Source organism: Dicentrarchus labrax, unplaced genomic scaffold (genome assembly GCF_905237075.1).
Source record: "Dicentrarchus labrax unplaced genomic scaffold, dlabrax2021, whole genome shotgun sequence".
Classification (NCBI taxonomy): Eukaryota; Metazoa; Chordata; class Actinopteri; family Moronidae; genus Dicentrarchus; species Dicentrarchus labrax.
The window spans coordinates 15,151,796-15,223,884 of record NW_026136716.1 but is presented as its reverse complement, the minus strand read 5'-3'; the positions used below and the strand labels follow the sequence as shown (position 1 = coordinate 15,223,884).

Here is a 72,089-nt window from a genome sequence, read left to right as displayed (position 1 = left end):
CTATAATAGGCTATAACTGGGAGAAGGTAAAACTTCTCCCTCCCGCGTAAGTCCCGTTTTAGACCGGTGTTTGTAATATACAAAGTTGTGCCTTGTTAAAGGACATTGACTGGCCCTGAGTTTCCCTCGACAGGCTGTCTAAGAGCGGAGCCAGGTGAAGAGCAGGTGGTTACCACCAGAGACCCGCGACTGCCGTTGTTGACCTCCCACTCCATCCATGCCGCATTATTTTAGCTGGGTTTTGGTTGTTTGTGTTCTTTGTTTTAGTTTCTTTGAAGGTAGAGCTTTTAGTTGTTTTTACTTATCTTAAAATAAATTGTGTTCAACTCCTACTGGCTGTACTCATTATTTTAAAAATAACACTGTTTACTGCTCTCCCCCGACATAAAAGAACCTGTTTACCCTAACTTTAATTTGGTGATTCTAAGAGGTCCTAGGCCTCAGCTAAACCTAGGTGGCGTTGTTGGCCCCTGTGTTTTAATTTATCCACCCCTAGCAAGGCTCACACTTAAACTTACTCACTTTTGACACTGTAACCAACCAGCACTGATAAGACACTCACTGCCAATTCACTTGAAAACCCCATCACTGAAAAGCTAATTTTAGGCAAAATGAGAATTTAGGTATTAGAGAGAGAGGCAGACTGGATAATGCAGAACAAACTGTTTGTTTATTGGTATTTTAATGTGAAAAAGTAGTAAACACGCCAAGTCTTTCTGCATACTGAACGTCTCTAAATGGATCTCTGCATCTCAACTTGAAGCTGCTGGTTATGTTTGTTTAGCATGTGAACAGAATCACAATATAATTTAGTTCAACTATTTAGTCTAATTATGTACAGTCCACTGGAAATGAGGGCAGGTGAGGCAATGCGATTGACCACACATCCTGTATTGAAAAATGCACTGTCTTTTACTAAATCAATACAAGACAATTTATTTCATATTAAAATCGTACTTGAAAAAATAAAACCAAAAAGAGTTTCACAAGACATATCGGAGAAGTAGTAAATCAGAATTTGTAGAAGAGAATGATTTAGAATTACAATGGCAAGTTGTCACTCAGTGTCAACGTTGCCCTGGTTAAAGGATGGAGATATATATATATATATATATATATATATATATATATATATATATGAAATTTGAAACAATATAACAGCAAATAACTATTTGCTATGTAAAGATATAATGGGGTCACCGTGTTCTGAGCAGAGAATGACGTCATACTCCCTCTGCCTGTGTTGCTATCTCTCTGTAAATGGTAAATGGACCTGCACTTGTATAGCGCCTTTCTAATCTTCCAACCACTCAAAGTGCTTTTACATGACGTGCCACATTCACCCTTTCACACACATTCACTCAGCGATGGTCCATCGAACAGAAACATACACATGCACAGCATCGGGAGCAATTCGGGGTTCAGTATCTTGCTCAAGGATACTTCGACATGTGGTGGGAGGAGCCGGGGATCGAACCAACCTCTGAGTCACAGCCGCTCTGGTTTGTTTACATAGCCGGTCTGCTCCGTGTGCAGCTGAGTAGAGAGACTGAAACGAGTTGGTCATTGTTGGAAGAGTGGAAAGACTAACAAAGGCAGTTTTTTTTGTTTCAATCCACTTTGAAAGAAATTATGAAGTTACGATGATATGCAAGGTAAAATTTTGTTGCTTTTTGTTGTAAAAAAAGTTTTGTCTATAGATTCTGGCTAGTAATAGTCATATTACGGCCATTTCTGATTAAACAAAAGGTCAGTGGCAAAATCAAGCACTTCTAGTTGCGGTGAATTAAGGGATTATTTCAACCAAACCAGCATGGGGGTTGTTGTAAAGACTGCAGAAAGACTGTTGAAAGTTAGTTTTATTGTTAATATAACTGATGCAATTAAAAAAAAAATTGAAATTAATGCACAAATTGGTGCATAAATATTAACCAGAGTGCCGGAAATGAAATGCGTGACGCTCAAAATCTTATAGGGGAAGACCCTCAGTCCCCCCACTTGATTTGCGACCCCCGGCAAGGTGTCCCTTATTTTTCCACATTCAAGGTGGCAGTCCTCAGTGCTGCTGATGCTGATGCTCATACAAAGCTGAGAACAACACATAATGAAGATTAGGACTAAAAATGATCTAAATACTTAAAATCTACTGCAGTAATAGATATGTCTGTGCAGTGTCTTAGAGTTTCACAACATATTTCACAACATACTTAGCATTCTCAAGGCAGAAATGAATCGGTGTTTCAATTAGAGCCTCAATAATGAAAGAATTAAATGAAAGAAAGCCACTGCAACAGTTCATTGTACAAAGGAAACCACATTGTATCTCTTGGAAGAAAATGTGAGCATTGTAATAAATACTTGTTTACCACTTTTACACAACTGACATATTTCTTCCCTTCATCCACTTTTCTCATGTATTCTATCTAGCTCTTAGTGGTTTATTCCTTTGGCTGCAAACTCCCAGTGGAATCATTTAATTTTAGTGACCCCATGGCTTTTCTTCTAGCACCACCCTCAGTACAAATTTAAGGATTTACCATAGCCACTGCACCCCCATCGACAATTGGTGTTTACATACTGCTGAAATCAACTACGGAAAGCCAGCTGTAAAACCCAACCTGCAGATTATTTTATACAATGATAATGTTCTGCAGGTAACCAAATCTGAAGGGCCATAAACAGGCAGGCAATATCTAATGGGGCAGACAAGGCTTACCTTAAATGCTAAGGCTGAAATGACACAATAGAAGATCTTGCAGCTACAGTTACTACAGACATGATGAAGGTTCAGTTTCAGAGACTCAAAGAAAAAGAAACTTGCTTACAACTACGTGGTACAATTCTTAGGGAATACTGGTGCAACAAGTGCATTCCAAAAATAACCTATAGGCAAGTACTGTTTCATATAGAGGATCCTAGAAAGTGTTTCACTTGATCTGATGCTATTAATAATTGAACAAGTGTTGTCAGAAACAAGAGAGGTTGTATCCATGATATAAGAAAATGGAAGAGAAATTGGGCCCTTCACAGCCATAGATGAATCCATCAAACAGTCCGTGGCTAAGTACAAAGACCTGCTAAGAGCTAAAAAATACAAAAGGGATACAGAATGGAGTGTACCGCTGGGAAGTACAGAAAAAAGAGATGTATCAATCCCAGAGGAGTGCCGCACCGTATCCAGAGGACTCTACAGAAAGAGAGTATCAAAGTGACAGTGATCAGCTACCAACACAATCAAGCGCATTTTTATGGCATTGAAGCAGGGGCATCCCTGGAAACTGAAGAAGCCTGCAGACGGGGACAGAGACAGTGGCCACAGTCCCGGTGGGGGCTGTGGCTCGGGGCGGGTTTCGGAAGGTTGTGGGTCCCGTCGGTGCCACATGTCACACTGAGCACACACACTGAACCGAATGCCGATGGTGTGTGATGTGTATGAATGTAGTTTCTGTTCTGACTTTCACACACATTCACTCAGTGGCACAGTGCATGTGGCACGTAGTGTAAAAGGTTTGGGGGGTGGGAAGAAGAAACACACTACACAAGCACATCCATTCACACATTTACACATGATGGCACACACAGACGCACAAGTGGTTTTCACTTAAAAAAAAACTATACACACACACTGTCCTATTTAAGATGTTTTATTTGTCCCTACTTCTGTAGATAGACAACTTGATGTGGGATTTATTAGTTTTTCCAAGAAGTTAAAGTACAAACACACACACACACACACATGCAGGCGGACACACCAGTATCTGTTGCCAGCCGTGGCTTTAATTTTTTGCACATGTCCACATACACACATCACACACACACACACACACACACACACACACACACACATAGCATTTGCTGTAACTTTTGTGCTCAGCCACAATCTTGCCTATACGCCGTAGGGTCCGAGAGGCATACAGGTCCTGGAGGGATGCAGCCGATCACCTTCTCAGCAGATCGAATGATACGCTGCAGTCAGCCCTTGACCTTGGCGGCAGCGTACCAGATGGAGATGGAAGAGGTGAGGATGGCGGTGTAGAAGTGCACCATCATCGTCTTTGGCAGGTTGAACTTCCCCAGCTGCCGCAGGAAGTACATCATCTGCTGGGCTCTCTTGGTGAGGGAGCTGATGTTCAGCTCCCACTTGAGGTCCTGGGTAATGATGGTACCCAGGAAGCGGAAAGACTCCACAAAGTCAACTGGGGAATCACACAAGATGATGGGGGCAGGTGGGGCTGAGTTCTTTCTGAAGTCCACAACCATCTCCACTGTTTTCAGGCTGCACCAGGTCACCAGATGGTCAATCTCCCATCTGTAGGCATACTCATCTCCATCAGAGATGAGCCCAATGAGGGAGGTGTCATCCGCAAACTTCAGTAGCCTGACAGACTGGTGACTGAAGGTGCAGCTGTTGGTGTACAGGGAGAAGAGCAGAGGAGAAAGAACGCAGCCTTGGGGGGATCCTGTGCTGATGGTCTGGGAGTCGGAGACATTTTTCCCCAGCTTCATGTGTTGTTTCCTGTCAGACAGGAAGTCTTTGATCCACCTGCAGGTGGAGTCAGGCACAGTGAGCTGGGAGAGCTTGTCCTGTAACAGAGCTGGGATGATGGTGTTAAAAGCAGAGCTGAAGTCCACAAACAGGATCCTGGCGTAGGTTCCTGGGGAGTCCAGATGCTGGAGGATGAAGTGCAGGGCCATGTTTACTGCATCGGCTACAGACCTGTTGGCCTGTAGGCAGGGGATCCAGGAGTGGGTCCGTAATGGCTTTGAGGTGGGAAAGCACAAGGCGCTCAAAAGACTTCATGACCACAGAGGTGAGGGCAACAGCTCTGTAGTCATTGAGTCCTGTGGTCCTTGCTTTTTTGGGGACAGTGATGATGGTGGATTCTTTGAAGCAGGCTGGCACATGACATGTCTCCAATGAGGTGTTGAAGATGTCCGTGAACACCGGAGACAGCTGGTCAGCACAGTGCTTCAGGATGGATGGAGAGACAGAGTCTTGTCTGGCTGCTTTGCGGGGGTTCTGCCTCTTAAAGAGTCTGTTGATGTCTCTCTCTTGGAGGCAGAGGGTCGTCACTGTGGTGGAGGAGAGATTCACAAAGGTGTGGTGTTGTGAAGTGGCCCCGGCTCCCGGTACACCGCAGTCCTCACAGAAGCTGATGTATGATGTCACAGTACTCATCCAGACTGTTGGTAGCAGTCCTGAACACATCCCAGTCAGTAGAGTCCAAACATGCCTATAGGTCCTCTGCAGCTTCACTGGTCCACTGTTTCGATGTCCTCACAACAGGTTTACAAAGCTTTAATTTCTGCCTGTATGAAGCAATCAGGTGGACCATAACGTGGTCAGAGAGGCCCCGTGCGGCGCAGGGGACGGAGTGATAAGCTCTGCTCACTGTAATGTAACAGTGATCCAGGGGCGGCCTCAGCAGGAGCGGGCCGGAGAATCAGCAGGGAGACCGCAGACATGGGAACACTGGAGAGCTGAACTGCACGGGAGAACTGGTGGGGGTACGAAGACCCGGAGGCACTGGAGAGCTGACCCTCCCTGGAATCCCTGGAACTCTGGAGATATGGGGATCTGACAGGAGAGCAGGTCCGAACAGGACGGGAAACTGGTGACCTGGTGGGGAACGAAGAACCGGAGGTACTGGAGAGCTGACCCTGGAACCTGAACTGCACAGGAAGGATCCCTGGAACTCTGCAGAGGTAGGATCCCTGAAGCTCTGCAGAGTTAGGATCCCTGAGACTCTGGAGAGAAGGGGGTCCAAACGGAGAGCAGGAACAGGAAAAAACACAAAGGAGCAAGCTACTCACTGAGTGGAGCCAAGAGTGAACCTCCAAGTCCACTGAACAAACAATCTGGCCCCGAGCAAAGGGACCCCAGGGTACTTGAGGGCTGATACTAATGAGGTGATAGAGAGCATGTGAGACAAAGCACAGGTGAGGTGAATGGAGACCGCACCCTCAGACACACACAGGGGAGGAGGAGGAGCAAAACGAGCAGGAGAGGAGCAGGGCCATGACACATCATTCAATGATGTTTCAGTAATAAGGCCCCCCCACCAAAAAAACAAGCATGTATATGGGATTGGCAAAATAAACTAAAACTAGAAATTAAAGTGTCTTTTTTTTCTAATATGGATTTTAAATCTGATCCAATTTCAAGTCCTGTACACTCACTTATAAAGATCAAAATACTATACTCCTTCACATAAACTCACTCTTCCTGTAATCAACCTTCTAATTGAAAATGGAGATGCCTCCAAATGAGCACCACAATTACCATTATCATCAGTGAGGGGAAGCCACTCCATAAACACTTCAGTCTCAAGTGCTTACAGACTCCCTCTGAGTAATTTGGTCCAACATGGTGAAAGGAGGGCAGGGGAAATTTTACTCAGCACTGTATTTATAATGATGACCCATCACCTCCTCATGTTGCCATTTATGCATTTGGTTGGGTTTATCAGTTTATACAGGCTTACTTCTGCTATTTCAAATATTCCAGATTCCTAATTACAGCCTGATTAGAACAAAAACAACATCTCACTTCACACTTCCATCAAACGTCTCCAGCTTCAGAATTATTTTCAAAAGCGGTTTTGAAAATGGTTCTGAATGAAGCCTCCTGTCTTTGAAGCAAATTCCTTTAGGGGAATAAGAAAGGAGGAGTAGGAGGTGAAAAGTGTGTGCAACACACAGATGATGTTGATACGATAGCATGCTCCAACACTGATGAAATTCCTGCGTAAATACAGAGGCAAAACTAACATTCATAGTCAACCATAGCAGTAATCTGCATTGTGTCTTTTCCTTAAGAGGGCACATAGGTGAATAGGGTAACACGTTTAACAAATAGATATCACCATTATTATTATTATTATTATTATTATTATTATTATTATTATTATTATTATACTGAATAAATTGCATTTTTTGAGGTATAATTCATATTATATTAACTGCATAACAATAACAGTACAAAACAATTGATAAACTACAATTGAAGCTCCAGTGTGTAGGATTTCATGGCATCTAGTGGTGTTGTTGCAGAATCCCTCGCTTCACCCTCCCCTTCAGCATGAAGGAGAAACTACAGTGGCTGCGGAGCGCGCAAAAAACACGAATGCCCCTATCTAGCTTTTTTTTAATCTATCTAGCGTTTTGCCGTAGAATGTCACGTCTTTCACTTAGAGCTCAAGGACAGCCGTCTGTACCAGGTACTCCGCTTTACTTTATCCCCCTCGGTGAACAGTATTGATCTTAGCTGCTGAATTAGCATTTCATATCACCTTTCCTCATTTAAAATGGTGATTGCTGATATCTCACCGAGGACAAATGGTTGGCTGGGGAATTGCAGCTGAGGGCGATACCGATCAGCCACAGAGAGTTAACGAGCTTATCATCACAATGTAAATAGCGTTGTGTGTGTGTGTGTGTGTGTGTGTGTGTGTGTGTGTGTGTGTGTGTGTGTGTGTGTTGATTGCTTTAGGGCCCGTCCCTCCTGTGGAAGTGTCATGGTTAGTAATCAAAGGATAAACTGGAGGAGAATTACAAATGACTGTATCAACTGTGGATGTGACAGTGTTGGCTTTAAAGGATGATCATAGCTGGCTGTCTGTCATACTTTAAGAAGGCCGGATTTATCAGCTTGGGCCTCTGCTAGTGTAGTAATAACACAGAATGCAGTTATTGATCCCTCTCTACCAAATCAAAGTGAATTAATTTAAGCAGAACTGCTGGTCAACGAGTCCATCTACATTCTAACTGGTAATAAAAGGAGCTTCATAAATGGCTGTAATTAGTAACATTTTACCAATAAAGGTTTTGGGAAGGCTGATACTGATACTTTTATAAAGAAGCTGTTGATAGCTAATACTTTGTGTTGACATTTATTATCTATACAATTCCATTCCACAAATACTGCCTGTAGGGCTGAACAGAATCATAATAGTGGTAAATCCAACAGTCCAACGGCATTTCTAAGGTCTAGTGTGCAACATTTAGAAGGATCTCCTGGCAGAAATGGAATATTAATATGTATGATTAAATGATAGGAAAATTAGGAATCATTGTGTTTTTGTTACCTTAGAATGAGCTGTTTTATCTACAGAAGGAGTGGGTCCACTTCTACGGAGTCACCATGTTGAACTACCATCATTCTATAGTAGCCCAGAACGGACAAACCAAACACTGGCTCTTGCTAGGGCTTTTTGTATTTTTTTCGTGTTTTGCAGCCACCGTAGTTTCTCTTTCTTGGAAATCAAGCAGTTTCAGTCGGTGGCAATCAGCAACTTCACTACTAGACACCACTAAATCCTACATTGGTCCTTTGGCAGTCAGGCACCTAGTGGACTACAGTAGTTCTATTTTCTTTGTAAGGGAGGAACAGGAGTTTTCCCATCCAGTCTACATGCAGTTTTTTGGACTTAGAGAAGGTTTATGACCATGTCCCTTCGGGTGTCTTGTGGAGGGTGCTATGGGAATACAAGGTGCAAAGACCATTTCTATGAGCCTGCCCTTGTGAGAAAAAGTTGTGTCCATATTCTTGGCCAGAAGTCAGACATGTTTTCAGTCGGTCTTATGTTTTGCTGTTTGTAATTTTCATGAACAGAGAGAGAACACCAGGGGGGCAGAGATTGTCCATTATGGTGGCCTCAGGATTGCGTCTCAGTTTTTTGCATAGAATGTAGTTTTGCAGGCTTTTTTCGGTCTGTGACCTCTAGCCCATACTGGGATGTATGAGGGTCAGCACATGGTTGTCTTTTCAACATAGACAAGCCTTGCACGTAGCATATCTAAGTACAGGAAAGGAGAAAATTGACTAAGGTTCTGATAGAGCAGTGTTTCTCAAACTTTTTCAGATCAAGCACCACTTAGTCAATAAAAAACAAAATCACGGACAACCAAACTCCCAAGTATTCTTCAAAACAATATAGGCCTACTTCAACAGTATATTACAGCAGATGAATCAATTTTGGATTTTTTTGGACATATAAATAGTATAGCCTACTATGCTATTAACTAGTCCAAAACAAATCCTAAATTGATGTAGTTGCTGTGGTATTTTCGTTTTACTTTAGTGCTGGATTTTCCACGTTCTTGCTGAGTTTCACTTTGAGGGACTCGATGCTAGCTGAGGCACTTGTTGCTGTTGAACCACTCCTATCAAGGTGATGCATCTTGCCGTAACCTGGTGTGTCAGATATTTCATTTGATTTTCTTTTATTGGACCCTGTCTTAAGCCACCATTCCATGATCTTTACAGTTAGATAATCAATGAACGCGCTGATCATTTATGACGTGAATCATAAAAGGCGCCGTAGCAGTGTCGTAAAACGTTGCATTGCTGAAGTGTGATTTGTATATTTTATGCACCAATGCACCAAGACAAATTCCTTATATGTGTAAAAACTTACCTGGCAATAAACCTAATGCTGATTCTGATTCCGAAGTCTGACAACACCGCCAAACAGACAATTGTATTAATAATGTTTGAATGTAATTGCTAACTGGCTTAATTTTGAAAACAATACATACATGGTACTCCCAAATAAGATTTGTAGTCGCTCACAGACAGTTTGAGAAACACTTTTAAATTAAAACATGATATTTTCCAATCAAGTCGCGGACCACTAGGGGCTGCTGGTGGACCACAAGTGGCGGAGCACTCTTTGAGAATGACTGTGATAGAGGCTTGCTCAACTGTCACTAGAGCACAGAGACTAAAGCCATTAAGGCTAACTGTAGAGGGATATACATGTGGGTCAACCATTGATTTGTTAATAGCTGATTGGCTTTTAATAGCTTCACATTTAAGTGGGCTTTCTTTAAGGTGGGCTTTGTTTTATTATATGATATTTAGAAATAAATACACAAATCACACAGAGTAGGAGGAGCAAAAGGTTAAAAAGTGCCCAGACAATCATTGTTGCCCTGGGCCTCCATGTACAGAACACATAGTATATGTAATATTGATATTTAGGGTTTAAGAGGCTAACTTACAATAATTCAGTCAGTGTCTTGATCAATTCTTCATTTAATCAATTAAACTGTGTCATATCCATCACACCAAAGCTGGACCACACTGACTGTTGATATCTTAATTGCAATGAAAAGCCAGAAACAATGTTTATTTATGGATTTCAGTGTAATAATTATGCTGCAAACATAAAGCTTTGAATAGAAGCGTCTCCCAGTCTAACCGCAGCAGTGTCTCTGCAGCAGTCCCACTCCAAAGGGAGATATGAAAACTAACTAACTGTGTATCTGGCTGTGATTTTTACCACTCCACTATTTATATCTACAGACACACTGTTTCAGTCAGACAGCAAAGTGTTGCTCCGGGCTAGCTTCATAGCAATCTCCTGCTACTTCTTCTAGACTGTCATCTTTTTGTTGTTGCGTTGATTTGTGGGATTGAAAGCATCATCAGGCTTATACTCTTTTCTACTGCTGTTTCCTCTGCACTCATGATACTGCCGGAACAAAATAATTCTCAACTTTTTTAGTCTTGTCAGAGTTGTTATATTTACACAAAACATGAAAAATATAAATGTTTCATCAGGAAATTGCACATTTTCTTAGTGATCCTCCAGAAAGGCACAAGGTTCTTGCTCCTACTTAGTGTTCCGAGTTCTCGTTGAGTCTCAGCAATTCCCTAAACTACGCAATTTGGCACAAAGCACACTCGACGGGACTCAAAGCCTCCATTTCACTCTCACCGTCCCCCAATTAGACCTGAAATCCATAGGCTCATTAGATCGTCCAGGTTACAGGGTTCTCTCATTCCCCTGACATCTCTTTCACACTAACAAGACAAACTCTGTTAACATGGAGCTTCCAATTATTCAGAAAAATGTGGCAGTGCTGGCAGCAATGCAGTGAACAGCCTTTTGTCAGTAATTTGCTGAGGCCCATCTCTGTGACATGCTCAGGAGAATGGAGATGTAAGACACTGAATTTTAACTTAATGAATACATTTTTTATTTAGCACGTTGAAGAGCAGCATCTGCAGGCCTGTTCTGACAACTGCTGTGTCTTATGTAAGTGAGGGCATTCACATTGATTTTACACATAAAGGTGCAGTTCAGCCTGTGAAAATTCTTGCATGTCTTCCATGGCTCTGGAGGAGCTTTGTCAAGTCGGATAAAATAATGATGCCATAGTGATGTCATCATGTTTATCTCAGCTTGGGTATGTAGACTATGGATTCATAACAGAAAGGTAGGCCTATGGAGTTTTAAAAGACTTGGGCTTTTACCAGGAGGGGAGTCATAGAATTGCTATTGAGTTACATTATACATTATAGACTGTATAATTAAAAATGGACATCGTCTCTGTGGCATCACCTATAGGTTGCTGAAGAGCTGTTGTGAAACTCAGTGTGGTCAGCTCTGGCCGTTGCCATCTTGACGTGGAGCCTGGAGTGCAGGCTTGGGAAGTAACAGATTATATGTAACTGAGTTACATAATCAGGATACAAAAAAAGGTAACTGCAATCAATAGTAATACAGTTACAGAAAAAAGATGTAATCAGATTACAGTTGCATTAGGAAAAAGAGAGCAGAGGACACATTTTTGTTGATAAAAAAAATACATTTTCTTTTCTAAGGTTAAATTGTTTTGTTGTCTTACAGAATAAACTGACATCAATATTTCTTATAGCTACTTCTTTTCTCTTGTCTTTAATTGCATGTTTGTTGTCAAGGTAATCCAAAAGTAGATGCGTTACTTGAATATTGTAATACTTGGATTAAGGGTTTGACTACATTTACACTACAGGTAATGAGTAATTGTATTGGATTATATTTTTAAAGTAACCCTCCCAAACCTGTGGCCAGCTGAATGAAGCTTGGTTACTGAAAACAGCCGGCTGTGACGGCACCTACCTGTCACTCAAAGTGGCTTTGCACTTAATTATGAATAGCTTTGAGCTTTAATATAATATTAACATGTGAGTTATAGACAAATTCACCACATATAGTTGTTATTTCCCACACGATAGTGAAATAAGACATAAAGCTACGTATAGGCCACGTATCCTTTATACATATGAGTTTAAAACGTATATATACAGTAGGCTATATGAGTAGATTAAAGAAGTACAAGTCCTTATAACAGTAACAGTAATATCTGCAGGGCTTTTACCAAAGCTAAGTACCAGTTTGAAGCTACTAACATGTACGCTGAACTGAGTTTTCAGTATTCAAAGAATAAAAAGGATACAAGCTAATTTAAATATAATTTTACAACGCAGGTTGTAGAATTAAAATTACATTTGTAGTTCCCTTTATGCTACTCGTAAAAAACAAGACACGTAACAGACACATTGTGGGATCTGTACACGAAGGTGACAACTGAGGGGAGTTTGCTTTGTGATTCTGGTGGTCCTTGAGAAGTTTAAAAACACAAATGCCACGGGAATTCCATGTGGACTTCATTTCCCAGGAGCCATTGCGCTGGGACGACTAAAAAGCATTCCTTAACAGGCTGAAGCTCAGTTTAAGACTAAAATTATTTCTTTAATGGTTAATTTAACTCGAATAGTTTATGTAATTAACGTGTAAAAATCTTATTTGTGCAGTTACACGTTATAAGCAGCCTGTTTGATGCTATCGCACATATACCAGCTTTAGGTTTTTTTGCCCCCCTATCGTCACGCGCGACGCGGAACTAAGCATGAGTGAAAACATGTCTGTGTCAAGCAGCTCCTACAAACCTGTGAGCCATGTCCTTTTCGATATGGATGGATTATTATTAGGTCTTTAAATTTATTTTGTGTGTAATCTTGAAGCTATGTTAATTTCATTAGAGGCTGCACCCACACTAAAGCTATGTTGATACAGTAACTCATTCAAAGACCGTAATCGTTCACGGTGAGGAGTTCGCATGCCGAACTCCGTGGAAAAAAAATAGAATTTTGTGATTTCTTTGAACATGGCTAAAACACCGTGTCACGTCGAACAATACTTAATTATATTTTTATAACGTTACAATGTACGAGTGAATTCGGCATACATCTAAAACAGAAATATGTGCTACAAATGGTAGAAATTCAACGTTTACTCTTGCTTACCCTGGTTGACCTGCATGTTACATTACCCCCAAATGTTTACCACGTCGAAAGTGACTTCTAAAAGTTGAGGTTTCACTGACAGTTAGAACCTATTTATTAAATAGACATGTGCCGAATTAAAGATTTGCATCTAATGACCAGTGTAAAAATGTATTACGCCATACTTGCCAATTATAGATCTACCACTAAGCCCGGTCACTGTAAATTACCTTATTTTTTTAAATGATGTTTAGCTTTATCCTAAAACACAATTTGGGACTGTATTGTCTGTGAGCTATCATTTCAGGTATATTTAATCTTGATAATGTAATTTTCAAATGTTAAATTTGGTTTGGTGTGAGGTATATTTTCTATAAGAAAATAATGTTAAATGTTGTATTTTCTACAACATAAGGCCATACATTTGCTTTGTACTTACAGTTTGAGGTCACAGCCAAATGTTCTGTCTCATCTGTTCATTTTCAGGCTAAAATATGTGGCAGTATACCAACGATTCCATTTATATTCAAGCTTAAATTACATTTAATTGAAAGCTATTAATTTTCTTTTTTGCATTCTCTCATTTCAGACACAGAGCGACTGTACACTGTGTCCTTCCAGGAAATATGTGACCGCTTTGGAAAGCAGTACACATGGGACGTGAAGTCGTCAGTGATGGGTAAAAAGGCGCTGGATGCTTGCCAAATTATTCGGGACACTTTGGAGCTTCCACTGACAGCTGAGGAACTCCTGGCTGAAAGCAGGCAAATACAAGAAAGGATCTTTCCCTTTGCCAAACTCATGCCAGGTACGACTGATTTACCGCACACATTTGACATTCAGTGCCATATTTTAGGCCATTCACAACAGAAAGCAGAAATATAAAACAGTCAAATGCAACTGATTTGTTCTCAGCTCAAGAGCGGCCTATCATTAGCTCTTGTGTGGGCTGCTGTCCTCTTTATTCTACATGGGAGTGCTGCTCCTTCTGTTGTACATGTGTGCACACAACGTGCGATATGTAGTTTTGATATTCAGTACTACAGCTGGAGTCAACAATTATTTTCGGATTAATCATTTTTTCTGCAAAAGGTGAAAAATAAGCAATGACCAATTCAAGTAGGTGTCTACTGTGATCGCTTGCTTTTGACAGTTAAGTTTTGTATATGTGTTGAGTCATGAGATCATTTCTGACTGAGGGTTCTTTTAATCCACTGTGCTACTTTACCTAATGGTGACTTCCTCTGAATGTAAACAATAGAATTGAAAGAAAAGAACATCTAGTGAAATGTGTCCTTTGTGTTGCATAAGTATGGTGATTCAGCAGGTGCAGCAGTCGCTCATAATTTAATTAATCAATTGAGGCCTCCCTTAAAATGTCATGTCATCATTGAATTATAATAGAAAGCATTTTATCTGTGCTACTAATGCTATTGAACAAAGAGTGTTCAATGTTCACCAGAGAACTTCACATCCAATGCATGCTGGTTCTTCTCTGATTAAATGATTTTGATTTCTGAGATTTAAAACATTAATATAGCAGTACACTAATATTTGCTATGAAAAGATATAATGGAATTATGGTGTCCTGAGCAGAGCACACTCCGTCTGCCTGTATTGCTATCGCAGCCTCTCTGTGGTTGCTGTACATAGCGGGTCTGCTCTGTGTGCAGCTGAGAAGAGCAACTGAAACTGCTGTTTTTCCTCATCTAACTTGGTGAATTAAAGTTAAATAGATTAATTAATTAATTAATCAAAATAAGCTGGCAGCTAGGGTTGGACTTGATGGGGACTGCATGATATGGTAAAAAAGTCATATTGCGATTATTTTGACAGATATTGAGATTGCGATATGATTCATGATTAGTATGGAAATCTGATTTTCATTAAAAAAACTAATCATCACCAATTTTGCTCAATCATTATTGTAACTAATACTCTAATAGTTTCTTTTCAGAACTTTCTTCCACTCTTGTGGTTTGTTCAGTCTATTGCTTACCTTATTTCACATCCTGACATTTTGCTTCCACTATTCCATGGGGCAGCCTTGTCAACCATTTGTGACATATACTATAGTATAGATTTGTGGACTTTATAAGATTCCGAACTGGGATTCAGCTGTAACCTATGATGGAGTGGTAACATAGAGCAGCACAAAGATGTATTCAATGTCCATATTTGCAGGACAGGCAAGTTAAAGGAGTATGTTCCTTGAGGAAGTTTTTATTACAGGTTTTACTGACTGTCATTTTAACACTGTAGATCACAATCTTCCCACAACTCTGCTCTGCTCACTGGTTACCATTTAAATAAAAAATAAGAATAAACACATTTAAAGTCTGGGAAGGAGCATATGAAGAGTTTTTTTTTTATTGAAAACATTAGCCTTGTACAGTGACAAACTGATATATTGTTTCGTTTTGCAAAATGTGTACCACTAGGTGTGGAGAAACTGGTGCACCACCTGCAGAAGCACAACATCCCCATTGCAGTAGCAACCAGCTCAGCCGGTGCAACGTTCAAGTTGAAGACGAGCCAACACAAAGACTTCTTCAGTCGGTTTGACCACATTGTTCTGGGTGACGATCCCGAGGTAAAGAACAGCAAACCTCAACCTGACTCCTTCCTTGTCTGTGCCAGAAGATTCAGCCCTCCAGCTTCTCAAGAGAAGGTACAGATTACACACTCATTTCTGCCGCTAAGGGGGGTTCTCACATAAAAACAATAACAAAAGACAAGTCAGCCTCTCCCGGTTGGGAACGAGATGTTCACAGAAGGTTTTTACCAGGAGCCCAATCATCCACAGAGTTTTCCTCCTCTCTAAAACAAACGGCGGACTGCCGCTAACGTTAGCTTAGCTTGTTTCTCTGATAACTTAAGATCCAGACGTCGGATGAATCGGAATCTTCACCCGGTTAAAATACACATAAATATTGGCTCTGCTAGGTCAACCTACTTTGCTAGTGCTTCTTTTAAACTAATTTTATTTCTAACACATAACAAAAAAAGAACCAACATAGCACAGTTTAAAAAAATATTTTTACGCTTCCACACTAGTGATACGCATTATATTTTTGAGAGCCTGCCAGCTGCGTTGCTGCTGCTGAGCTGCTGCTGCGAGAGCCCTCTTTCCTTATACACTTTTCTTTGTATAATGTCCATGAAAAAGTGAAATTCACATAATTTAATTTACAGTGCAGAAAGCAGTCAAATGTAGTTTGTTTACCCGAGAGAGAAAGCGAGAGAGAGAGAGCAAATTGTGATGGCTAGATTACTGAATCAGGGCATCTCCAAAACTGCAGCTCTTGTGGGGTGTTCCCGATCTGCAGTGGTTAGTACCTATAAACAGTGCTCCAAGGAACGAAAAGCGGTGACCCGCGGTAGGGTCACTTGAGGAGCAATGGCTGGCCCGTGTGGTCCGATCCAACAGATCAGCTACTGTAGTTAAAAGTGCTGAAAACGTTAATGCTAGTTCTGATAGAAAGGTGTTAGAACACAGTGCATCGCAGTTTGTTGCATATGGGGCTGCATAACGTTATGACTACCAGGGTGCCCAGGTGGTCACAATGTTATGGCTGATCTGTGTAAATCAATACAGTTCTAACTTCCATTTAGCCAAAAAATAACTTTTTATTCAGTCCCTTCAAAATCTTCACCATATATATCACATGAGTCTGGACTGACATGGATGTAAACTGCCACTTGACTGGTTGGCAGATGCAGACAACTGCAGGGCAGTAATTCTAGTTACTGCCAATTTGACAGAAGGATTCTGTAAAAATTCATTTTTGTTGGTATATTTTTTTGATAATGAATAGAAGTAGTTGTAGTGTCTTAATTCAGTTCTTGGATGAAATTGGGTAAGTAACGTGAGACATAATCAAACTTTTATTTGAATTCATAGTTGCTTAAAAAGTGCAATACTTTCTATTTTGCTATTTCTTAATTATTGCATGATTGCGGCTTTATCTTTTCACATGAAAATTAATGAGGCAGAGGCAGTTGCTGTGTGTCAACCATATGGGTTGACCCATATGGTTGGCCCATATGACCAACCATGAATGTGACCAAACATGTATGAGCCCATCAGAAATTAGCAACATATGCCATTGTGGTGACACGACCGATGACTGTTGGGTGAGGGGTGGAATAATTCATCACCACATACTGCAGCTGTCATGTCTGCTCATTATAAGCACCTGTAGTGCTTACTTTTTTTCATAAAGTAGATTGAAAATATTCGTAGATGTGTTCTTCTTTTAATTATATTTATTTTTCAAATGTCATTGCTTTTTATACTGGCGTAACACTCTCTAATGCACTAAAAAACACTCTCAGAAGGTCTCAGAAGAACTACAAACTGTCAGTCATCCCCACCTGCTGCCTATAGCTCCACTGCCTAAATTATAACTCACATACAGCAGAAGTCTCATTACTACTCACTGCTGTCACCCTTTCTCTTCTCTCTCTCTTTTGGCTGTATAATGTAGCCTGTTTATTTTATGTTAATATCGCTGACTACTAAACCCTGTATAACTCTATACAAGTAACATTATAACCATTAACTGATAAGTAGTGTTTTTCAAATTAAACTATAATATAAAACATCCAGTAATCCAGCGGTTGCTTTTGCTTATATGATGCAAATGATCAAATAAAAGCTAGTCCTTTATATACTACACTACAAATGATTTGTGTAGGAAAGCACAAAGGGTTGTTTTTTTCCCCTTGATGCAGAAACCCCTTTGAATATATGGAGATCTGAAACTGCCGAAATCAAAACTAAATAAATGAACAAATAAATTAATATACCACAATGTAGACATTGATTAATTTATAAATAATTTGAATGACAACCCCCTCATTTGCTTATGAAGCAGAAATGTGTGTACAAAGAAAATAAAGAATTAAATGAGTTTGGGTAAATAAAGAAGAAGAATGCCAAAGGAATATAATACAGAAATAAATACTTGTAAAAATGCAACAACTGAATAAATTGAACAATTTGATGGCAACATGCTTACATTTATTTATTTCATTTTGGTAAAAAATAATTAAATATTAATACATTTATATTAATACTAATTAATTTAGTTATTAATTTTGGCAGTTTTGGTCCTCCATATATTTATAACCCACTGGAAACATCCACAATCTGAACATATACCTGCAAAACACAACAACATTAGACAAAACACGATAACAACATTAAACAGCAAATCCCAAAATAGAAAAGGTAGGGTCTTGTTTGTGATTGGACAGAACCCAAGTTGTGTTTTTGGTTTTGCTTTTGTCTTGTCCAAAGCAGTATGGTACAACAACTCCTACCTTTAAGGAACTTATGATTGCCATTTTTTTTTTAATAAAAAAATTTTCCAGTTACAATTTATATGTGTGTTTATTATTGAGGTCATAATTAGATGTGGTTTTGTACTGTTTCTCATATTCTCCGCAATGAGAAGTGAATTATCTTTGTAAAGGCAAAATATTTGGCTGGGCTAGATGCCGTTCAGTTTTACAGGTGTACCTTAGAAAATGGCCTCTCCAGCCAGGAATTGATTTGGATTAATTGTTAGCCTTCTGGGTGTGGAAACACATGGGTTTCTAAACCGGACCCTTTCAGTGCTCTGGTCTGAGAGCTTGTACATTTTCTAACTTTTTAATTTTTTAATAAAATGGCATTTTTTCATAGGCTATAAGGTGAATAACTGTGTGGTGTTTGCTTACTTAAAATGCGTGGCTGATGTTGGCCTGATCTGAACCCTCTGATTTGGAGGCTATTTCGAACACTGGATTGAAAATATTATCCTAGAGAGCTCAGAGCTTAGATGTACTTTCAGTAAAAACACACTGTGCTGCAGCACGTAGAGGAGATGTGGAACTATATGTCAAGAGCATGTCAAACAATATGTCTACTATGTCTATCTTTCTAGTTGTATTTAGCTACCTGTATGTCAGCCAATGGCTTTTGATTTGCAGCTAATGTGTTTTATTTGCAGTAATGCAGACAGGGCCTGATGTCAGCCGCTCTCTGCACTGACAGACACACACTTGTTCTGTGGCACTTTGATCAAAAGCGGTGAGCTTTCAGGGTTCATAGGCTGTTTAAGATATATTTTCAGACACTCTGGAAGCCTTTTGCAGTGTTGAGTCAGTCTAAAATAGCTGCCAAATATCTGACTAAAAGACACCAAATATCAGTGTGAGGCCTGACCTACTTTCATGACAACACACACACGCACAGTAACCACATGTAAAAATTGTAGTATTATGCTAACTTGGACAGATCTACTGTTGATCGTTTTTCAGTGCATGACCTACTAATTTGATATTTGATTGAATGACATGCTTTGCGTTGTTAATATGATTTTATTCAGTTTGAAATTGTTAGTTGTGTTCCGTTCTAGTGCCTTTTAAGGAATCGAATGTATGTGATGTATGTATAATCTTAGCTTCTGTTAAGGATTTGCTGATTTTTTTGGAATTGATAATAGAGAGCCAAAGTGAAATTGGAACATCCAGGTTCCGTTCCAGGAGTTAGAAAACCTAATAGCAAAGCTAAACTAGACTCTGGAAATTACAGCTAAAAGGTTTTACCTCCACCAATCAAATGGTTATGCTTACATCTGTGCAGTGATGGGGTTTAGGATTGGGGCAACCCTGTTGAATGAGGTGGAATTTGTTTGCCGCTTGAAGGGAAATGATGCCTGAGAGGCTACTTGTCATCATAGAAACACAGATTTACCATGAATACTGATAGTCTCGCTCGTTCAGCTTTTATATTATTTACTGTCTCCCTGGAAATGCATGATGTCCCCAAAACAATCAACATGTGCATAAGATACAGAAACAAAGTGATGGTTGCTGATTCTCCGATTGTTTATTGAAGAGACAGAATACTCTATTTCCTGTGGATTATGTTAAACGTGCAGTATGTCATTTCTGCTGCTAAGGGGTCTCTCACATCAAAACATCAACAAAACACAAAGTTTGATGACTTTGTGAAATAGCATGGGATCATGGGAGTCGTCACTACCATTGCCATCATTCACCTTAAAAATCAGTGTTTCTCTGACACTGTTCAGCAGACAAAGGAAGTCCTGGAGGGGCTGTGAGAAGAGCTACTGCGAACGTTAGCTCAGCTCATTTCTCCGATAACTTAAGATCCAGTCGTCCAATGACTAAAATCCTTCGTCTGGTTCAAATATATAGCTAAAAACAAGATCTGAAAAAATGTGGCATAAAACTGGATAAAACGTCAATTCATTATTGTCTTCTGGCAGACAACCACAATGATATGTAATGCATTTCACTGACTAAAATTACAGATTTCTCTGGGTTGGAACTCTGTTTCAGATGATTTGTTTTTTCTGCTCAAAACTTGCTTGGATTTAAAACTTTTCTGTGGCCCCAGCTAAACCGCTACAACACTCACAAGGTTTATTTGGCTGGTTGGTAAATGGTTGTTTTCTACTCCTTCTCTCTTACTCTTTGCTGTTTTCCACAGTATTGTAAAACGCAGCACACTCTGCTGGATAAACTTTGCACTTAAAGCAATAAATTAACAAGCATTTGTTCCTGCAGTATATACCGGAATTGAATAACATATATAACGATACGGAAACACTACAGCCTTCGACCTGCTGTTAAGTTACATTATAAATGATTTGATGACTCAAACTTAAAGTTTGACAGAGTTTGTTCTGTCAGCCTGAGCTGGGAACCCAGACCTTTGAGTTTTTGGTAATTTTCTAAGCTAGCCTTTCAACTAGCATACCCTCACAATTCACTTTTGTTCAGGACAACTATGTGCAAAGATTGAGTTGTCAAAAATGCCCTTGGAACATTTATCCTATGAAAAAGTGAAATAACTGCATTTAATAACACATGAAAAGTAACTTTGTTAAGTGCTTCTTATTAACAGCTTCTCACTCACAGCATTCAGCCACAATGCAAACAAGTCTGCATCTGAAGCAAATTAACTGAATGTTTACGAGACATTGATTTTCCTATTTGTGTGAATGTGTTTGTAAACTCTTGACATTCTGAGCAAGTTATGTGTGCAAATGTGATTAACATAGAAATGACCATGATACAGTGTGTTGCCATGTGAATGTGTGAAGTAAACACGCAATGACACAATAAGTCTACATCTGTCCCCGACTTTATGTTACCTGTGAGTAAGTGTTACCTGCCACAGTTGAAGATCTGGAATAACATGTTACTTGAACAAATCATGGTCAGCTAACATAGCATTTTAGCTGGAGTAAAAATAAGCCAATATCTAGAGTACTTTACCGTGTCACTTCTTTTTTTATTTCAAACTACAAAGACCTTATATTTTTATGTTTCTCAGAAAATCTTTTCTAAGTGCATGATAGAGCTGTACGGAAAGTATTCAGACCCCTTTAAATTTTTCACTCTTTGTTTCATTGCAGCCATTTGCTAAAATCAAAAAAGTTCATTTTATTTCTCATTAATGTACACTCAGCACCCCATCTTGACAGAAAAAAACAGAAATGTAGAAATTTTTGCAAATTTATTAAAAAAGAAAAACTGAAATATCACATGGTCATAAGTATTCAGACCCTTTGCTCAGTATTGAGTAGAAGCACCCTTTTGAGCTACTACAGCCATGAGTCTTCTTCGGAATGATGCAACAAGTTTTTCGCACCTGGATTTGGGGATCCTCTGCCATTCTTCCTTACAGATCCTCTCCAGTTCTGTCAGGTTGGATGGTGAACGTTGGTGGACAGCCATTTTCAGATCTCTCCAGAGATGCTCAATTGGGTTTAGGTCAGGGCTTTGGCTGGGCCAGTCAAGAATGGTCACAGAGTTGTTCCGAAGCCACTCCTTTGTTATTTTAGCTGTGTGCTTAGGGTTATTGTCTTGTTGGAAGGTGAACCTTCGGCCCAGTCTGAGGTCCTGAGCACTCTGGAAGAGGTTTTCTTCCAGGATATCTCTGTACTTGGCCGCATTCATCTTTCCTTCAATTGCAACCAGTCGTCCTGTCCCTGCAGCTGAAAAACATCCCCATAGCCTGATGCTGCCACCACCATGTTTCACTGTTGGGATTGTATTGGGCAGGTGATGAGCAGTGCCTGGTTTTCTCCACACATACCGCTTAGAATTAACGCCAAAAAGTTCAATCTTGGTCTCATCAGACCAGAGAATCTTATTTCTCATAGTCTGGGAGTCCTTCATGTGTTTTTTGGCAAACTCTATGCGGGCTTTCATATGTCTTGCACTGAGGAGAGGCTTCCGTCGGGCCACTCTGCAATAAAGCCCCGACTGGTGCAGGGCTGCAGTGATAGTTGTTGGAACTTTCTCCCATCTCCCTACTGCATCTCTGGAGCTCAGCCACAGTGATCTTTGGGTTCTTCTTTACCTCTCTCACCAAGGCTCTTCTCCCACGATTGCTCAGTTTGGCTGGACGGCCAGGTCTAGGAAGAGTTCTGGTCGTCCCAAAATTCTTCCATTTAAGGATTATGGAGGCCACGGTGCTCTTAGGAACCTTGAGTGCTGCAGAAATTCTTTTGTAACCTTGGCCAGATCTGTGCCTTGCCACAATTCTGTCTCTGAGCTCCTTGGGCAGTTCCTTCAACCTCATGATTCTCATTTGCTCTGACATGCACTGTGAGCTGTAAGGTCTTATATAGACAGGTGTGTGCCTTTCCTAATCAAGTCCAATCAGTTTAATTAAACACAGCTAGACTCCAATGAAGGAGCAGGACCATCTCAAGGAGGATCAGAAGAAATGGACAGCATGTGAGTTAAATATGAGTGTCACAGCAAAGGGTCTGAATACTTATGACCATGTGATATTTCAGTTTTTCTTTTTTAATAAATTTGCAAAAATCTCTACATTTCTGTTTTTTTCTGTCAAGATGGGGTGCTGAGTGTACATTAATGAGAAATAAAATGAACTTTTTTGATTTTAGCAAATGGCTGCAATGAAACAAAGAGTGAAAATTTTAAAGGGGTCTGAATACTTTCCGTACCCACTCAATTTCAGTGTTAACGTCCTGTTAGCCACACCCACTTCAGGACTAAGCAACTCTGGTTTAAGCCCCGCCCATTCTGAGTACGGATTCGAATACAGATGATTTAGTTTGTGTAACAGATAAGACAGACAGGATAATGGTGTACTAGCAAATCCCTAGTTTATACAACTAGTTTTTAAAAATATTTTATTCTGAAAACAGTTACCATTTGGCCTATCTTTTTATTTTTAAGTTCTGTTTTTACTGGCGGCTTTGGCTCAGAGGCAGAGCGGGTTGTCCCCTAATCGGAAGGTTGTAGGTTCGATCCCCGGCTCCTCCTGCCACGTGTCGAAGATGAGCAAGATACTGAACCCCAAATTGCTCACTATGCACTGCATCGGTGTGTGAATGTGTATGAATGAGTTAGTTTCTGTTCGATGGACTTTGCCATCGCTGTGTGAATGTGTGTGAAAGGGTGAATGTGGCACGTAGTGTAAAAGCGCTTTGAGTGGTCGGAAGGCGGACTAGAAAGGCGCTATACAAGTACAGGTCCATTTACCATTTACATTGCAGTTTATATATAGTTTGTATCATTTTGTGGGGGCATAACATATGGTAATCAAAACCCTTAGTATGTACATGATAACATTAAAATGTTTTTATATTCAATGTACTCCTGACAGTAGAATAAGCCATTATAAACCTATTAAGGCCCAGTCATGCAAAAAAACAAAAAGATACTGCGATACATAGTGAAACTGCCAGAATCTTGGAAAAATATTGTGATACAAAGTTTTGATCATACTGTCCAGCGATATCCACCAGGTTACAACGCTGTTTCCGTCTCTCTCCTTTGATCTCTGTCTGTGTCATGGATGTATATAGAACTGCAAGTCTGTGTGTCTGTTTGACTGATGGCGGACTGAACTACACACACACGCTGAGCACCGGCGAGAGACGCAGCAGACAGGGTATAGTGTGGCTTCAACTGCATCAACACAAAATCTGCCAATGTAGCTCCTTCCCACAGGGTTGTGCGGAGGTGTTTATTTTGGAACATAACAGCTGTGAAACAATCAGAGAAAAAGTTTTATTTCTCTGATTCACTGCTTTGTTTTTCACTAACGCTTCTCCCTCTCTTCATTTACTCTCTATCTTGCTTGACCACTGCTGCTCTTGCTCTGCTCTCTCTCTGTCCCTGTATGGGGACAACTTTGAATTGAATCTTTACAAACAGCAACGAAAAATCAGACTCATTCTGCCTTTGAAGACTAACTGATTTAATCCAATGAATGACTTTATTGAAATTGAGGTTTTTGTTTGGGGGTTTAAAATACTATGATGACAAGAAACAGTGTTGAATTAAAAAAAATCTTACTTAAATAGGAAATATCTGATAAAAACATAAATAAGAATCAGATCAACTATGTTTTGCCAACCTTTAGTACTGTACTTTTGACAGTGCTGTAGACACAATTTAGTTGATACTTAAAACTATGCTTTTACTTAAGGCTGGTATTGAAACATAGCATCTATGTGGGAATGGCAGTAAAGCAGGTTTTCTTTCCCAACATAAAGTAGCATCAGATATTCAGAAGATCTGCCATCACTGATGTTATAATCCAAACCTTAGTAAAAGTGATAGGGGCTATATGTCACATTTTAACTACAAAATCCTGCATTTGCAAATGGCTCCTGGATAATATAAAAACCAAGGTGCAGTCAAAAAGAAATCCTTCAAAAAGTGAGGAATGATTGCATTTTCCTCATACTGCATTTGGATATTTACAGCCTAATTTAACAGGGAAATCTGAGGCATCCAATAGATATATTCTCGCTAACTCCTCTCCTCTCCTCTCACTTAAAAGGCTTTTTGCTGCAAATAGGTCTGCCTGTGGCACTGCGCACCTGATTTTTTAATCTGAAGCCAGCCACGGTTAGGGCTGGCATTTTTCTTGATGAGATATGAAACTGAGGCTCAGAGGGGGAATCGACAGAGTGTTCAGTGGAATAACGAATGATGATGCGTCACTCCCTGGCTCCCACTCCGTGACAGAGGAGAGGAGGAGGGGTGAGTGGCAGAGACACGAGACAGAGGGAGAGAGAAGGAGAGCAGACAGAGGCAAAGCTAGAGGGAGGAAGGTGGCGAGGATGAGGTAAACAGAAGAAGCAGCCGTATGGTAATAAGACACATCCAATTGTCAGCTCTTCCTGCCCTAATCTCAACTCTGATGAAAAAAACATCAGCTTGTTTTTAGTCACTAAGAAGAGACATGAGAAACAGGCAGAAAGGCAGATGCTTTTCACATATTTAGGTACACAGACAGACCTAGACCCACATTCTCATATTCGTTTTTGCAAAATACAGGAACACAAAAATTTAAGTGAAACATCATATTGATAGTTATGCAAAAATAATAAAAGATGAATCAAGTGTTCCACACACATACACTTTAATAGTTTTTACACAGAAATGTGTGCATACTAATCCATCTGTTTCTGCTGTGTTTCTTGACAAGACTTCAGCCTGGAATCTACATACAGCTGGCTTGCATTCTGACATGGACAGACTGCACGAGTAGAATCTGCCCACTGTTTAACACCCATCAGCTTCACCTCTTGCTACCAGATAATACCTCATAACAAACACAAACCGAGAATGCGGATCAGTGTTCTATAGTGCAAGTCTTTTTTTTGGTTTGTCCCTCTCGTAGATAGTTATATTGTTGTTATATTTAATCATTTATTTAAATAGTTTATAGTAGTAATAGTAATATTTTATGATAGGCAGACCCAGCAAGCCACCTGCAGTGGGGAGACAATTGGAGCATAAACTAATCTACATAAACTGCAGCCGGTAGAGCGGTCACTTTGACACTTTGATGCTGTAAGTAAATTTTAATGGATTTGAAATTACACACAATTTGTTTGAATGAATTTGAAAAAAAACAATCTCAATACGCAACTGTATGACACCACATGAGAAATCATAATGAGTAAATCTGTCTTATCGGTAAAGGCATTTTTACGAGCTTCTGGGATTCTGGGAAGGGTCCTGCTGAAGCCTAGCGTGCCAAATAGTAGCATTACTACAAGGTTGTACAGTTGACGTGGCTCCACTTGTCTGTGGTGCCTCTGCTCCGCTGCCTCACATGTGTGGCAAGCTAATGTTAGCAAGTGGGTCTGCAGATTTTTTCCTCTTGTAGAGTTAAACAGCTCCTTTGTACAAAGTCAATGGAAGCACACTGCTTTTCAGATGCTCTGGTGTCGCGATTGTCCGTTCAGGAAGGCTTTGCTCCATCCTTTGATCGCTAGTGCATTTTTGTAGTAAACAACATAACGTTGTTTACTTTTGTTAACTGACAGGTCAACAGGGCATGACATAGGTCAAGCTGATAGTGGAGTGCCCTCTGTTAGATCACAAAGTAAGTTATTTGTTATCTGTTTATTGACTGCAAAATTAACCACATTTGAATTTTTTAAATTTCACATATAGTGTAAATACTCACGTCGCACTGTTGTGACTCAAGACAACAGCTCTGTAATTGTGACAGTGAACAGAGATAACTTTATTTTCCCAGTGTAGACGCACTGTGGCTGTAAACATATCAAATTAATGGGATTCATTAATATTTCTGTTAGTTTTTTTTTTACCAGTTACTAGCACCATCTGGCAGCAGCAGGTGTAAACTGGTAAAAAAAAAAAAACTGAGTTTCACTGAAACCTGAATGAATAATATAGTGCCATGTGACAACCTATATTAGAAATAAAAATAAAGACAGATAAGACTTAGGTTAATTCTGTAAGTGAAGGGACAGTAATTGGAAATTCAATCAATAAATACTAAAAGGCATACACAAAGAAGCATTTTAATAAGTTGCTTAGTATATTTTTCTGTATTGACTCATCCTTGATAGGCAAGTATCAAGGGCTTTTAACACATGACTGTTAAAGTGATGCAACATTGGAAAAGTTAGAAAACTGTAGTCTGTCCTATTCAGAGTGATTTTATGAAAATGTCCCCTGCAGCAAAGCAAATATATCCCATGACGTGATTTAATGTGATATTCAGAATGCCAGGAGCAGAGCAGAGAAAGCCTCACGTCCCTAAAGCCTCACTGTGAACACTGCAGTTCAGTGGCCTTACAGGTGAGTAATGTGGTGTCGATGCTGCTGTCTGAGCTGACCAAAAGTGAAAGAAAAAGCACTGCTCTTTTTTCCACGGAGAGCAGACATTTTTCACAACTCCAAGTAACACTGTTGATGAGACAGGAGATTTTACCAAAGGTGTGCTCAGCAGCCTGAATAAGATTAATGAAACATGAAAGTGAGCTAGTTCATGCTCACACTCGTAGGGAGGGAGAGGGGCAAAGAGAACTAGTTCTTCCTCTGTCATTAATCATACAAGGCATTACACCTGGGGAAGGCTTTAAAATCCAGATATTCAAATTAGGTACAATTACGCCATGAACATTTCTATCTGAACATTAAATTGGCCCATTACTGCTCTGACAAAGCTTACCATATTCACCCCTTACCTGCAAGTACACACCAGCCCATATATTTTCAAATGCGTATCTCTGAATTAAGTTTTTATGTAAAAATGTTAAATGTACTGTAGGTAAGTGGTTGAGGTCACTTTTTAAATGCAAAGTGCACATTGACTGTTTCTACACCGCACTTCCCAGGGATCACTTTGAGTTCGTACCTTTGCTGTGTTTGTGTCTTTGTTGAGTAAAGGTGCTGCGATCAACGTTTTGGGGGCCATTCACCAATTACTGGAAGCAGTATCGACCACTACTGATCAATGATCACTGGATCAAGTTGATCACTTGTAGCCTTATTTATTTAAATATTTTTACCAACTTCAACTAAAATTAAGAGATGAGAAAGTCGTGTCATGAATTGACAACTGCTTATTTATTGGCAGGCAACATGTGCAACATATTCTGCTCCCTCTATTAGAGAGACAACTTAAACCAAAGCAGCTTACGCTTGGTTACTGGGAGCAGCTTAGAATTTAACAAATGTACAGCGTTTCCCACTGAATGACAACTGTGGCGGGGAGGGGTTGTATATTTCTATTTTTGTATTGGTCTTTTCTTATGTCATCATTTTAATTCTGCTTAATTCTATTCTTATTTTAGTTTTTTAGAATTTACCCACAAACTACTTTAATCTGTTTTTCCCTTCGTCCTTTTCCTGAAACTGTTGCTTTACCTGGTCCATGCTTGTAAAATAGAGTTTGCTCCTCCATGGCTGTTAATTTTGGTGGCACTGGTTGGAATACAAGTGTCTTTCAATGTCTGTGGACCTGGCTGGGCAGATTAAGGCATTGGCAGAACTCCTCAGTGCTTCACTGTGTCTACACAGGATGCATGCAGGGACAGTACTTTGTGTAGGTTACCCGCTTTCTGACAGTGCTCAGAGCCCAACACACAATCACTGTAGTTAAAGTGCGTAAAACCGAAGTAAAAGTACTTTTCCACATTTGTGCCTCCTTGGTAATGGGTGGATATGAGTGCCATTCAGTATCTGTGCTCCTGGCTAGACACAGTGGTGCTTTGGCATCACCAGTGTATTAAAGCGGGGCAAATGAGCTGTCAGAGTCTTTCACATTCGTCCCTCCAGGGCCATGATTTTGTCAGGGTACCAGTGCCCTTGTGAGTGCCTCTCAGCATCAGGGGGTCCTTGCTGGCTGCAATTGAGCCCTGAGGACACTTCTACCTGCCTCTCTGCCATGATTCCTACAAGAGTATGAGAAAGTGGGGCGAAGGAAACTGTCTTCCACGTTTTCCCTTCCAAAACTTTGATCTTTGGAGGCAGTCTGGATATGATTGTGTGATTGTGATATATGGACACACCAGAGCCTTGACGGTGCTCTTACCCACCTCTTTGTCATGATCTCTTCAGGGGTACAAGTAAGTGGAGATAAACAGATGGTCCAAAGGTGCAGCTAAGAAGAACCTGGAAATTTGGTGGTGGCCTGGGACTGCATCACTGTATTGCGCTGTTTGAATTGTCTGTGAAAATGCATCTGATGTTACCAGTTGCTTTCCCTTCAAAGCAGTGGACCCCTGCTCCCTATTAAAGGAAAGCTCTGGTTCTGCACACCCTGCTCCTAAATTACTTGGACAACCATGGGTGTTTGATTTCCATCCTGGTTCTTAGCACAGTACAAATTTGGTACTTTTCCTCAGTATGCTTCAGAAGAAGTGTCTGTTGGATTGTCTAAAGGCAACTTAAACCCACTTCCCAAAAGTGGAATTGGGGAGACATACATTATATTATTTTCTGAAACAGACAGTCCAACAATCAGGCACATTTTACACAGCAAAGACACAAACATTCACTAATTTGTGATAAAATGGAGGTCCTTAAGAATTGAAGCTGAAAGCATCATGTCTGTGGTACATGTGGTCCACATTCAGCCTGTACTTAATCATGTTCACAAAATGTAGAAGTAATTTTGAGTTAGTTAGAAATATCTTGTGTCTGTTTTCACTTACCTTGTTTTAGAATCAGTCCTACATTCTGTTGTCTCATCCAAGCTGGACTGATGTCGCAAGCCTAAATAAATCATCAGTGAAAAAAACTGCCACTGAATAAATGCTGTAGCAAGACTGTAAAACCACAGAGCTCAGTTCTCCCCTGTCTTCGCATGACTTGATTGGCCCCTTTTGTTCTTTATTCACTGCTCCTTTTAACTGCTGAGATCTTGTTTTGTTAATACCAAACAAACCATAAACTTAAAATAAGTAGAACTCACTGTATGAGAGGATTTATCCAGGGAAACCTGTACCAGATAAACAGGGATTCTTTTCAGATGTACTGCAGGTCTTTTGTGTCAGGCTTACCCTGCACAGACCTTATCTTCTCAGTACGCCATTTAGGACTCTCATTCCCTTCCTCGCTCTTTAGCACTTAAGGCATGACATAGATATTCAAGGATGAGCTGTGATGTCAGAGACTTCAAGGCTGCACGTACTGTACTAAATGTAAATGTTACATTCTCGCTCACTGAAACATAATTTTTAAGTGACATCCCATGTGCTCCATAGCTTTATTACCTGTCACTGGGGGATTCATAATACAGATAATGCTCAGATAATACAATTTACTTTTGTAACGGAGGCAGTGTATGTCAGTAATGCTGTCACTGCTCTTTTGTTTTAATTCATGTCCTTTTACGACATGGCATGTAAAAATATCATGACGTTTATTTCATATATTTTCATCTTTATTATATATTTTTTTTATTCAATCAGTTCAATTCCAGAGCAAAATTTATAATGTAGTTTTTATTAAAATAATATGGTGCTTGTAGCCAGAGTTAATACATGCAACAGTGCTGTGTTACAAGAGAAAAGGTCTGTGTTGTAACAATCCCACTGCTACTCACAGTAACAAGATGCAGCTCCCCAATACTGATCTTTGTGGAACCCCACATTAACTTCCATATTCAGATTTCTTTTCAGCAAACATCTACGATGAGTTTTATGTATTTATATCGATTAATCTTTTTCATCATAGTTGTTTGGTTCATAAGATATCAGAAAACAGTGAAACATGTTGATCACTGTTTCCCAAAGCCCCAGGTGACGTCCAAATATCTTGTTTTGTTTGCAACCCAAAAATATTTAGTTTGCTGTCATAGTGGACTAAAGAAACCAGAACATATTCCCAAGCTAATCTGTGCTATCAAACCTTTTAAACCATTAAATACCACTACAATATACTATTTCCTAAATAAATAAAAAAATAAAAAAATAAAAAATGTATCCAGTACAACTACAAGTGTTATTTCCCATCAATCACAGATACAAATCAAGCCTATTTATTGAGTTCTGTTTGAAAACAGATCTGTCAAAATATTTTTGGAATTTGTAGATGTCAGGTGTTTAATAACATTTAATTAATGACATTTCATGGATCTCATAGTTGAAGTATTTTGGTTTAGTTTTTTTCAATTTTTAAAAACTGTTCCAGAGATTCCATCTTGTACTACTAGAGGACACTCAGATACCACCAGTGGCATGCAGTGTTACAAGGAATTACATTCAGTCATCAGGAATATAGACCTTTAAAGGGTAACAAAAGCATTTATTACTCTTCCAATTATGATTTTCTAAATTAACTGATTTACCATTTTCAAACCACACAGTTTTGTGAGGGAGCAGTGAATTAAGGAAAGCTTGCACAGAGAAATGAGAGAGAGTAAGAAAAGGTTCTCACACAGGGTGGATAGAGTCGGTGAATTCCCTTACGGCCACGGGAGCTTTGGATGTGCAGATAATGATACTGCAACAACACGGCAACTATGATTCAGGACCTGCCCCACCCCCATACCTTTATTGGCTTTCATCCCTCAGAAACCATCAGGGCTTTACAAGGATTCACATAATAAAGAATCAACACTCCAAAATGAGGGGAAAAAACTAGATATTTCCGAGCAGTCTGCAGTCTGTGGACTTCCAGCCATTCATTTATCACTTTGGCTGTTTCATTTTTCTCCAGTTTGATGCTTGATTGTGCCACATGGCCAGGGTCACTCAGAACAGATGCATTGGATAGAGAAGCTGTGAAACTGATGCAGAGTGCCTTAAAAGGTTTCCATAGAACGCTCAAAAACAGTCCTGAAAGATTTCAAATGATGCTCAGGCTGAGAGGCTCACTTGGTGTTTTTTTTTTTTCTGCTCTCTAAAATATTCAAGATGGTAAGCTTTTGGAATAAACTGACAAAATATTATGGGTCTGTGAATGCTTTAAAGTGCAGTGATGGCCAACTTGATTTAAAACCACTTAGCCCACACTCTGTAGCGCTCTGCATTCCTCTTATCTAGTGTAGCGTATGACTTGCTCAACTTGCATCCGGATACACAGCTCTGTCCCTCCTTCCTGTTTATTTTCCTAGCTGGATACTTTATCACCACAGACTTCAAATGTGTGGGTTAAGCCTGCTGCAGGGTCCTCCTCAGATCACAAGCAAAGCAAAGGGAGACAGGGTGGCTATGAGATTTGCAGACACTCATTTTGGCTCAATGGTGATTTTTTGATTAAGTCCTTGGGCTGTCCATGGGCTTTTCTTTGAGCCAATTGCAATCTCTCTACACTCAGCCCAGCGGTAAGTTATCTCGTAATGAAAATGTGCTCAGTAATAGCTGCCTCTGTTGTGAATTCATTGTCAGTCAGTAAACATGTCAGGCTATGTTTCTTTCTCACCAGTTTCACAAAGAGCTTTTTAAACTGAAAGTCAAACCGGTCGACTCCAAACAACATTAACTTTACATAATAGATCTATTTAGCACCTGCCATTTTGCAAAAGGAGGGATTTAATTATTTATTTAAACTTTTATCACATTTTTTGGAAGTTGGAACATTGGAAGAAATGGGGTTGACCGTTTTTATTAATTGCAGGGCTCCAGACTAACTTTTTGCATTGGTTGCACTGGTGCGCCTTACTTTTTTTCTTTTAGGTGCACCAGCACAAACTTTAGGTGCACCCAAATTTTTCATTGCGTCGCCTTTAACGCCGTAAGGTCACCTTTCTATTGCTCTCCATAACTTTTATATAATGTGAATGATTTTTAAACAAGAATAAGGTGTAGAGAAATGCTTGTCTTTATTTGAAGCACATTTCTATATGAAAAGAAAAATAAAGTGTTTAAAGTGCTTCACTGAGCTGAAGTTGAACATTTCAAACTAAAACACTAAATAACCAAATAAAAGAGGACCTGATTACTACTACCTGCCGCTGAAATGCAGCTGGGAGAGGGGCCACTTTCTCTACACACACTTGTCACGGCATATCGTGTGTTTTTTAGACATGTTATGTTTTTTTAAAGTTTCGATACGAAACGTTGTTGACCCGCTCACGAATGCACTATTTCCGGCCATATTCTGACCGCACTCCTGACAGTACACGCAGTGCATTGCGTTACGTCCTTTGTTGTACCTCAGCCAGGGAAATTGTTTCAGCCAGTTCTATCTGAAGGAATATATTTTGGCCTTTTTAATTTGGGTCTCGGAGCCGTGCTCTATCCCAGACTCAGTTGTCTCCTCCTCTGGTTCCGAGTCTGATGCTGTCGCTGAAGGACCAGGGCTTGGTATCTCACCAGGGACTGAGGGCTCCGTGTCTTAACGGGATGGACTATCAGTAGTGGGGATGGATGGGATTATAGCAGTAGGGCTGGTTGTAGGCTTGGTTTTCTTAATGAAAAATCTTCCAATATTTCTGCCTCTCTTCATTTTCCCTCGTTTTGTCGCGTTTATTTTATTTTTCCGTTTCAGTTAGTCAGCTATTCTGGCGCTCAGGTCGCACACTTTTTTTAAACACACACAACTTAGCGCGATGAACAGCCCCACAGCCAATCAGAGTCAAAGACCCGCCCGAGCTCTGTCTCTTATTGGTTTAGAACACGATATGATCCTACCATGAGTGTGTGAGTTCGGTCACAGGAGAACACAGTTGCGATATGTGTGTGTGTGTGTGTGTGTGTGTGTGTGTGTGTGTGTGTGTGTGTGTGTGTGTGTGTGTGTGTATACACTATACATTTTTATGACAAAAAAAAAAAAAAATCACAGAAAGGATTCCGTAGAAGGTCCAGTCTGTAACATTTAGGAGGCTCTATTGGCAGAAATTGAATGTAATATTCATAGGTATGTTTTTATTCGTGTATAATCACCTGAAAATAAGAATTGTTGTGCTTTGGTTAAGCCTTTTTTATCTACAGGTGTTGCGGGTGGCGGTCACCATGTACGTTACCACCGTAGTTTCTCCCTCACGCTTGGAAAGGGAGGGGGAAGCGAGTGATTTGCAATCTAAAACTACACTGCTAGCTAACAACCCAGGAAGCTGCGATCGCAACAATTAATGCATATTCAACCAATGCTTGTGAATTCTGCGCAACTTTTCTGTAAAGTGAATCTATTTTCTTAAACTTTGAGCGATGGTAAATGGGGCGGCTGTTTCTCAGAGGCAAAGCGGGTCGTCCACTAATCGGAAGGTTGTTGGTTTGATCCCCGGCTCCTCCCGCCACATGTCGAAGTATCCTTGAGCAAGATACTGAACCCCGAATTGCTCCCGATGCTGTGCATCAGTGTGTGAATGTGTATGAATGCGTTAGTTTCTGTTCGATGGACTTTGACATCACTGAGTGATCACCACCACTCACCAAACTCATTTCCTTGTTTCTAGTTGAGAAGACACGATTTTATTCTCACTAGAAGTAGTTGCCTTACATTTTTTTAATGAATTAAACCAAACAAAACAAATTATCGCAACTATTTTTGCAATGTACACTTAATTTTCTAACGTGCATCAATTGTGGGGATCCTTAACATTAAAAAGTCTGGGAACCCCTGGTTTACATGTCTATTCCTTAAATTTGTTTATTCTGACTGTAACAAATTAATGAACTATACAATAATATATAATAAAATATAAATGCACTAATAAGATTAAGATTAATTATTATTAAGTTATGCGAGGGGAAATATGTCCTGATCCCATGCATTAGGAATGGATTATAATCTGTACTGAAATACATTAGACCATAATACTATCTTCTTACAAAGTGTGAAAGTGCAAAAAAATAAAAATGTCTGGTGGACTTCCTAGAGTCTTGCGTGGCTGCCAGGTTTGGTACCCACAATGCTGTACATAAATCTATTCCAAAACTGGGATCACCAACCAGAATTACTGAGCTGTGGCTCGGGTGATAGAGAGGGTTGTCTAGTAATCGAAGGTCTGTGGTTCAATTCCCGGCTCCCCCACTCCAGTCAAAGTGTCCTTGGCCAAATTGCCATGTGTCTATGGGTGAGCTTAGTATCATTCAATATCATTGTGCTTTTTTGCATGGCATCAAAATGTGTGTGTGAATGGGTGATGTGACGTAAAGTCAAGTCCATTTACAATTTACCATAAACTGAGAAAGAAATGGTTCCAAAATAACTCCCTCTAAAACCACAGTGTTATATTTATTTTTCTGTTTAAACAAATGAGGTACAACATGGGCGTCAGTGTTTAATTTTGAACTTTCCCTCCTCTTTCAAGTTATGATAAGACTTCTTTGTCATGAGGACTTGTGTGTCAGGTGTCTGGAGAAGGCTAGGAGCAGCAAACATGTCAGCTAACTCAGTTTGTGTACTATTGACATATTTTTCTACCTTCCCTGGCCTTTGGGTAGGTCAGTAGCTACTTGACTTGTCGAGCTAGGTATAAGTTTGGCAATAATATGGTCCATTTTCTTTTCAGCAATCTGACATGCATTGTGTTGTTTATCCAGCTCGTCATTAGAAACAGGAGAAAAATGCCTCAGAATCAACCTTGAATCATTTAGTTTGTATGTGTGAACTATGAGATACGATGCTTATGCACACACATGCACACATACATGTAGCGTCATTGTAGGGTTCTATCATCAACATTGGCTTTTCTTCTGCTCTCCGCAACAGAGTTGATGAAATGTTACACATCCGTTGCTCAAGCTGCCCCGGGCTCCAGGATCATTTAGAAGATGCAGTGGGCAATCTGTCACTGTTGCTTATTTATTTGCCACTGTAGGCAGTATACAAATGCTTGTATGCTGCACATACATGTACAGTTTACCTCAATCTCATATGTAATTGAAATGTGTTCATATGTGTTTGACAAATACATGCGCATGTTAGCATGTTAAAGTTTCACAACATGCGTTTTGGTTGTAATGCTGTAAAAAAACAGCCACATTTTATTGCTACTGTTATCTTATATGTCTTCTCGAATGCAGCAGGATCTCTGAGTAAAGCACATTATCCTTTTACACACAGTGAGCAACTCAATCATAAGAGACTTAAGAGGTGACGTGTTTTATTGAGACATATAATATCTCTGTCTAGAACATGTTTGTGAAATGTATTATGTAGCAGTAACATGAGAGAACTGGCATTAGATGACACATATGCTATGCTGAAAAAGGTTTGTCCAAGCATCTTGCTTCTCAGTTCGAGGATAGGAAACTTCCCTTTTCATCTCTTGGACGTGCATTATGTTGTTAGACAATGGTGAAAAAAATAAAAATGGCACCAGCTTGCAGAAAATCATGATGCAATGATGGGGTTAACAGTTCTAGATTTAGATTGTTTTGTTGTCACACAGATTAAAAGTATAACCATGACCCTTCTATAATAAAAACAAAAATCAACTACTCAACCATTTAGAGCCCTGTGGAGGCTGACTAATTTCCTAGCTAGCAAGGCAGCCTATATACCCCCTAGAGGGCACTGCGTCACGTTTTCTCCATTTTTAATGGCACCCATTAGTGCACTGCATCATGTTTTCTCCACTGGAAGGGCACTCTAGAGGGCACTTAATCAGGTTTTCTTGCATAGTGGAACACCGTAGGCACATAACATTATGACCACCTGGTGGCCATTTTGGGTGAATTATGCTACTATACCAAAGTTTTCTTACATGTACACAATATCATAAACATAAATGATATATACCTACATGATAGTCAATGTGATCAAAATAATCAAAGCTTTTCAACTTTATAGTTTTGAATCAGAACCTCCGGTATTCCGTTGGTTGTTTGACATTTTGAATTTTAGTCACAAAATCTTTCAAAATGAACCTAATTAGGAATTAAAAATGGATCCTGGTTCAATAAATGGATTTAACAGTGGATTTCAAATTTGATAAATTGTTATTGAACCCAAAACTAATCACAAGTCAAACAGTATTTCTCACACAAGCCATGTTAAAATATTCTGATTGGAGTGTAATCAGAAAATCAGTAGTTCAATCTTGTCTCACATCATGACCATTCCGGACAGATCCTCCTAGACTCTGATTAGACAATTGAATCTGACAGTGCTGTGAATGCCATTTAAAAGGCTGCATTCACACTGGATTGGCTCCAGTCCTGATTCTTTGAACTGGTTCAGGACATCCATTGAATCAACTCATAATATTGTAGTGTAGTACTACTATACTATATGTGTCAATAACAAAAATTAATACTTTAACCAGACAGTTGAACCTAACAATGTTGTGATTTCTATGTGTAAGAAAGACTGCAGTGTTGCTGTATAACCAACATTTTGATACTATTAGAGCACTTTCTTTGAAGATATACATGTGCTGGAAGGAAATTTGGGTAGTTGGGGTCACTGTTATGTAATACAATAAAACCGATCAGCTGATACAATAAGAAATAATTACCTGCTTCTTGTGGCCGATTCCAATAATCTAACCAATAATTTCACAATTTTGTATTTTAAAAAGAAGCTCATAACATGTAGTCTTTACATACCTTTAGGCAAGCAAGGCTGAGATGTAGTGAGCAAGTAGTGGATGATTTAATATCCCATAGCTCTGACCTAACAAAATGTAATCATCACATCATTATTGTTAACGCAACAACAAACAACAGTTGACTGTTCAAGTGTTCATTAATTTTTCTAGTTAAAAATAAATAATTATTATTTAGGGCAGATAATTTATCGGCTGTAATTTAATTATCCCGATAATTCCTAATAATATACATTTCCTCATTATTGGCCAATAATCTATTTTCCCCCATAATTATTGTGCGTCCTATTTTAGAAGTTCACTTGCTACTAGATGTTGCACTAGAGGACCAAGCTTTCAGACCAAAACATTGGGCGCTATAAGGCCAACCAGACTCCTCGGACAAAACCAGTAATTTGACCAGATAGCAGATAATCGTAAAGCACACTTCAAACTGGACTGAAATAGATAATATTCACTAAAATTGTCTTCGTTCATCTTTCCACTGACATTCCAAAAATCACCAACTTTGATTTGGTTAGATGTCATGTGAAAATAGCTGCCGCTATGGCTGCCATGTAACGTTAGCGAATCCATGGAGACTAATGCGCCTATCAAAGTATCTTAACTAGGAGTTCTTGTTTTTGCCACTGACTTTATGGAAAGGATTCCTACAGAAACAGACATTTTATTTAATCGGAAACAGTCATAATATTGCTATCGCTCGCCACATAGATAAAAACGGTAATTTTAATTTAAATATTACCTTAAAGTCATAATTTCATTCAAAGTGGACAGAAACTAAGTAAAACTCACCAAAACCGTGTGTGTTAGTCTTTCCACTGTTGGAACAATCACCAACTCTGGTTTGGTCGAAATAAATCCTTAATTACCTGACGTAAATGAGAAAAACAGCAGTTTCAGTCGCTCTACTCAGTTGGAAACGGAAGGACTCGCATGCACAAACGTGCACGGGTGGCCAGACTGGCTTGTAAACAAAACAAGGCTGTGATAGCAACACAGACAAAGGGAGTGTGATGTCATTCTCTGCTTAGGACACCATGACTCCACTACAGTGCATACGGAGAGTATTCACAGCGCTTCACTTTTTCCACATTTCATTATGTTACAGCCTTATTCCAAAATGGATTCAATTATTTTTTTCCTCAAAAGTCTACACACAATACCCCATAATGACAACATGAAAAAAGGTTTTTTAAAGTGTTTGCAAATTTATTAGAAATAAAGAACGAAAAATAATATGTACATAAGTATTCACAGCCTTTGCTCAATACTTTGTTGTGGCACCTTTGGCAGCAATTACAGCCTCAAGACTTTTGGAATATGAGGCTGTAATTGCTGCCAAAGTTGCCACAACAAAGTATTGAGCAAAGGCTGTGAATACTTATGTACATATTACATTTATATATTATATATAGTGGTGGATTTTTTCATACATCAACAAGCAAAGCTATACTGCCGTTTGATTGGTTGTTAAACGTTCAATTCAATGGACTTGAGGGTTCAAGTGGTGTTAAATGTTGTAAAAAGTAAAAAAGAAGCCCCTGTCATGTGACGTCCATTATGATGGACACAGGGTCTGAAGCAGCAGAATATTTTCTGTACCCTTCCCCAGATCTGTGCCTCGAGACAATCCTGTCTCGGAGGTCTACAGACAATTCCTTCGACTACATGCTTGTTTTGTGTGTGACATGCACTGTTAACTGTGGGACCTTATATAAACAGGTGTGTGCCTTTCCAAATCATGTCCAATCAACTGAATTTACCACAGGTGGACTCCAATTAAGCTGCAGAAACATCTCAAAGATGATCAGTGGAAACGCGAGCTCAATTTTGAGCTTGATCGCAAAAGCTGTGAATACTTATGTACAAGTTTTCATTTTTTATTTTTAATAAATTTGCAAAAATCTCAAATAAACTTTTTTTAAGTTGTCATTATGGGGTATTATGTGTAGAATCTTTAGGAAAAAAATTTATTGAATCCATTTTGGAATAAGTCCATAACATAACAAAATGTGGAAAAAGTGAAGCGCTGAATACTTTCGGTATGCACGATATATCTTTACATAGCAAATAGTTTTGTAGTAGTAAAAGTTTACTGCAACATGAATGTTTTAAATCTCAATATATATATATATATATATATATATATATATATATATATATATATATATACAACCTTTAAGAATTGAATTCAGCACTGAAATGTTGAATACTTTACTCAAATGTTATCTGAAAGCTGCCATTCCACTCCTCATTTCCACTGGGTGTTTATGCGTAGATGTCAAAAAGATGAAAAGATGGCAGCTGCATCAAACAGTCCACCACGTCTTGAACTGAATCCCAGTCCACCTAAACTGGTTAACAGACCTGAAGCCGGGAGCCAAATATGAAACTACAAAAGTGGCTTACAGAGCTAAAAAAGAAAAACACTCAACCACTGCCAGTAGCCAAAAGTTTCTACAAAGGTAAACGACTCACATGGATTTTCTGCTAAAATAGCTTCTTTCTTTCCATGGTGACACTGGTATCAGTGTCAAAATTCCTTTAAGAAGCACAAATTTGTATTTGCACTCGACATGTTCATTTGCAGACAGTAAGACATCATTGATTGATGTTGTTTACTGTACAACAAAGGCCTGTTAAATGGTCTCTGGTGAACATTTTCACCATGACAGGTAGACCGACCGTCAGACATGCAGTTGACACATTACCTTCACCTCAGTGTCACATGCTGACAAAGTTGCTAAATTGAACAAGCCACAAGGCAACCAGAGCACATCAGTCTGTTAATGGTGTAATTCACAGGAAAAGCTTTTGTTCCAGATGTTTCTACTACAATGATCCTTGATAAAAGAAACGCAAATTCTAAATGCAAGGACACAGGATCTTTTGGTGGAGTGTTTTTACCATTCTCTCTGCTGGTCTGATTTTAATCCCACCCAGAGAAGACATGTGGGTACATTTTCATCCCCACCTTAGTAATAATTACCACCTGTAATTGAAATTCATTTTTTTGCCTATATGTGTTATTATTTTTTCAAATTGGAACCAGCAAATTAGCACTTCCTGTTTGCAGTGGATGTACAGACAACCATCACTGGATTGCTTGAACTGAAGAAAAACACTGAAGAAAACTATATTCTGTAGAGTGTTTTCATCCTCAGTACATCTTTCAGGGCAGAGAGCTGAGAGTTCGAGAGTTGATGACGACTGCACTTGTTGCGTTGCTGTGCGTGAAAGCTTTGCAATAAATAACATAAAACAAAGGACTGGATCGGGGGCAATAATCGCTGAAACTGATAACAAACTTGATAGCCCTTAGGAGAAATTCATGGACGAGCCTAGCACATAACATATTGAAGCACAGTAAAGAAAGTTGACTGAGGACCGAATCTTCCTCAACTGTTAATGGAGATCAGAGCAAAGCAGAGCAAAAGGAGCAGAGATTAGGAGGAGTCAGTAATGATAGATTTCCCAGAGACTGCCAACAGAGGTTCAGATATAACTATAAAGCTGTGATTGTCTTTCATTTGAAATTTGACTCATCTCTACACCGAACATCAGTGGAGTAAATGCACATAGCTCAGCACCATGTGACCCCTGAGGATAAAACCCCATGTCTGATCCTTGCCTATAAAGTGATGATCTTTCTGATTATGAGCACCTTTGAACCCAGCTGAAATGTACCAGGACACCACTCAATCAGGTTCAACTCATGTTCAGTCGCTCGTTGTAGAGACGTTCTTATTAAACTGCTGTCCACAGTCAGCAGCACTGTCTGCAGCCAAACAAGGCCTGGATCTTCTCCAAATCACAGCACGCAGGCATCGGCTGCTCTCATCTGGCCACAACACGCTCCTCTAAAGGGGTTGTCTGTATGTATGTGTGTTAGTGGGCCAATTGTGTTTGAGACAATAGCGAAGGTGTGTGTATGTATCTGCGAACACTGAACACACACAGTTTAAAGCTCTGGCGTCACCCCACATCCCCTTTGTCTTGTCTCATTCAACAGCACTGACTCGGGTACACAGTGAATCCAGATTCAGCTGGCTCTTATGAATTTTGCATGTCTTTGGGTGTAGGCCTGAGGACAGGTTGTAAATCTTCCATGGCACCTTTTGAAGAGGGCAGCCGGTGCTGTGTCTCTCCACAGTGTCACATAGAGGGAGGTAAAGGCAGGAGACCAACCACCACCGCTGGGATACAACTTTGAAAGCTTCATGCTCATTTACATACTGTACACCCTCTTACAGTGACAACTGTGAATGAGTCTGAAACAACTGGTATATCTCCTTTATTTGAAACAAGGCTCTTTATTACTTTAGTCCCAGTCCCAGTCCTAGCAATCAAGTGGTATATTAAAGACTGGTATTTAAAGCTCAGCTGAAATTAAATTGCACGTTATTTTTCCTGCTAGAGCTTACAGATGTGCCCTCTGAGTTGATGCAGTATTCAAAAGGAGGAAATGTGTATCTCCCCCCCCCACCACAATATAACCGAACACTATTTCTATCCAATTTAACTTTTTAACTTTAATATTGCCACATAGACATTTCAGGCAAAACACCCTTTTTTAGGATGTATTCAGGCAAGTTCACAATAAATATACACATTGTGGGATTAATCATAGGTAGTCACAACTGGCACAATGAGTACAACACAACGAGAGGGGGCTACAACCTTTCAAGGCACAGAGTTACATAATGTTAAGAATATACATTATCTCCTCATTCCTTTTATTGGGAATGGGGGTGTCAAGGAAGTGTATCCAATATTTTCCCCTTTGGAGACTCTGACCCTATTACCACCTCTCCATGGCAGCTTTACTGTCTCAGTGCACATGTAATGTAGTTCACTCAAGCTGTGCTATGACTGTTATATAATATCATGATTATGAATAGAATACTTATATTCACAGATCCTGGTTTTTAACTCTCGTCTACTTTTTTTTTTTTTCTTTTCACACAAGCATTACAACAGATAAATGACATATTTAATTACATGTGATTCTGCCACTGCCTAATCATAGAATACCAGTGTATACAATTATGACAAGGAAAATGCACATTAGGGATCTGAGACATAAAATTAATGGGTCTGCACTAGGTAGTCACGCAAGTTAGCAGACCTACCATACACCACGTGCGATACAGTTGTTTCTTTGTCTAAATAGAAAAGTTTTCTGCATAGAGCAAATCAAATAATGTAATTATTGGTCATTTAGTCAATAATCTGTTTCTTTTGCCTGTTGCTTTCATCAGCGTTTCCCTTTATAAATAGTCTTAGAATTTTGCTATGAACGCCATTTTTGTTGTTGTCTTTATTAATTGTGCCAAGTGGAGAATAGTTTATTTTGGAATTGAGAAGGGTTGTTCTGTCAGCAGTCCATCAGCAAAGGGCCACCATCTTAGATCCCTTCATGTCTTCATGAAAATTCTGTAATAGGTTGCTGTCAGAATTTGAGTGCATTTAAGTGAGTTTAAGTGAAGGCATACATTTTCATGGTAAACATAGTAGTTTCATTTAGGTTTCTTGGTTGTTGAATGCCTAATCTTGTGTCAGACATTGCAAACATTTAACATGGAAGTTACCATAATGCTTTTAGGTGTAAAGTTTGGGCCTCATGTAAACGATATTCCATTATGCCCAGCTACAAGCCATTCGCTTGTGTCTGGACCACGGTGGTTCGGCATGAGCTACTGGTGCAGTTTAGTGTTAGGAGTATTTGATGTGTGTGCTAAGTGACTGTTTCCTTGAAAACAACAATGGCAGCTGCAAGCATCAGTTATATCAGAACTGGGGAGTATGTCTTCATTGAAAGGAGAACAAAGGACGACACTGTGTAGGCTTTAATGGTGGAAAATGTGTTTTTGCTTCTCTCTCTACTGACTTTGGTAAGAGTTCAAATACATTATGTGGTTTGTTGATTTGATGGTGATAAACAGATGGTTCATCCAAACAAACAAACCGTCTGTCAGGTGGCTAATTTGTTATTTGAGTAAGCAATTTAGTTCTAGTGTGTCATGTTAACATGTTGGTTTCAGGGTGCATCATATCTGTTTAAATGTGCTTGATGAGTTTACTCAGTTAATACTCTATTTGTTGTATTATTGTCAAGGAAATTGTAAGAACTTTGCAACTCTACATCAGTAAAAAGCAGTTAAGGTGATACATGTGTGAAATAAATATTAAAATCTGTAAGGCCTCAATGTTTGACCTTCAGTCAACAGATATAGTGGTTGTTTCTCTGTTTACATCAGTGAGTGTACTTGCTCTGATGTGCTATGAATTTGGGTTGTGAGGATTTATGTTGGCATGAAAAGATGGTTAAACTCTTTTCTCCCTCTAAAATGTTGGTAAAGTGAGTTTCAGTGGATTTACCTTGTTACATTTTTATGAGGCTTTGTTGCTCTGTGGCTGGGTGTTTAACAAGCAGAACACCTCCTCTTTGTGTGACAGCCGCTGTTGGGAAATGGTTTTGGGCCATAGTCAGCAGTACTTAGATATTGATGCTGCTGTGGTTTCTTGCTGCGGTCACTTGAGGTAGAAATAGGTTTACTTCACTGTACAGTTCTTGTTTAGCTAATGGATAAGGTATGTTTTTACAAGTTGATCCCATTTACACTCATTGTTTCATGTGTCTCATATCCACATAATGTGATGTAATGCACATTTTAGCCCCATAAAAGCGGCTCTGTAAACCAGATCACAAATCGGATTACAATCCATCTTGCTTTTCCCACGCTAGATACAAATCAGGGTAATCCCTACTACAGTCCAGAGGGTGGTTGTAATACAATGTTAGGTTAGGTAATTGCCAAAAATGCCAAAAAAGAATAACTTGTGATAAAAAGAGTTTGGACTTGATGGATGAACTTGGAACGAGACTAAAGGCCTCAGTATGCTTCGTGGGCGTGGCAAAATGGCTTAACTACGCCTCCTAAACCTGCTTTGAAACAATTCAGTTCAGTTCAGTTTTATTTGTATAGCGCCAATTCATAACAGAAGTTATCTCAGGAAACTTTTCAAATAGAGCAGGTCTAGACCGAGTAGACCCTCCCTATAACATTATTTACAGAGACCCAACAGTACCACCATGAGCAAGCACTTGGTGACGGGGGCAAGGAAAAACTGCCTTTTTAAGAGGCAGAAACCTTGGACAGACCCCGGCTCTAGGTGGGTGGTCGTCTGCCACGAACAGGAAGTTATCATAACTTCAGTGTACTTTGTGCAATCTCCACCAAACTTCACATGTTTGATAAGAGTCTTGTCCTGAACACATCTACATGTACATATTCAGATATCATCAGATAGTCATAGTACCCCCTACTGGCAACAAGAAGTAATTTTTATTTTGGCAATCATTATGTGATTTCCATTTAATTTGCAGTGTGTTGTATGCGTGATACCCTGGAGCATGACAAGACCGCATCACACCCCAATGAGCGTGAAGTGTGAGGTCCCGTTCATTGCTGCTTGCAGCTTTAATCTAAAATGTAACTTTCTAAAACAGAAAATACAAACAGCTACTTTTGTCAATTTCTGTGTGTTCTTGCGTATCGGCAAAAATTAAGTGATATGATATGTATCACGATACAGGAGCAATATTGTGTTTTTTTAGTTTAGAAAATCTGTCTGATAGTGTAAAGAACACCATATACATAAAAACTAGTAAAAAATTAAATGTTTTATACAACCAAAACACTGGGATCTGCATTTGTATTTATCACACTGTTACCCCTGTAACATTCAAGATCATAGCCCTTAGCAACACTTCTATCTAACAGTTAGGGGTTTAATCACAACACCAAATGAACCACTACCTTGATTATTTGCATGTAAACTATTAATTAAGGGTCAGTAGTGCTTTTAAAGAATTGCTACAATATCACAAAACATAACATTTTGATACCCAAGTGTATCGATTAGGGCTGCCCCAAAAAGTTGATGATTATGTCGAGATTTTGTCTGTCGAATCTCTGCACTTTTTTTTTTTTTTTTAAGCTGCATCATTGTACACAGAACGACAGCATGGCAGGCTGTAAACTTTACAAACTTTTCTTACTTTTTCTTACTTCCATCTCTAATCCACTGTGAGCTGCAACGTATCTGTTTCTGTTTTCATCCATTTTAATAGAGCCCATTGGAAGCTGATTAAAGGGTCATTTCGCTAGCTCACTGGGCAATTACCAGTTTTAATTGCTCCCAATCAAAGGAATTAGCAAGCGCCCTCCGTTGTGTACTCAGTGTTTCCGCCTTCATTGTTCGACGTCCTCCAGTTTCAAGCTTAGTGACATCATAGAAGTCAATTAGGGTTTCAAGAGACTTGAGGAGGCCTCTTTGTTCTACCTGGGTATTAGAGTTGAGACGAACAATGGTCTAAGGCTTTCTCTGAGACTTAGCTTTTGGTACCTTCTGTAGGGCTTTAGACTCATTGTACGACCGTTTCCTTTATTCATGTTGAAGTTCTGTTTCCAACCACAAAGTAAATTCAATATCCACAGCTAGTATAAAAAGAAAGAGGCATTTCACATTCAGGTTAAAGGGCAATTTGTGGCATATATTAATGCTGAAATATTAAACAGATTTAGTATTGACATCACAGGAAGACTAAAATATATGATATATCTACAGACTTTGATTTCCTAATTTATTGTGCTTTTTGCACATGGAATTATATTGGAAGCAACAGGAAGTGCAGAAAAAGCTTTTCATCTGCTTTTTTTTTTTTTGCCTCAGGTTTCTGCATGTTTATTTTTATCAGTCCGCACCTACCGAAAATATGTTTGCATTAAGCCACACCTTATCGCCCGACATCAATCACATATGAGGGTTAGTGTATGTTTGGGCTGTGTTGTGTGCCTGTAATACATCAGTCTATCTTGCTCACATTCACCATTGATACATTGATTGACTCTCCCAGTCATTTATCTCATATTCAAGCAAGTCTTTCACTAATCAGAAGGTTGCCTGTTCGATCCACTGCTTCTCCTGCTGCATGTCGAAGTGTCTTTGAGCAAGATGCTGAACCCCAAACTGCTCCCGATGCTGTGCCATCAGTGTATGAATGTGTGTGAATGGGTGAATGGTGCATGTAATGTAAAGTGCTTTGAGAGGTCGGAAGACTACAAAGGTGCTATATAAAGGCAGTTCATTTACCATTTTACATTGCAGCAGAGCATTTGTGATACAGTTGAATGAAAACACGGCTTCTGTGCACTGAATAAAAGCTAAAAAGGCTGTTTTATTTGTTATTTCTCCATGCTTGTAATAGTATTCATGAGAGATTTATTTACACAATCCTCCTTTATTTGGCCAGAGAGGCCTTATGGATGAAACAATGAACTCACTCCTCCCAGTGTGATTCAGAGCCAAGGACACTTGACTTACCTACTTACCAACAAAAGTGTTTTTGCCTAGGAAGTGGTCTTCCTGTTCTTTCAGCCTTGTTGAATGGGTAATACGATATTCAGCTTTAACTGCCTAAAATACAGGCTGTTTATGTCCATATTTCTAAGACTTTGCATTGTACATTGAAGTTGTGCTTGTGTAACCTATACTTCAGCTGTGCAATAAATGCAAATAACAATAACAAAAACTTGTTAGAGATTGGTACTTTATAGAAGAATTGCCATACACACATTCAGCGCATTTCTGGCTAAAGGCAAATCTCATTGGCTCAAAAGCAATGTAATCTGATGGGATCTTAAATAAGCATTGGTGTGTATTTTACAATCAAACAAGAAAAATGTGTCTGTATCCATACTTGCAAGTATTCCAACTTTTAAAACATTCAGACATTACAAACTTTTAAAAGTTGGTATACAAAAAACTTCTGTTCTTTACACATTTCTCTTATTCTTGTGATCATAAACATTGCTCTGAAGCTAAGTTCTGTAAACATTTTTCTAATAAATAGAACAACTTCTAATCAACTCATTAATTTCAGGCTTAAATTAAAAAAATCCTTTTTAGGCACCGTCCACATAAGCCCTCGCCCATTTCTTGTACGGATGCAAATACTCATCGCTACTCTTCAATCAATCAATCAATCAATTCAATTTATTGTCCTCCAAGGGGGAAATTCATGTCCACATCACTGCACCTGCAGGTAACACCATACACTCAACAAAGAAACACACTATCCACAATTAACAAATCTACAGAAAAAACAAAAAAAAACAAACAATCAAATAAATAATACATGACAGGTTACACACTCAGCGCGCCCCTTTGTTTAAAGCAGCAATAGCTGAAGGGATCAGGCTTTTCCCATAGCGATCTTTCTTGCACCTCAGTGTTCTGTACCTCCGTCCAGAAGGCAGTGGGGTGAGATACTGATTGTGTGGGTGTGTAATGTCCAGTTCTATTGTGGTTGCAATGCGTGAGATGGCCCTGTTGTTTAGTTCTGTGAGATTGGGTGTGGGGAGTCCGATTATCTTGGCCGCTGTGTTGGTGATGTGTGTGAATTTTGTCCGGTTGGTGACAGTTGGCATGTTGTAGAAACAGGAGGAGCAGTAAATGAGGATGGGCTGGATGATACTTTGATACAGTAGTAGGAGAAGATGGGGGAAACATAAAGTCCTTTGAGTTTACGGATGACAGATACTCTTTGTTGGCTCCTTTTGAAGATGTCAGTGGTGTGTTGGTTGAAACTAAGTTTATTGTCCAGTGTTACTCCAAGGTATTTAAAACTGTCAACCATTTCAACTGTTTGGTTATTGATAGTAATGGGGTGCTGTGGTGTCGGGGAAGCAATGATGATTTCTTTGGTCTTACTGACATTGAGGTGGAGATGGTTGTCCCCACACCATTTGCTGAAGTGTGTGATGGTGCTGTCTTATAGCAGGGTCACCCCAGCCTTGGTTAGGCTGGCTGAATTGAACCCTTCAAGATAAGACCATCAATGGAGCACCTTCCTTGAAATGCCTAAATTATTTATTAAATAATTTTAAAATATAAAATTATGTATTTAAATAACTTAATATAGTACTATCAAACACCATTAAATATTTTTTTAAATAAATGATTTATTAAATAATTTAATACCTGCGGTCTCCAGTTCAAAACCAACATGAACAGAGCCTGATGATGTTCCATCATGTACAATATCCAGATAGAAATTATGAGTGTGTTGTCTTTTTACCCACCAACTGTATTAGCAATAATTGAACGACATTTCCTCTACATGATTTTTTTTTTTTTTTTCTGGACCCTTTGGGGGCCCTCCTCTTTTTTGAAAAAAAACCAAACCAAGTCGACCCCCCCCCAAAATATTATTAAATTATTTATTTTTGTCCTCTCCCCCCCCCCAAAAGGGAAAAAAAGAGAAGGTAAAAAAATATAATAATATTAGTATTATTTTTCCTATTATAAAAAAAAAAAAAAAAAGGGGGGGGGGGGGGGGGGGGGGGGGGGGGGGGGGGGCGAGCCAACGCCGGGGGGGGGCGGGGCGGGGCGAACAAACCCCCCCCCCCCCCCCCCATCCCCCCCCCCCCCCCCCCCCCCCCTGTCACTATAATAAAGGCAATAAAAGCCCAAAAACATAATCTTTAAAAAAACAAAAAACAAGTACATATACAAATTATTCAGGTAGAGTGTTTTCTCTGCAACACTCTGCAAGATTGTTGATTTCCTCCCCATATGAAGTCTGTTGTTTGAAATCCAGCTGATGATGGTGGTTTCATCTGCAAACGTCACAACAGTCTCTATGTCTGGGGATGCAGTCGTGTGTACAGCCTGAACTGGAGGAGGCTGATGGTAACATTGCAGCAGTGTGTGTTACTTTCACACCAAGCGATTTGTTTAGGCTTGTGTGAAAGCCGTCAACCAAACTGGAAGCAACCAGACCGAGACTGCATGAAAAGGGGGGCTCGGCCTGCTTACTATTGGACTCTAGCGTGGTTCGTTTGTGGTCTGAAAGCTGCAGTATTTTAGGATTTTTTGTGAGTTACCTGTCAGTCCTGAGGAGTTATTGTTTACACACTCGTTTGTAATGAGTCAGCGTGATCATGAATCTGATAAGAGAACCTGATAAGACTACAGGTGTGAAAGCACCCTATGCTAAATGTGGATAAAGTCCCAATAAATATAATACTTTTCACAGAATAGCATCTTTATCATACTGACACGATGCTACAAAAATCAGTGTAACCTGTTCAGCTCAATATAAAACAGAAATCAGATATGTTCTACAGTAAGTGCATGTTATGGGAATATTATACGGCTAGAAATGACAAAGTTAAGACTGTTTCAGCCTTTTAGCATTTTGTTTATTGCTGACATTTTTCCTGTAGTTCCTCTGAATAATGTAACACTCCTCCTGCTTCATGAAATATATCAGGCATAATTAATACCAAATTGATGGAGCAAGTATTCTTTCTCAGATTTCTGTCAGCAGCTAGAGGTAAATATTAGTTTATCTCAAGTCGGTTCAACAGGCAAACTTCATGAATCATATTTTAGGCTTTTTCTGATGTGCCATCTCTATGGTTAAGGTTGAGTTAAGGCAACTGAATGAGCTTTGTTATGATTATGGGAAAATTGTGGTTATGATTGGAAGACATTAACATTGAGTGATGGTTAGAAATAGGATAAGCGGGGTTCAATGTTGTTGTATTTTTTTGCCTGGTTGGGCAAGTTGGTCAGAAATCTACTTGTAATAGCAGTTCTCAAGTAACAACAAAGTCCCTTTAGCTGTCATGAATGCAATATACTGCCGACTCTTGTTATGGCAAGGGCAGCTGTGGCTCAGAGGAAGAGCTGGTCATCCTCTAATCGGAAGGTTGTTGGTTCGATCCCCGGCTCCTGCCGCCACATGTCAAAGTATCCTTGAGCAAGGTACTGAACCCCGAATTGCTCCCGATGCTGTGTGCATTGGTGTACAAATGTGTATGAATGCGTTAGTTTCTGTTCGATGGACTTTGCCATCGCTGAGTGAATGTGTGTGAACGGGTGAATGTGGCCCGTAGTGTAAAAGCGCTCTAAGTAGAAATTAGAAAGTACAGGTCCATTTACCACTAAAAAATGACCCTGGAACTAAACTCTTGTGTTCAGGATTTTGTAACTGAAATGCTTGCTGGAGCTCATAAACTTTGTCAACCGTCTTGAGAGTGCCCGATCGTTACTACGCACATGCAACTTTCAACAGAGATGAGAAGGAAGAAATGGTTCACTCTATAGTTTTATACTTCCATCATAAGCTCTAGCAGCAGATGATTATGACTGCAGTATGTGGTGTCAAAGTCCTCACTGTACATGCAGTGAGTTGTGAGTTGTATTATTATTATTATTATTATTATTATTATTATTATTATTTTTGCAATTGCCCATGGATTCACTGTGCAGCACCTTGAATGAGAACTTTGCCTTGTAGATTCAACTAAGTCCCTGTTTTAAATATGTAAAGGAAGTTTCAAATGATTTCCATATTAAGTGCAATACATCAATTTAATTTCTCATGTTAATTTTTTTTTTTTTCCTCAAACTGCTGTTTTCAAGCATTATATTTTCCATTTCGTGCCTTCTTATATGCTTATTCTCCACATATCTTGGCATTGTCAGTTGGTTGTTGTGTTGCTGTACTTCCTCTTTGTAAAGTTCTGCAGTGGAGTGGGTTATACTGTAGCACAACTATACAGTTAACTGGCATTTCCATGGGCTTCCCTTTGCTTACAAATGCCATTTGATGGTTGTTTGAGCACAAAACTACTCCATACAGCATGATTCCACCAGCCACGGCTGTATTGGTTCTGGCTGCCACGTGGCTGCCGGAGCAGATCGCAGGAAGTGGAATCCGGTCACTTTTCAAAATATAACATGCTGTTCAGAGCCTCGATTGTAAAAACAGACAAAAACAAGACTACTAACCCATGGTAGAAGCATATGCATCACGGAATAATATCCAAATCAATAAGAAAAAAATTGGAAAGTTCCAGTTCCAATTAAAATCAAAATGAACCTAGTATAGTGATTTTGCAGTTGCACTTTCAACCTTTAAACCAAATCTTTAAATTCTTACAATATGAAGCACAGTTATTTTCCTGCACCTAATCCCTACATGTGGATTCAGGTTATTTGAAATTGATTTTTACACCTACGCAGTTACCTAAGCACCTGTATGAGTAAATACCAATGCCCCCGCTTCTGTCGACAGCTCAAAGTCTTGTTGAATCATTGGTATTAACTGTTCCTTCTAACACTCCACTCCACGCCACTTCCCGTCTGCACTCTCCTGAATGTGATTATTGGATACTGAAAAATGATTAACCTCCTGGTGAAGGTTCAGCCGTATTAATTTACTGCAACTGTTGGAATGTCCTTGTTGAACATGTGCACAGTGAAGTATCTCAAATGCCAATTAGCCTCCATGTTTCATATTTTCACTTGGCTTAGCATGTCGCAGTGAGTTCTGCCTCACAAATGACATCCGTTTCCAAAGACTCTGTTAGACAGGATCCACTGCAGCAGCTACTTGTTTAAAAATAAACTTCACAAAGAAAGACAGTTTTCTTTAACCTCTAAGAGAATAAATGTTACTTCGCTGTGGTGAAATTCAAAGTTCTGGTCTTAATCTCTCACTCCATTTTTGGTAGCTAATCCTCATTGGTTGCAAACTAATGTCATTCATGTTATTTCTCAAACTTTAAACATAATACGCTATAGGCAGTAAAATGTTACAAACCCATGATGGGTATGTAATATTGGGGACATAGTATGAAACAAATGGTCAAACAGACTCTCCCTCTACCCACTGTCTCTTTCAGGAGTGTGCAGTAGTTGGATAAATATTATTAGTTGGTTTCACAGTTGGTTGAAAAAGGGTTAAAGGTCATAGGTTTCAAGCTATAATTTAAAAATGAATTGTTCAATTCCCGCTTTTACACACATTGAATGGGACACCACAATGACTACGATCACATGCACAGTAGTAGTAGTTTTCCACTATTATTCCAATTACAATATTCAGCATTTGATAAGGGTTAATGTACACGATATATTCCATTTGGTGATTCTATTTAACTGATGCTGTAAATAGACATTAAGCTATGTGTAACATTTTGGAGGCTCTAGTTCAGTGGGTAGAGCTGGTGACCCATGTACCAAGGCTGAGTTCTTGCTGCAGCGGCCCAGGGTTCGAATCCAACCTGCGGCCCTTTGCTGCGTGTCGTCCTCTCTCTCAGCCCCCCTACTCAGTGTGTGCAGTATAGCATTTACTCATAGTAACTAACTGAACACTGCACTTTTCTGAAATCTATTTTGTTGATGAAAATTGATCTAAGTGATATTTTTGTTTTAATTTGCTCCTGTATTTATTTTACTTTTTATTATTTACTGCCCAACTTAATTTTCCATTTTATTTATTCATTTTTAAATCTATTTTCCCTTTGCATTTCCCCCCATTTATTTCCCCAAACATATTTATTTATGTATTTTCATTTATTAGCTACCGTTAGTTTGCGCTTGTTCCAGCGGATTTCTACCAGACCATCATAACCTAACCTTAAAAAACAAAAAGACAGACATAAAGAAAAGATTGTTACTGAAAAACACATCACAATGCAAAAAATATCTACTGTTTTATTTTTCAGTTGACCTTATCTTAGCGTCAGTACCACTTTTTCAACGCCAATGTTTCGTTTTTCAGTTCAGGTTTTGTTTCTAATGCCAAATTTGATTTTCAATACCAAAATGTATCTTCACTGTTCTAACCCTATAGTATTGGCCTATATATCATGGCGGTGGAAACTAGCTTGGTTTTTTTGATCCAGGAACACTTGATACATCACTGAAACATCCCTAAAATTATGTTTGCACTCTTTAAAAAAGGAAATCATCAACAAACAAATACATAATTTGATGATAAAATAATGAATAAAACCAAAATAAAAGTCTTATTTTTCCACAATTGGTGGGAGGCATATACAAGACACAAATAGTAAAAAAAGGGAAATAAAACTGTAATTGCATGCACCCTCTTGATATGCACAATTCAGATCAGATCATCTTCAACGCAGTGGCTGAAAATATAAACAAAGGCAATGAAGTGGGGCCACCGTTCTTCAACTTGTAAATTAAATGGATATTTCACCTGGCAGAGGAACAGTAGTCCTCGGAGGAATATCAAGTTCATCACATTGAAAATGAAAACGGTGCTCCTGTTCCCCATTTTCCTGTGTTTGTTTTTGGTCTCAGCTCTGTGGCGTCTGCAGGAGTGAAATCCTGTAGACCTAATAGGCTTATAGGATAATATCACTTTGTTTTCCTCTCCTCTGTCCTTGCTCAGTGCTTGGTGTTTGAAGACGCTCCCAACGGCGTGAAAGCGGCGCTGGCTGCGGGCATGCAGGTGGTGATGATTCCTGACGACAACCTGGACCCCAGCCTTACCCAGGAGGCCACGCTGCGACTCAGGAGCCTGGAGGAGTTTGAGCCGCAGCTCTTCGGCCTGCCGGCGTTCGACTGAGCCAGAAAACCCAAACCCAGTGTAATTCAATCTTTGTGTCTCACCCCATTCTCATATCAATTATGAACAAAGTGAGAAAACCAAGTTGATTGTTTTCAACAATGCCTTACCATTGTGTGGGTGAATATTGATAATTTTTTTTAGCACCAGTTTATCACATTTGATTTAATTGTGATTGAGACGTCACATCATTGGGGGAAAACATGAATCTGTCTCTTTTTGAAAGCTTTCTCAATCTGTCAAATTTTATTTAAATTTTTTACATATGGTTAGACATAGTTGAGGTTTATAGATATTCACCTCGTAAACATCTGCCACCAGGCTAATACAAGAGAGGTTAAGAGCTCCAGAGTTGAGTGGGTCCCCATTTAGTTTATGTCGTCCACCTGGGTGACACAATACACAGCCCTGCAACTGGTTTTGCACTGATCTACAGGTGGCAGTATCACACCAAATAAAACAATACAAATACAACAAAGTCATTGGTTATCCTGCAAAAATGGTGGTTCAACATGGTGGACTCCATGGAAGAATACCCGCTCTCTCTGTAGATATAAACAGCTCATTCTAAGGTAACAAAAACACAGCAAATTTTCAAGTGATTACATAAATTCCATTTCTGCCAATAGATTAAACCAATTAAAGCAGACACTACATAAGTGCAAAGAGGCAAATAAGCTAAACCTTTTGTCCTTGAAATAATGAGTTCTGCTTGAACAAACATTCTGTTATTGTGGTAGCTCAGTTTCAGAATGGACCTCTGCATGTCATACCACAGTAATACTGTCTGGCTGCTTATTTAGATGTCAATCAAAAGACATTTTCTGGTCAAAGCAGGAACACAACAGATCAGTCAAAATACTGTCCTAGTCCATACATTGTGTTTAAGCAGTCTTGCTGAAATGCCAAAGACACTCCTCACCTCAGTGTAATCCAGTAAAGAGGCTGTGAGCGTCCTCACCCTTTTCATCTCTGCTCAACTCTGCTCATGTCTGCCTCTACACTTACTACAATTCACATGTCCCCTGTCCTTGCGCCAAGCAGGCTCTAACGGATGGCCCGCTGGAGGATCCTGGTGTTACGGCTCCCTCGGGCTGCTGAAATAGGATTTCACTCGCATCTGCTCCACCCCCCTTTACCCCCCAAGTCTTTCATCCTCAAGGAGGGGGTAGTCTCTCTTTTCCTGCTCACACACTCATTACTCTGTAGTCATTTACCCTGTTCTGGCCTAAAATGTGGTACATTTCTTTCTATGTGTGTTTGCCTTTTAAGTCTTACCACAGAGTGACTGTAAACAGATCTTAAAACAGATGTCTGTATATTATTAGTATATAGGTACATTTTATTTTGAGGCTTTTCTTAACGCAATATAGAATCAATAAAAAGAGTCAAGTTACAGGTAAACTCAGATGTGCAGGGAAAAAAGGGAAAAAATTATTATAGTAATGCTTAGTAGTGCCTAAAATCCAGATGAAATGAAAAATTGCTTTTTGACCTTCAAGATTACATCCTCAGTCATACTGTACCCTTATCTAACAATGGATACCAAAATGGTAAATTATATTTTTATGTCAAAATTCTTTTTTTCCTAATTTTTCCTGTAAAACAAAATGTGACACATGCTTACCTGAGTGAACCAACCAGTTTCAACCAATGATATCATGACATCCACTGGTCAAATGAATCTTCAACTTTTAGTAATACACAGCTAAGATTCCTTAGTTAGCTAGCTAGCAACAGCATGGCTCACTACCGGGGTGGAGTTTTTCTCGAGGCCTGTCCTCACTGATCACTGTACAAAACACAACCTTATTAGTGATTTTGGTAAAGCAGGATGAAGTTAGTTTGTGCAGCTAACACCTAGCCCTGGAGTGCCAGGAGCCTAAACCTGCAAAAAAACACCTAAGTGTTGTATCGTCAAAGTGGCTTCCGTCGGCCTGGGATGCTGTATTTGGGCACAGTCTGACTGTACTGTTAACTGGGAGCTCCCGGTTCGGCAGAATCAGCTAATAGGACCGCTATAGCTAGTCGAAATTAGCTGAGTGAGTTACTCATCCTCCCCGGCATCGTCTAGGTAAGAGAGAAATGGATCCCAGATAGCTGAGATGGTTTTTAATTGAATTGGTTCTCAAGGAGCTGAGTCTTTCCATCTCTATGACTGAAATCGTCTGAACCATCCATCTCCAAAAGGAAGGGGGAGAGGCTGATTTCCATTGGAGAGCACAGAGTGGACTGTGAGCAGCTGAAGATGGCAAGTTCAGCTTCCAATTGGATGGTTCTTTCAGGCCTTTAAGTACCAATCAAATATGTTGGGCCAGAATCCAGTAAGTGAAGATGTGCCCTCTGTCACATAGTGGTGAGACAGAAGGGTAAATCTTTTGCAACCTGGATTTAGAGGACAGTGGACAACTTTCCGAATAATTTAGATTCAAATTGAAGGCTGGGTTAAAATGGCATTGGATCAGACTCAAAATATCTTCATCTACACTGTGTAACAACATTTTTCTGCTGTGCAAATGTGTCAACTTTTCATTATCAAATAAAAAAAAAAACCATAACACAAACCCAGAGCAGAATAATTATGCAATTTCCATTCATTTTTAATTCATTTTCTTCTTGACTTTGATTTCAGATTTAATTAGGCTGTGGGTAATTTTAGAGCTATTGCATATTTTTTCAGATCTAAGTCATGCATGTATAGCAGATGGGTTACTTCATTTTTAATTTATTTGAGTATTTAATTTAAGTCATATAGCTTTAGTAATCCTGTCACATACACTTCACTGGCTGCATAGTCTAATGCAAGTGGCCTTATAAGACAAGGTCACTGTTTATGGCTTCATATCAAAGAGTCAAATTTGATAGAAAAGCGTAAGAAATCACCTGAAATTATATGTCAGGAACAGAAAGTAGTCTGTGTCACAAAGGATTTGTTGTAAATAAAAGCTGCAGCCATCCACAGCTGCTTTTTCATGATGAGTTCATAAAGGGATCCTTGGTTGTAATCAGCCATCGTTCTTCTTGGGAGGACAGTCTTTGTCTTCTCAACGCGCATCAAAAGAAACTCATGTTTTTGTATTTTCCCAGACAATTTTCGTTGAGCTGCAATCAATATTAACACAAAGAGGGAGCTATGTACTAAAAACACTTTCTTTGGCAGCCCAGTCTCCTTTAAATCACACTGATGTACAAATATGTTTTGAGGGAACCTTAATGTGCGTGTTGACGCAGGGGTTGAACTCTAGATGAGTAAACTCTAGCTTGATTTAAAAGAGCAGGGTGACTGAGGTTACTTGGGTTTACCCTCCACTACACCCCTGCTCTGTATCTCTCTCACAGGCAAACAACTAGCTAGCAAGCTAACCGTTGGTAAAGTAGTAAAGCCCGCCTCTTGCTTGATTTTGATTGTCTATCTGGGCCAAGTGTGACATCGAAAAGCGTTGGTGAAAAGTTGAAAATATTTAAACTTTTATGCACGGCTAAAAACCGTGAAACACAGGGCAAGAGAGGAGCGCATACCAGAGGAAAACAATAGTTTTGTGGTCGACCCATTTCTAGCAATGTGTCTCTGTGTGATCAGCCTCTTAATATGAATTAATGTACCTGGTAAGTTGCAAAAATGTTGATACTGAACGTATCAGTAAAATGTTCCCTAGCACTGTATTTCATTCATTTTTCCCTGCCAAAATAGGCAATTTTGTAATACTATCCACTCATAATGACTACAACATTACTTAAAAGTTGGCAATGACTTGAGACATAAGGTGTTTTTAATGTTAAAAACAAAATGATGGTCTTTCCCTAACCTCTTAACCAAAGCGTTTCTGTTGCTAGAGTCTGGATGAAAACCGTGGACTGTGGCGTGACAGTCGTGCAACCACAGCCCAGATAAGAAAAAAATATCAATGTAAAAACAACAAAAAAAAAAAAACTTTTTTTGTGCGAGTACCTGGCTGCAGACAAAATGTCAGAACTCTGTAAGAGCATGCACAAGAGGCACTTCTGCTATCTCAGTTAGCCAGGCAGCTAGTCCACTTTTGGCATAAAAAGGCGAGAAGGCAGGGCCTTACTAAATAAAAACACAACTTTATGACTTCAGTCACTGATTTTGATAAAACTAGCAATATGGGACACTGAATTTGAGGAATTTACGGTTTATCTGACCACAAATGAGACAAGAAGACAAGAACTGTGTTTCTGCAGGCCAGGCCTCACTGATTACTGGACAATAACACACAACTTTACGTCTTCAAGCATTGCAGACTTTGTTGATTAAATTTACAACCAACTGCAGTATTCTTGAAAAACTTCACAATTACTGATATCTCTAGTCTAAATGTAATGAAATCAGCTAGGTCCGCCAAGCTTGAGTATGTTTTTCCGGCAGTAATATCCGCTTGCAGGATATATTCTCCTTTACCACAGTCTTTCACTTATTTGAAAACCATGCCTAGAGTTAAACGCTGACTTAATTACTTTGTATTTGAGGTAAAACACCTCTCCATAGCTTTGGTTTGCCGTTTCCCTTGGGTTTTGAGTGGAAGTACTTTTTTCCATTCAAAATATTTCTCTTGAGGGATCGCAAAATTTTCTTGAGAGAATGCAACCTTTATTTTTCAACAGTAATACAGACTTGGAAGTCATAGACAGACAATGTAGTCCTGTTGATGGGGTATCCAACCAGAACACATTTCTACAGTTGTAATATATGACTTGGCTATTACTTATTGTTACATGCCAAGCATTGTTATATACTTAAAACGGGGACGTAACACAAGTGATATGATAAAGGTGTGTTAGATAAAAAAAAAAAAAAAATAGGACAATTTAGGGGCTTCTGGGCAGAAGAAACTGAGGGGTGTTTTAACTCAAAAGCTCATCCCAAGTCATCACATCAAACATCCAAAAACGGGAGGAAAACAACCAGCGAAAGAGCCAGAGTTGCTGGTGGGATACATCACAGGCAGAAGACATACACACAGTAAGTGCATATGTTGTTAGCTAGCAACAGCTAACACTTGGACAGTCGGCTGTTAGGGGCAATTACTGCAAAACTGCCCAGTCAAATTTGCACAAATAATGCAACTTGATTTGAGGTCAGTCTGAAAAAACCTTAATCAGTATTTTTATTTTTTTTAATAACAGGACAGATTTTTACTTGGTTGCATGCTTGCATTTTATGCTGAGTGATTCGCTGTGTTGCCATGGAACAAGTTTACAAGGGTCTGTTTTCGATTGATTGAGAGCATGTGGAAGTGTATGTAGTCTACAACAGTTCATTGATGCCTTGCTGCATGTAGTTTTCTTTGAAATAGAAATCCATCTTTTGAAGAATGTTGTGGAGCTTGGCATCTTCCTTCTCATTTGTGCTCCCTCTGACCCATTTCAAGATAATGTTTTCCAGTGAATGGCTAAAATAAAGTTTTTCAGCATTACTTTTTGTCATACATAAAGGGAGTCCTGAAACAGCTGCATTGCTGTGAATGGGGCTGCAGAAAAAAAACATTTTAGCCACCTCAAAACACCAGTATCATTTTAATTGTATGCTTTATTAAGGATGTTTCCACTGCTTTATCTTGCTGTCAGACAACCCTTTTCTTTGGCACTAACTGTAGAACTTCTGTATTACACATAAGCTCAAGTGCATTGCACACTGTATTATGCTGCAGATCAGCTGTTTGGGTCAGAAAGTAGCAAGATCAGAATGAAATCTTATGCCTAGGAATACAGATCTATGGTTAGAAAAAAAGCGTTTATAGCAAGGTAAAGCATTGAAAATTTGAAAATATTCTCAATAGAATGAACACTCGAAGCTGATATTGATTTGTTTTAGGTGGGCCTTTTTCTTTGTGGATAAAATAAGTTTTTCTGCAGCCTCCATCCACAGTAGTGCATTGCTCTGCTTCTGTGCCGGGATCCTTTTGCTGCTTCTTCAAATGGGGTGTGCATTGACTTCCATCTAGTGCAGGTAAGGTATGGATAAGTACTTTATACAACCCCACTTCAAAAATCCCAAACTGTCCCCTTCAGACATTTTGCCTAGGTCACTGTAAATTACAGGGGTAGGCAACCATGCAGCCCTTTAGCCCCTCTCCTGCAGCTTCATATTGAAATAACCAACAGTTACTTTTTAACATTTATCACTGTTGTAGGCCTATAGTGATTCTTACATTCTCCAGTCCCACCCCTTTTTGCTCTGTGCTTCAATAACAGTTGAGCAAGTCTTTGTCAGAACCTTGATGAACTTTCTCCTTTCCTGTACTTAGATATGCTACATGCTAGGCTTGTTGTTGGTGAAACTTGGTAAAAAGATGGTAAAAGATATATAGTCCCATCTTAGGTTAGCTAATATTAGCAAAACGCACACTAGCTAGCTAATTTACATCAATCATTATCTACATAGTTAGCCCCTAGTTACCTATCATTTTGCTTCAGAGCAAAACATCTAACTAGCTAGCTAATATACATTAATTGTTAACACACTACATACATCTGATAGCAAATGTTGGCAAAACGCTAGTTAATTAGATAGCTAGTGGCACTTTTGATAGTAAAGGTTGCTGACCCCTGGTGGGGTTGGTCAGCCATCCAAATGCCCCCAAATCAAAGTGTGTCTCTGAACATTCCTGTTATAAAATCCATAAGAGTGCTTGAGGCTACACCCTAAAAGCTGTCCTTCCAAAAAAATACAAAATTAATGAGCATTCTTTCGCATCTGTGTCAATCACTCTTCTCTTTTATCCTTGCCGCAAACCTTTTCAACTTCAATTCTGCCTGCGAGTGAAGAGGGCAGGAGAGAGGAGGGGAGCGGCAGCAGAGATAGCTGCCTGACATGTTTCCCAGGCCCCTGTCCTCATCTGTGCTCACGACTGATAGGCGAGAGTGGCTGTGGGACACATTCATCTTCAACGTCAGGTTTTATATCCGGATTTTATCTGCGCTTAGACAAGAAGCTCCTCTACAGGCAAAGTCTAAAAACACTGGATGCCAGGGAGAGACATTGTATGGATGACCTCATTTTAGATATTAAGATTTTTTTTTTTTTTTTTTCATCTTAAGGGGCTGCCAAACAGTCCATCCGACTGAATGTGCATCAGATAATGTAGGCAGGCCTCTTTCTGTACATTCCCTTCAATCTTGTCTCAGACGTGCGGAATCAAAAGATGCTGACTGAATGTTATATCTTTGGGGAGGCTTTGTAAAGAAAAGTCATCACCTGACTGAGGGAAATTAGGGATTCACTATACAGGAGCTTCATGAAATCCACTAAAGCAACAGTGATTTAAGTATTTTAATTGATTTGTCTGACAGAAATGCTCATAATCCAAAAGTTTGCATCTAAATACTCCAAAGTAGTTCTGTGTATGCCAACATCTTTGTGTTACTAGTCTTAAGAAAATCCTCCTTGTCTCTTAAAGACCAAAACAAATAACACTACTATGTGCAAGGTGGCAGAACTTTTCACAGATTTCTCTATTCTCAACACCAAGCAAAAGCATATCTCAAGTCTGCATATCTCCAAAGCCCAGGCTATGGCTGAATTGCCAAGAAGGGTAGTGAACAGAAGAATGCCAAGATCCGATGGAAGTAGTTCTGCTGGATGCCATTTTATATTCTGCTGCCAAAGTGTGCAACCTCGACTTGAACCAAAAGGGATTTTATGGAGATGAAGATATCGGAGGCCTCTGACCGAGAGGATGCTACTACTTAGGAGGAGAGAGGCTGCAGACACTGTGCTTTCTGCACTTGCTATGAGACTCAATGCTTCCTCAGTGATGCAAATAGACCTCATGTTTTATTCAGCTTCGAGTGATGAGAGAATAAATTTGATTACAGGAGCAGGTGATAGAGAGGATGATGTTGGGAAGCAGATTTGCGATGGCAAAGAGGAGTTTAATGCACAATTAAGGCCAGACAATATCAGATTAACATGTTTTGCAATAATGCTTTGTGGAATTAAACACTAACTTCTTTGTTGTCTTTTGATATCTTGGGAGTTTGATATCATGGAATAATTGGATTTATTGTTTTGTTTTGAGGATTCAAGATCCTTATGTTTTATATTTAAATTTTAAATGAAGAAAAAAAGATGACTTACAGGAAATATACAGGTGGAACCAGGGACATTGTAGTTCTGTAGAATCGGGTTTATGGAAATAATTGTTTTTTTGTTGTAAAATGCAAGAAAAAGGACATTTATTTCTCCTATTTTTATCATCATTCTGCTGCCATTGTTGGTGTTCTCTTTCTATGTGAGTCTTATTTTGGTGGATGGCGCTACTTTTGCCATAATTATCCTCGGGTCTCTGACCAGGTGTGACTGTCTTTGTGTACTTTGTGTCTTGTTTTTTTTTTGTCTGCACAAATATCTAATGCAAAAAATATCTTTTAGTTTCTTACACATTGAGTCCAGGTATATTTTCCATGGATTCATTTGGATCTAACATAACAATAACTCCTCAGCAACATCCCCCAGCTCCTCAAAAGAGCCTCCTCCTGCGGGTTCCTAATACGTTCCTAAACAAGATGCCATATATATATATATATATATATATATATATAATGGCTTGTGTGTTCTTGGTCTACCCAGGAGGCTTTCTGGTCAGATGCCTGAACCACCACAAAGGAGCAACAGCTCTACTCCAAGCTCCCTCCTTACCCTTAAGGGTTAGCCCAGCACCCTACAGAGGAATCTCATTTTGGCCACTTGTATCCACAATCTCATTCTTCCTTTAATAATTTCGTATGCTTTTAATCTGAGCCTTCACTGGTCTACTGAATTATTTATGGTAGGAATTGATTCCTCACTTAATTTTTAATCACATCTATATCTATTCCACCTTGCTTTCCACTTGTATGACACTGCCAGTGTTAAACTGGCAAGGGAATAGTCATTTTGATATGCCTCAGCAGACGTTCAGCTGCGATATCACACTTTGGCACATCATCGCTGTTCTCAAATATTCTTTGCTGTGGAGACTCAATAGTGATCTAATGCAGAAAGAAAAATGTAAAGTAAAAAAGCGGCCTTGAATACTTGAATACACGGGCTTTCCTGCAAAGGAGAACAGTGACAAACGAGCTAACAGAGCATCAGCATCTCATTTCCATGGTCCACACACTCTCTCAGAGCCTTCTCTCTGTTTCGGTTTATCTCTCGCTGTTAATCTTCTCCTCTTTTGAGGCACACACTATGTGGCTTAAAGCTTCCATTGAAACCAGCAGATTGTGTGCAAACAAGTGTTCCACAAAGCGATCTCTTCCGTCTTCGTACATCAGCAGCGCTCCGTGAGGACGACTGGTACACCCTTCCACTTTACAGAGGCGCCTCCCTGTTACAGCTGCAATAAAAGGAAATTAAATATAAATGTATACAGTTGAGAGAATACCGCAGTTTAAAGGAAAGCAAATGATGCAGTGAGGGGTCGCCTGGGTTCAATAAAAAGTGCCTCAGGCTTTACAGTGAACACATTATGAGAGCTGGTCGCCCTTGATTTCTTGAATTATGTATGTGGGCATCAGTTTGAGGTGGTAGGAGCAACATTTCCATCTTAACATAGGATCTGCAACACACTAAAATTCACAAAATGTCTCTGTACCTCAACACAGTTTTCAATCCCCACATATGTCATTATGGGTGTGCAACGCAAAGCTACCATCTGTATCTGGTAATTTCACACATTATTGAAAACTGTCTCATTAATTATATTTGTAAGTTTAATTGCTCACAATTTTAGTAAATAATATAATACCTTAATTAGCATAAATCAGAATTAGCATTATCTGTATTTAAACGCCACTTCCAAAAACTGTAGTCTAAACTAAATCTAAATAAAAGCTGTGCAACTGTTGATTGTCTGGGTGGGAATGAATAATGGAAATATAAGGGGTTATCATTACACAACTCTTAGTTTTTAGTTTTATAAAAATCTAATAACATTTGAATGAATCATTCATTTGATACTTTGGTGGCCATGGTTTCTGTAAAATGAACTGAATGACTGAATTGTGGAGGATTCAACAATCACATCTAACAATGTGTGGCATGTTAATATTGACAAAAGTTTAAAGGACATCAAGCATTAACTTTGTTAGGGCCAATAATAATTACCTTAGTCTTATCAAAACTTCTGGGACATCCAGGATTTAAGGTCAAGGATGCAGCTGTTGAGTGTATTCATTTAAATTAAATTCATAAATTCATTGGGTTCAAATAGAGGTACAATTGAGTGTCATCTGTGTAGTAATAGAATCTTACATTATGTCTATGGATGACATGCACCAGGGGTAATATGTAGAGCGCAAACAAGAGGAGTCTGAGGACAGACCCCTGAGGTACCCTATTATCTTCAAAGAGGATGACCAGAAGTTGCCAGTGGCTACACTAAAAGACATCATTTGTAAGTAGGAATAAAACAACTTTAAAACTGAACTAGAGATGCCGATCCAGTGCTTGAGACATTCAATACAATAGAACTATATCAAAAGCAGCTCTTAGATCTAATAGAACTAAAAAGATTTTCCAGCGTCGACAACACACAGAAGATCATTAATCACTTTAAGGAGAGCAGTCTCTGTATTGTTGTTCGCCCTAAATCCAGAAGAGTCAGTTTCTGTTTAAAAAAGCAATCAGTTGTTTAGCAAAAACTTTTTCTATAATCTTAGAAAGAAAGGGCAGTTTAGAAATTGGTCTGAAGTTAAGGTCTAACAAGTTTATTTTTTTTAGGAGTTGTACAAAGTTACATACATAGATTCTTAAAATAGGCAGGGATAGAACCAGTCAATAGGGGACTGACAGATCCATGTCCTTCTTTTTGAAATTTCATGGGCAGAATGTCAAGAGCATACAAAGACGCGATACTATTGATCCCACTACTTTTCATAGCAAGACACGCCCTGCGTAGCAATCAAGTGCTAGGATTGGCCAGGTGTGTATGCTCATGTGAGTGTGAGAATTTTCTGCCAGAAAGGTTTTCTAATGTGCTTAACGCTGTAAATGCATCTATTTGAATCCAAACCATGATATTTCCCTAAACCTAACCAAAGTGCAACAACACAAAATGATGAGTCAACTAAGTGTAAAAAACTGTCTTATTCAATTCAATTCAATTTTATTTGTATAGCGCCAATTCGTAACAGAAGTTATCTCAGGACACTTTTAAAAATAGAGCAGGTTTAGACCGAACTCCTTATAACATTTACAGAGGCCCAACAGTACCACCATGAGCAAGCACTTGGCGATGGGGACAAGGAAAAACTGTGTATTAAGAGGCAGAAACCTAGGACCCTTCGGCTCTAGGTGGGTGGTCGACTGATGATGATGAACATGACAACAGCAACGATGGGGGACAATGAGCAGTGACAACAGCAACAACAGTAACTGTAGCAATAATAATACTTATAATAATAATAACACTAATGTCAGTGATATTGGCAATGGCAGTCAAGCAGGACCATGGTAGGAGTTAATAGAGTGATTCCTAATAATGTTGCCTAAAGGGAGCATATATAAAGTAAATAGTATTGGTCCAAGTACAGAACCTTGTGGAACTCCATGACTAACTGTAGTATTTATTGAAGATTCCTTGTTAACATGTACAAACTGCGAACGATCTGATAAGTATAACTTAAACCAGCTTAGTGTGGTTCCTTTAATGCCAATTTGATGCTCAAGTCTCTGTAAAAGAATATTATGGTCAATGGTGTCAAATGCAGCATTATGATTTAATTATACAAGTACAGAGACAAGTCCATTGTCGGAAGCAATCAAAAGGTCATTATTAATGTCTCTGTGCTGTGATGAACTCTAAATCCTGACTGAAAATCCTTAAATAAACTATTCTATTCTTTGGCGACATGCGGCTATATATGTCATCACTGGTCACATAGGGCAGGGGTCTGACATTGTTTTTGCATATGTACACACCGACTCCACATTAATTTTAGTGACCTTCGATTGCCGTAATTGGGTGTAATTTCCTCCAATGTGAATAACTATTTTACTATATTTACGCTTATCGTTCGCCAGCAGTTTTAAATATGATTCAATATCGCCCGCTCTGGTCCCAGGGATACATTTAACCGTGGCTGCTGGCTTCACTAACTTCACGTTTCTGACTATCGAGCTGCCAATAACCAGAGTTGTTTCCTCAGCGGGTGTGTCACTGAGTGGGGGAAATTTGTTAGAAACGTGAATCGGTTTGTGGTGAACTGTGGGCTTCAGCAGTTTTTCCTTCCTCTGTTCAGTCACCCACTCTCCCTGGCTTCCCGGCTGCTCGGGAACTACCGGGGGATGGCTGACAGAAGCTACCTTTGGTCGGCCCGCACCAACTACTGGGGGCTGGCTAACTATAGCAGCGAAAGATAATTCTGTGGTGCGGTACCGTACTTCTAGATCAATGAGCCTCGCCTCCAGCGCAGTAAATAAACTACACTTAATACATGTACCACTATCACTAAAGGAGGCTGAGGAATAGCTAAACATATGTGGCTGTTAATCCCCAGTCTCTCAGGTGCAAGTCCTAATGCCCTAAGGCCCTAACCCATTCATCTAATACAACTTTATTCCTACCCTTTGACTTTGGCACAATTTATTCTAAGTATTAAGCTTTTTCTAAATAAGGTGTCTGCTTTCTGGCCAATCCTAGTGCTTGAATGCAGGAAAGCAGTGGGTTTCATAATTATGCCACAAAGAGGGCTTCATTCTATTAATCACCTCAGTGAGAGTGTCGATAGATACTGTGTGGAAGGACTCAAAGAAGGCTTTAAAATGTCGTTGTGTCTTGTGCAGAAGGGATAATGTGCAGTCTTGGAGGACCCTCGGTGGCACGGTAAATTGCATTGAATAAAATCCCGTAGTTCTTTTTAATGAGGTACAAAAAAAATACTGTGCTCTATCATTTTTAACCTCTGTATTAAAATTTCTGAGAATCTCTTTAGAGGCTTTCCACTTCTGCTCTTCCCTATTTTTGTCCACTGGAAAGGCACCCTAGAGGGTACTTTATCATGTTCTATCCACTTCGATGGACTAAGCTGTTTTTTCTACCATTGGGGCTTCAAGAGGGCACTTTTGCAGTGTTTTTTCAAACCTGGGTTCATTCTCTGGGATCTATGCATTCCTGCACCAAATTCTGTGCAGATCCATCCCCCTATGTTGACATTCTGGCAGTGCTATAGATGGAATGTCAAGTTTTTACAATTCATCCTCTGGCGACCATGAATGTCAGTATCATGTTTCATGGCAGTCCATCTAATAGTTTACAATAGTCTACAAATGTCAACCTCATGAAAAAGGAAAAGTCAGAGGGTCACCATTAGAAATATTCCCCAAGTACAACACTGTACAAAAAAAACTCCTTGCTTTCATCATGTCTGTCCAACATCTCTGCCCCACCATGCTACTGGCTTAAAAACGCCCTCATATTTACAGCAGGATTATGACCAATTCATTTGACACATGACTAATTCTCCCACCTAACCAACAGGAGACCCTCCATTTACAAGCTCTTGTTGTAAAGCAGTCTTTAATGACCAACGCACCAGGTCCCCCTCGGGATCTTAATGGACAGTGAGAGATGCCCCTTGTCCTTCCATTTAAATGGTCGTATCAGCGTTCTGCTGAGTGGCCAGGAAAGGCCCCTCTGGGCTCTGTCAATCGGTCTTAGAGCCCAGCTCTGATCATGCACCAAGCAGCACATCTGCGCTCTGGAGGCCGGCCGGGTCGATGGAAGTGTTTCCCTTCTAGGCCGTCACTTCCCAAGACGTCAATAGCACTCAAACCACAACAACACGTTAATGCATTAAACAACTCCTGCTGTTTGTCCTATGTGCTCCTTTTGTGGTAATACAGTAGTGGCAGTTTGATTTCATATTTCTTATTGACTTTTATTTTACAGTTTGGCAGGAGAAAAAGGCGTGAAAAGTATGACAATAATAGAATTAAATAGTTGTGCCTACAGTTGAAGTCAGCTCTTCAATTTACAGTTGTCTCCACATATATAGTACATGGAGGAACAGTTAAAGTGTTGGAATGCAGATCTGTTGTCAGGCTGCTGGACTGAAAGATTTGGAGTTGATGAAGGGGAAATAAGTCCTAAATGGTTCTCTTGACTCTCAGAATGTCTTTTTAAATAAAATACTGTATAGCCATATAAATGTCCTTGTACCTAAATGATAAAATAGGCTTTAGTTGTTTTCTGTATTTCAAAGCCGCTTAAGAAGGAAAAAGTGGATGACCGATCTCTCAGTTGCACATCTATTGATATCGTACCGGTATCTACATATATGTAAGCCGATTTGGGCCAATATGAAAACAGTTTTTTTTCTGGTGTATGCTGCAGTGATGAGTAACGCTTCTGGGACTTGCTACTGCACTTCTGGTGTAATTTCGAACATTGTCTATAACAGGCGTGATCAGCTCCGGTGACCATGTCGGCCCATGACCGGTGGAATTCAGGGTGGTGGAATTCAGGGGTAGTCACAATTAATAAAATCCAACAAAAAAAAAAGATAACAATCTCAAATTATTGAAAATAAATTAACTGGAAAACTAACAGCAAGGTTAATAACTCTTTAGCCTTAACCAGACAACATCTAATGTTGAGAAAGTGCTATGAACTAAACCCTGACAGCAAAGCTCAAACCACACAGCACCAAAAAAGAGACTAGTGCAGCTCCTTAGGCTTTATAGACCCCATGCTGGACTATGATTGGCTGCAGGTCCCCAAATCAGAACAGTGGGATCTGCATTTGTATTTATCACAGTCCCTGTAACATCCAACATCATAGACATCAGTTTATGACTCTATAGCGGTCTGGGGTTTAAACAGAAAAACTGCTGCAGTGTTTTTAGGAAATCAATACAATATCACAAAACAAAATATTTCAATACAATATTTTGACATTTTACACCTCTAACTGTGGTCCACTTTTAATCTATTTTGGGACAGGAGGGTCAGATGTTCGCAGGAGGGGGTCCCAGCCAAACTCAGCATGTGTGGGTGTGTAGCAGTGTAGAGATGGAGCCCTGCTGGAGAGGGGGGCAAAGCAGGGAGAGTTCAGTGGAGACAGCGAGGTGCCCCTGCTGCTAATTAACCTTGTATACATGTATACTGTATGTATGTCAGCAGGTGTAGAACAAACCGTGTCACAGACACTAGGCTGCTGGCAGCAGAAGGTTCTAGCCTAAAAACACTGACTGTTCATTTATAGATGATTGGATGATACCCAGGAGGAGGGGAGAGTTTTGGCACTGATGGCACATACTTTAAATTAATACAAGGTTTGCTTTTCTTTGTGACAAATAAAACAAAGACAGAAATGGAAGCAAATCTCCAGGGTCCCTGCTACAATAAAAACCAGAACAATGTTTAAGACTTTATATTGGACAGCCAAACTCTTAGTTAGCCATTTCCCAGCTGGTAGGAAAATACTGGGTGGCAGAAAAGAATAAAAAGCCTTTCTTTTCTCGCACAGCAATCCCTCCACTCTCTTCTTTTTGAGCTCTACTTTAGTCTATGGGGAAATTTCTGATATGCAAATAAGTGATCTTTCCATGAATAAAGCGTTTGTTTAAGCCACTATGTGGAAGATTTCTGGCTTTGGCGCTATCAAAAACAACACTGGCAGATGGAAATGCAAACCAATTTTGCAATTTTCCCTCAGATTACCTCTTTTATTTAAAAAACAGCAACAACAAAAAAACTTTTTTGACACCTTTGTCAAAAAACACATTTGTCAAAAATAGAAATACATATTTTTACCTCTTACCTGTAGTGCTAAATTTATCAATCTCGATTGTTTTGGAGATATTTTATTTATTTTTATTTTTGCAGGGACAGCACACAATTAAAACTTGCACCAGAGTTAGCTAACAGCTAATTTGCATCTGTTTTCCTTGTGTAAAGGAACCAGATGGCACTCAACTTGTGGTGCTCAAAGCGCCCCAATAAAAAAAAAAAAGAAAAACTCAAAAGCAATGTCTCTTTCCAGAAATCATGAATCAAACCAATCCACAGAACTTGCTGAGAACATCACGGATGAGAGGCTCGTGCTTGTGACAGTGCAGGATGTAAAAAGGTTAATGGCATCCTCCTTGGCTGAACTGCAACGTTAACTAGCTCACCTAGCATCACTGAGATAAAATTGTTGAAAATAGAAAGAAAATAGGTGAACATGTTGCTTATAAGCCATCATAGTCATGTTGTCTTAAATATTTTGATTGACATTAAATAGTAATGTACTTTAGCCTCCCTCGATGTGGTATACAGTAGGCTCTATGTCCACTATGGGTTTGAGATTGACCTTTTTTTTTGTTTCATATGGTCACTGTCAGGCTGAAACCTCATATCCATATTTACATACACACATTCACATACACATATTTCATCCCGTGACTTGATGTGGTATTCCATTATTGTAAAAACATGTTTGTTTTTTGTTTTTTTTCAATGTTCACAGTCATATTGACATTATACCAGCAAAAGACACCTTTCACGACAGGTACAGTGTATATATTATTTTTAAAGGGTTCGGTCTAGACCTGCTCTATTTGAAAAGTGTCCTGAGATAACTTCTGTTATGAATTGGCGCTATACAAATAAAATTGAATTGAATTGAATTGAATTGAATTTATGTGGAATATGTCACCAAAATAAAAAAATATATGTGTATTTTTAATCTCAACACCTTCTGTATCTGTTTGAGTTTGGAAACTCTCTGGCATTTCTGTGGACAGAATCCATTCATATGTGAACAGGGCTCTTATTGTACTGTATTTATCAAAAGCAAACTCTGTATAGAAAGATCGTGCTGACAGCAGCACTTTCAGCGCAAAAAAGCTTTCTGTGTGGTCACCTCAATCGTGCGAGCTGCAGCAGTTCAGTGAGGCAGACCAACCTGACAGCGATGATATGAGTTGCAATGTAATGTGATTGGGGAATGATTGACGTGTGATTACAGAATGATATTAATCAATGTATTACTTTTATTACTTTATATAGTATAGATATATTATCTATGACACATAAATATTTTTTACATCCCCAGTGTTCCCACATAGACTTCACTTGGGTGGGCTGCCCAGGCATATTAATGGCCAGCGACCCATTTTAGCATTCAACAATCTCATCAACAACAAGCCTCCTCAACACACACCTGTTGTTGTGAAAATGGAATCATAGGTGAAAAATCTGTTTTTTGGGCAATTTGATAAAACATAGGCCTACTGAGAGTCTACAGACATCCCAGTTGAAGCTCTGGCTATTCACAGGTCATTCCCACTGATGCTTCAAAGCTAAAAAACATGCTATTTGAGCCAGCCCTACACCCATGCTTTGCATTGTGATATTTTGAATTGGAACATAAGTTTCTTACAATCTAGGACACAGAATGTGTCACTGATAAATGCAACCAAATCAAAGGGAAAAGCATGCTCACTAACTTACAATAGCTCTGATCAGACAATCACTGCATGTGGTTTGCAGAGGTAAAAGCTTGATGGGGAGTTTGTGGCACAATACACAAGTAAACACAGATAGAACAGACTCAGTCACCTTGTGTGCTTTTTGATTTTAACATTTAAAAACATCTAGAACTCACTGTTGACCCTTGTGTACTGTCTTTTTTGGAGCACTCACTTACCTGGAGTGGTGTGAACAGTTTGTTTTCACAGACGGTCGGAGAAGGCATGACTCAGCACACACGACAAATTCACTGAATACTGAGGACAAAGGAGACAGTGTGCGGGTGTAGTGAGCTGTGTTTGCATCGGTACTGCAGCACCACTCAAATTATGAATTAGTAAAATGATGAATCACTCATATCTCCCGGTGCTTTGGAGCTAATGCATTGATTATAGGTTGGATGGAGGAAACTGAGATAAGAAGTGTCACATTAAAGGCACATTTATAGATCTAATGACTACTGTTACTACGGCTCTGTACCTCTGTTTGAATACTGTTTGAACAAGATATTTTAGTCTTTATTTATACTATATTTTGTCTTTGATTTCCCACAAGAATGTGATAAAGATTTAGAATTTATACATAATATGCACATTTAGTAGGGTTGAGCAAGTACTCGGCTGAAATGAGTATCCAGCAGGCTACAGATCAGTATCATCAGAGTAAAATGTCCGTACAATATTCATATCCTGACGTCAACCATTGGTTTGTGTAGTTGTGTTTTGACACCTTGAGTTCAGCATTATGGCCATCGCCATGTTGAATTTTGCAACAAGTAGCAGTGACGTACTGCGAGTTGAGCACCTCATATTGGCTGCGCTCAGT

The 72,089-nt window shown here is 39.4% G+C and overlaps 1 protein-coding gene across 2 annotated transcripts; it reads left to right on the top strand.

The window, feature by feature from the left end:
- The first annotated feature begins 12,649 nt into the window (after nt 1–12,649).
- Nucleotides 12,650–70,420, top strand: pudp (pseudouridine 5'-phosphatase). Of its 2 annotated transcripts, XM_051427310.1 has the most exons (5): nt 12,650–12,763; nt 13,647–13,865; nt 15,499–15,728; nt 53,626–53,823; nt 54,847–70,420. In XM_051427310.1, exons 1-4 carry the CDS (start codon nt 12,682–12,684, stop codon nt 53,800–53,802), a joined length of 708 nt encoding a protein of 235 aa, XP_051283270.1. In that variant the 5' UTR covers nt 12,650–12,681; the 3' UTR covers nt 53,803–53,823; nt 54,847–70,420. The 2 variants fall into 2 exon arrangements, with proteins under 2 accessions (XP_051283270.1, XP_051283269.1); XM_051427309.1 differs by having other exon boundaries at nt 53,626–70,420.
- Nucleotides 70,421–72,089: the final 1,669 nt, after the last annotated feature.

Coding starts and splice junctions, on each gene's coding strand:
- pudp (XM_051427310.1), top strand. CDS start 12,682: ATGAGTGAAAACATGTCTGTGTCAAGCAGCTCCTACAAACCTGTGAGC. Junction 13,866..15,498: donor CTTTGCCAAACTCATGCCAG/GTACGACTGATT, acceptor GTGTACCACTAG/GTGTGGAGAAACTGGTGCAC. Junction 15,729..53,625: donor CTCCAGCTTCTCAAGAGAAG/GTACAGATTACA, acceptor GTCCTTGCTCAG/TGCTTGGTGTTTGAAGACGC.